Genomic DNA, 70286 nt, shown 5'->3' on the forward strand with positions numbered 1-70286 from the left:
AAAATTTCGACAATGTTTAGACATCTTTGCTAACAAAGCACATCAGATGGTTGGGCCTCAGTTACCAGGGCCTGTGAAAAGAGCAACTTGTTAGCAAGGCACCTTAGAATAGATGGAGTAGTAAACTTAGTGGAAGGTTAAGGATCAGCTGGGGCCAAACCCTTAACCCACCACGTGGCCAAGATGGCGAATTCAAGATGGCGAATCTCTGAAAGAATGCTAAGAAACCCTGAACAAATAGACCAAGCCTACATTGGCTAGGCTTTGAGAGGAAACCTAGAGGGGGGTCCCCGGGACCCAGCCTGCATCGTACTCTTCAGGGCACAAGCCAAAAAGTTGTAGAAAAAAAGGGTAGAAAGTTGCCCATGAATGGCAGAGAGAGAGCAAAGACAGCCCGAAAGTAAACGGACTTCTGATCATTTACCATTGCAGTAGCAAAAACTGTGTACTTCTGAGAATGGCATAAAAATGAGGCTCTCTGGCTTTCCAGGGAGCACAGGAGACATTTCAAAGGGGTTTCACTGCTCAGGCGTAGCACCCCATTAAATGAGTAGGAGAGTCAGTCTGGTGAGTGAAGGAGAGCTGACCAGGCAGAAGCGGTGTCCCGACTTCCCCCAGAGCCCTCTAGAGAGAAATGGCCAAGCCCCCAAAGCCAAGCGTCCTCGGCTTCAGAGGTGACCCGCCTTTCAGCTAAAGGCCGTAGGAGCTCTCTGGTGTAGCGCCACGTCTGGACAGAGACTGAGTGACAGAGAGCCGTAGAGTAGTTTCACTCACCAGAGTAGAAAAGTGGTGTGAACGTGGATGTGAAGGCAGCAATGGTATCGATGCATTGATTCCGCCACAGACAGACTGGTTCGCAAAAGGCCGTCAGAACTGCGGGTATTCCTCAGAGCAAAAAGGGAAGAACAAAAAAAAAAAAAAGAAAAGAAAAACGAGGGAAAAAAAACAGAGAAATCCCAGCTATCCTGACTTTAAGCTTTTATCCGAGTCACGGCACCATTTATGTTAGGTTTTTAAAAAGAGGTAACCGAGTAAGAACGGCACCAGCACGCACGTGGTATTCAGATAAGGGGTAGGTTTATTCAGTAGACCTGCTTGGACCAGGCAAGGGTGGCACTCCACGAGGCTGGGAAAGGCCTGGGAATGAGAGAGAGCTGGGAAGAGAGGAAAGAGAGAGAAAAGAGCAGAGAGAGAGGGGTAAGAACAGTAGCACTCACGTGGTATTCAGGTAAGGGGTAGACCTGCTGGGACCAGCAAGGTTGGCACTCCACGTGGCTGGGAAAGAGAGAGAGCAAGAGAGCAAGAAAAGAGCAGCAAGAGCTAGAAACGAACAGAGAGAGAAAAAGAGGGGGCGTCTGGGCCTGGGCTAGGCCTTATGTAGGGTATGGGCGGGGAAAGGTGTGGCCACATCAAATTCAGATGTGACCTCTTCCAGGTATCCCAGTTGCCTAGGTAACGCAGGTACTGGGTGGAGACTTTGCTGTGAGGAGGGTGGAGTCTGCTGGCCAGCCAGGAGCGGACCTTACATATACAAGGGTACAAATGTCACAATGAGCGCTCCTTGTGCATCTGCTGTATGCTTTAATAACTTCGTAGAAGCTTTATTCACAATTGCTACAACTCAAAAGCACCTCATAGGAGAGTGGGTAACAATTGTGGTTCATCCCAACAGTGGTAGAGGTAAAAAGAAAAGAGCTTACACTCCCAGGAAGCCCAGGAGAAAATGTGAATGCTGCTAAGGAAAATACTCCAGCCTGAAAACTCTGCAGACTGGGTGGGATTCTGGCTGAGAGGCATGCCACAAGAGGTAAAACACACTGGTTAGTGCTTGTCTGAGATGGGAAGGAGAGGAGAGGTAACAATGGGATGCCTATTTTTTAGGGCAGTTAAACTACACTATATGATTTAGAAATAGTGGATGTATGCCATAATATCTTTATTTAAAAGTATGGAGCTATATACTGCAAAGGATGAGTCTTAACTTAAACTATGTAACGTTTAGTTACTAACAGTGTGTTGATTAAGTGTACCCACTTTGAACAGAAGGGAGGAATTGTTGGCTTATTGACCTACCCCTTAAAAGGAAAATCTTACATAAAGCATAATTTTTACTTATTGAATTTTTTATATTTCAGAAATGATTCTTTAATAGTAAAGAAAACAAAAATATGATTATAATTAGTTACTGTTTGCCATTTCATAGCCATAACAGAAAATTATATTAGAAACATTAGATATTACTTATATATAAAATAAATCAAAGTTATTGTTGACATTAATGTGTGTTATTTTTAGTAATTATTTGATAGATATAATTTTCCTAAGTTGATGAACTTTTTATATATCAAAAATACTGTAGAGGCCGAAATTTTCTTAATAGAGACCTAGAAACACAACAAATCAAAGAAAGGTTGGACAAATGGGATTGCGTGAAATTGCAGAGCTTCTGCATGGCAAAGGACATAGCTAGCAAGATCAATAGAAAGCCCACGGATTGGGAGAAGATCTTCACTAGCCAGACAACAGACAAGGGTCTCATATCTAAAATATACCTGGAACTCAAAAAATTAAATCCCCCAACAACAAATCTTCAAAGAAACAGCTGCCCAATAAATAAGTGGGATAAAGACTTAAAGAGAAACTTCTCTGAAGAGGAAAGAAGGATGTCCAATAGACATGTGAAGAAATGCTCAACCTCCCTAGCCATAAAAGAAATGCAAATCAAAACAACATTGAGATATCACCTCACCCCAGCTAGAATGGCTATAATCAAGAACTCTAATAACAACAGATGCTGGAGGGGATGTGGACAGAAGGGAACCTTACTGCATTGTTGTTGGGAGTGTAAACTTGATCAACCACTTTGGAAAGTAGTATGGAGGTTCCTCAAAAGACTCCACATAGAGCTCCCCTATGACCCAGCAATCCCACTTTTGGGCATTTACCCAAATGTTCACAAACAAGACCACACTAAAGCTACCAGCACAACTATGTTTATTGCAGCATTATTTACCATAGCTAAGATATGGAACCAACCCAGATGCCCCTCAGTAGATGAATGGATCAAGAAAATGTGGTATATATACACAATGGAATTCTATGCCTCCATCAGAAAGAATGACATTACCCCATTTGTTAGGAAATGGAATGGCTTGGAAAAAAATTATATTAAGTGAAGTAAGCCAAGCCCAAAGAAACATAGGTCCCATGGTTTCCCTTATTTGCAATAACTAGTATATGTCTGAATCTAGCAGAAAAGGTCAGATAAGTTGATGTTAGGGAAATGAACCCTAAGATATGTATTCAAATGTTTTTTACTTTCATGCGATTGCTTCTAACACATTTTTAAGATTATTTCTTTGTTGCTTTGTATGTCCCTCCCCCATGGTATAACCCCTGCTTTCACTGTATTTGATGTTGGTATAATTTGTGGAGGAGAAGGGAAAAAACAAATCATTTAAATAGGGATACAGGTGGACCCATTGCAACAATGAGACATACAAGTCGTTATGTTGAAAATGAACTTTACAACTTTGGTGGCGGGGGAGAGGGTTGGATGGAGGGGTGGAGGGGAGGATGGGATGGGAAGGGGAAACAAAGGAGGAGGCTACAATGCTTGATAAGAAATGTACTCATGATCTAGCCCATGTAATTGTAACCCCTCTGTACAGTATTTTCACAATTTAAAAAAATGTACTCATTATCTTGCCCATGTAATTGTAATCCCTCTGTACAGTATTTTCACAATAAAAAAAAAGAAAAAAAAGAATGTAGTAACCTGGGCACTGGTGGTTCATGATTATTATCCTAGCTACTTAGGAGGCTGAGATCTAAGGATCTCACTTGAAATCATCCAGGTAGGAAAAGCTGTGAGATTTATCTTCAGTTAACCAGCAAAGAGATGGAAGCAATGGTGTGGCTTAAGTGGTGAAGTACCAGCCTTAAACAAACAAACAAAAAAATCAGGCCCTTGGTTCAAGCCCAACAAGGCACACAGACACACAAACACAACAGATGAAGACACATACCCACAAATCCTATATTTATTGACCATTGATGCTAAAGTTTATAACTTGCAAATCTATCAGACTGTATTATTTAATTTTTTTTTGGTACCAGTACTGGGGCTTGAACTCAGGGCCTGGGTGAAGAGCTCTTTTTCTTTCTTTTTTTTTTTTTGTTCAAGGCTAGTGCTCTACCACTTGAGCCACAAATTCCACTTCTGGCTTTTTTGAGTTGTTTATTGGCGATAAAAGTCTCACAGACTTTGCTGCCTGGGTTGGCTTCGAACCAGGATCCTCAGATCCTGAGTAGCTATGATTATAGGTGGGAGCCACTGGCACCTGGCTTCCTAGTTGATTCTTAACAAAGTTTGAGTAATAATAATTAGCAAAACACACACACAACAATAGAGTTCCATACCATTACTTTTATTTTATAGTATTTTTTAAAAAATATAACCCAATAAATATTTTGGAAAATGGACACAGAATAATCATTCAGCAGTCACACGATAACACATACTACAATGTGTTACTTTTCAGAATTGAAACAATAAAGAGCCTGACTCAAAGGAGGGGGGGTGGAGTGAACACAGAATGATTTGGGCAACTGACCATTATCTCCAGTCACCTCAACCAGGAATCTGGGATGCCTATAGCATTCCATGGAGCAGCATGGACATTCTTTCATTACCAAGATTTATTCCCAGAAAATCCTCCAATTTGTGATGGAAAAATACAATACACAGCCAGGCACCAGTACTAACACCTGTCATCCTAGCTACTCAGGAGGCTGAGATCTGAGTAAAGCTGTACAATATATAATCTGGTCTTGTTCTGTGGGCCATTCAAGATATCAAGTCTACATCTGGAATTGAGTTCTCACATATTATTTTTCGTTTTCCTCTGGGAGATGCAGATGCATTCTCTGCAATGACCCACCAAGCCTGGGCCTGGTGTATATCCTGCCATTAGCTCTAAAAGATAACAAAGACAGGCTGCTGGTGGCTCATGCCTGTAAGCCTAACTACTCAGGAGGCCGAAGCCTACGGATCGCAGTTCATAGCCAACCCAGCAGAAAAGTCCATGAGACTATGTATCTCCAATTAACCAGCAAAATGCCAGAAGTGGAGTTGTGGCTCAAGTGGCAGAGCATCAGCCTTGAGAGAAAAAGCCAAAGGAGAGCACAAGGATCTAAGTTCAAGTTCCAGTACTTACACAAAAAGTGTTTAGAAAAACAAACACACAAACAGACTACTACTCATAGTGAGATCGGGGATCGTGGTTGGAAGCCAGCCAGACAGGAAAATCCATGAAACTCTTACCTCCAATAAACTATCAAAATGTCAGAAGTGGCACTGTGGCTCAAGTGGCAGAGTGCTAGCCTTGAGCAAAAAAGCTCAGGGACAGCGCCCAGGTCCTGAGTTCAAGCCCCAAGACCATCTCTCTCTCTCTCTCTCACACACACACACACACACACACACACATACACACACACATACACACACACACACACACACACACACACACACACACACACACACATAAACCTAAAACCTAGGAAGAGAATGGTGTGGGCTGTTTGGTCCAGTACAGTAACCACTTGCCCCATGTGGCTATTTTAATTGGAGCGAAATGAAATTTCAGTCGCGCTCCCTCAGTCACACGGGGCACGTTCTGAGTGTTTACTAGCCACACGTGACCAGTGGTTCCCATATTGGACACTGCAGAGATAGAACATTTCCATCATCACGGAAAGTTCTTTTGGACAGCACTGAATGTGGGAAGTGTTTCTTCTCCCTTTGCTTAGCCAGCATGTAGGCTGCATGCAGAAGCAGCTTGAAGCGGCACTTCTCCCAGAATATTCCCAGCTCTGTGATGGAGTCAGAGACAGAAGTAAGGAATGTTCTTCTGCAGAGATGATCCTATACAAAAAAAAAAAATAAAGGATAAGCTGCCACTTTGGGGGAGGCTGGGGGAAGGAGTTGATCGTGGGGCTTGAACTCAGAGTCTGGGTGCTGTCCCTGAGTTTTTGCACTCAAGGCTAGCACTCTACCACTCTGAACCACAGCTCCACTTCCAGTTTTCTAGTGGTGAATGGGAGGTAAGAGTCTCACAGACTTTCCTGCCTGAGCTGGCTTTGAACTGTGATTCTCAGATCTCAGCCTCTTGAGTAGTTAGGATTGTAAGTATGAGCCACCAGTGTCCAGCTTTTTTTTTCAGGTCTTGAGGCTTGAACTCAGAACCTGAGTGCTATCTCTTATCTTTTTTTTCCTGTTCAAGACTGGTGCTCTACCACTTGAGCCACAGATCTACTTCCGGCTTTTTGGTGGTTAACTAGAAATATGTGTCTTATGGACTTCCTTGCCTAGACTGGTTTTGAAATGGGATCCTCAGATCTCAGCTTCCTGAGTAGCTAGGATGACAGGCATGAGCCACTGGCACTTGTCTGGAGTTTTGATCTGTATGGAACATTTTGTCCCTTCACAATTGCATTTTGTAACCAGGACATAGACATACAAGATCCACCACCACCATTCTTACCAAAAGCACTTAGATAATGACTAAAGACACTAACTATACTTCTCAGGAAATCCTACAGAGAATGCCAGCCAGTCACATCGCTCTGTCCAATAAGATGTAAGTTCAAAGGAAGGGGAATCGAATCGGCATGCCCTGCTTTCTCCATCTTGTGGGTGCTGCCTTCTTCTTTGAGGCTGCTGTAGACTGTCTTGGAACCTACAAAAGAAAAAGGCAAAGATGGTCATAGCCACTGACTGTTTGGCATGTGTGAATTGCTGATCTGAGCATCTGCCTGTCTCCAGCTGGTGTCTGATGTGTAAGCCACAGCCTAGTAACTTCCTACCCAACTGCCAAGGTAGTGGTCCATCTTCACTCTCAGTGAGAAAGTTTAACTTTCCTTCTGCAAGTTAAACAAAATCTTGTCTAGCCAGGCACTCGTGACTCACATCAGAATCCTAGCTACTCAGGGGGTTGGGATATGAGGATTGTGGTTCAGTCAACTGTGTGTGTGTGTGTGTGTGTGTGTGTGTGTGTGTGTGTGTGTGTGTGTGTATGTGTGTGTGTAATTCGAGATAAGAATCTCACAGACTTTCCTGCCTTGGCTAACTTCAACTATGATCTGCAGATCTCAACCTCCTGAGAAGCTAGGATTATAGTTGAAAACCACCAATGCCAAGATTTTAATTTGAACTCATCTATGTCTTTACTATCTGTATATAAAGACCCAAAATGGCAGATATAGTTGTTATTATTGTTGTTGTTGTTGTTGTCGTCGTCGTCATTATTAAATTTAGTAGCTGCAGACACTAGTGGCTCATACCTGCAGTCCTAGTTATTCAAGAGGCTGAGATCTGAGAATTGTGGTTCGAAGCCAGCTGGAGCAGGAAAGTTCATGAGACTCTTATCTCCAATAAACTACTCAGAAAAAGCTGGAAGTGGTGCTGTGGCTCAAGTGGCAGAGCACTAGCCTTGAGCATAAGAAGCTCAGGGACAGAGCACAGGCCGAGTCCAAGCCCCAGGACAAGCAAAATAATAATGAGGAGGAGGAGGATAGTGCTCTTTTCTGGCCTGGACTGTTTCACCCTCCTGGAGATCTCCTAGTCCCAGGAGGTCACCACATTGATGAAGCGACCCCTTCAACACTGCACACTACACCTCAGGATTCCTGGACTCAAGTGAGCCTCCTGCCTCAGCCTCCCAATTAGCATGCACTACCCTGTACAGAAAGCGCATTCTTTAGCTGAGTCTATGAGGAAGTCTTTTTCTGAGTGTCTATTACATTCTGATTACTTCTCAAATACAGTTTGCCTTTTGGGCCACTCCTTGGGTAATCAGATGACTATTTAGTCTATAACCCTTTATTTTTAACAGATAAAAATAGGGAACTGGGAAATTCATTTCACTGATTGAGACCCAAAAAAAAGCTACATAAAATGTCTACAACTCGGAAGTGGCGCTTTGGCTCAAGCGGTAGAGCTCTGGCCTTGAGCAAAAGAGCTCAAGGACAGCGCCCAAGCCCAGAGTTCAAGCCCCACGACCCCCCCCCCAAATGTCTACAACTCTAAGGCTGAGGCATGAGTCCAACAGTATTGTATCTTCCTAGCTGGCATGAGGTCATTAGTTCAAACCCTAGCATCACAAAAAAATCAAAAATACTAAAACTCTTACCTAGCATAGTTCTCAGCAGAGGAGAAAGAAAGAGGAGGAGAAGGACAAGGAGAAGGAAAAGATTTACCATTGGTCTTGATAATGTGGAAATTAGTGGAAACTCTGACAAGTTGTTTCACTAAAAAAAAAGTTTGGAACTCAATTCTTAGCTTTCCCTTGTCCCTCTCTCTCTCTCTCTCTCTCTCTCTCTCTCTCTCTCTCTCTCTCTCTCTCTCTCTCTCTCTCTCTCTGTGCATGTGTGTGTGTGTGTCTCTCTCTCACATACACACACTCACCTGACACAGATATCTAATGACCCTAGAGTTTTCAGTACCAAGGTTTGAACTCAGGGCCTCAAGCACACTCAACTTTCTTGCTCTCAGCTTGAACTCTGCCACATGAGTCAAGCCTCCAGTCCAGCTTTTTTGCCAATCCTGGGACTTGAATTCAGGGCCTGGGCACTGTCCCTCTTTGTGTTCAAGGCTAGCACTCTACCGTTTGAGCCACAGCACCACTTCTGGCTTTATCTTTTTACATGGTACTGAGGAATCAAATCCAGGGCTTCATGCATGCTAGGCCAGCACTCTACCACTAAGCCACCTTCCCAGCCCTCCAGTGCAGCTTTTTGTTGGTTAATTGGAGATGGAGTCTCTTGGACTTTTCTGCCTGGGTTGGCTTGGAATTGCCATCTTCCAGATCTCAGCCTGCTGAGTAGCCAGGAGTACAGGTGTGAGCTGCCACCACCTGGTTGAGCCTTGAGTGTCAACTGTGGATTTAGCTTAAGTAATTACAAGTACCTCAGACTAGCTGCAAAGAAAAAAAATTTAAGCACAAAACTATAGAGAAACATCTTTTTTTTTGGGGGGGGGGGGTCCTGTCGTGGGGCCTGAACTCTGGGCCTGGGCACTGTCCCTCAGCTCTTCAGCTCAAGGCTAGCGCCCTACCACTTGAGCCACAGTGCCACTTCCAGCTTTTTTCTTTTTGCTTATGTGGTGCTGAAGAATCGAACCCAGGGCCTCATGCATGCAAGGCAAGCACTCTACCACTGAGCCACCTCCCCAGCCCCTAGAGAAATATCTTATGTGCAGCACCAGTATCTTTAGTCTTCTAAACGTCCTTAGGTTGTTACATGTGACAAAAAATAAACGTCTCTCACTATCCTAAATGATTCAGCAGAATACAAAAGTTTTAGTTACTGCAAGGTAACTGTGGCTCACACCTGTAATCCTACCTTTTTTTTGGGGGGGGGGGTCCAGTCGTGGGGTCTGAACTCTGGGCCTGGGCACTGTCCCTCAGCTCTTCAGCTCAAGGCTAGCGCTCTACCTCTTGAGCCATAACGCCACTTCCGGCTTTTTTCATTTTTGCTTATGCGGTGCTGAGGAATCGAAACCAGGGCCTCAGGCATGCAAGGAAAGCGCTCTACCACTGAGCGACCTTCCCAGCCCCCACCTGTAATCCTAGCTACTTAGGAGGCTGAGATCTGAGGATCACATTTTAAAGCCAGCTCAGGTGGGAAAGTCGAGACCCTTATCTCCAATGAATCACCAAAAAGCCCGAAGTGGGGCTGTGGCTCAAGTGGATGAGGGCTAGCCTTGAGCACAAGAAGCTCAGAGACAGCACCTAAGCACTGAGTTCAAGCCTCAGCACCAGCACATACACACACACACACACACACACACACACACACACACACACACACACACACACACACAAGTTGAACTAAATATTTAATTCTGGTTCACTTATTTTGAAGCTATAGACAAAATAGGGAACATGGAATTTCAATTTAAAAATAGGGTATTGCGTACTTTTTGGTTACCTAGTTTCAAATTCCCTCCTCTGCAAGTGAACCAAAAACAAATCCTGGCACCCAGTCACACCCAGAAAAGCTGTGCCTGATGCATGCTGGGTAAATCTCTCCCTTATTCTGCACAAGCATGCCAGATGGCACCAGCCCGGAATCTACAGCTGTGCCCTAAAACTGAGATGCAGGCTCAGGAATGCGCGTTAGACGTTTCAGATTCTGCAGGTGTGAGTGTGATGTCATTCGATTTTTAAATCTTTGCAAAGAGAACTGTGGGTCCATGGAGCTGACCAGGTCAGAAATAATCAGACCCATCAAGATTATCCTAATAAGATTTGAATTATTTTGAACAGTTGAAATTTAGAAACAATCATGAAGACCATTTAAAATAAAATACTAAGGTTGCATTCTCTAACTATGGCTCATTTCCTTATCATGTAAAAAAATCAACTCTACTTTTTTGTTTGTTTGTTTTGGTCCATCATGAGGCTTGAATTTAGGGCATGGGCACTGAGCTTTTTCACTCAAGGCTAGCATTCTACCACTTTGAGCCATGGCTCCACTTCTGGTTTTCTTGTGTTTAATTGCACATGAAAGTCTCTCGGACTTTTCTGCCCTGGCTGGCTTTGAATCATGATCCTCAGATCTCAGCCTCCTGAATGACTAGGATTACATCAACTCTACTTTTGTAACACTTGTTGGAGCTACTCAAAGTCTTTTTTTTTTTTGGGGGGGGGGGGGTCCGGTCGTGGGACCTGAACTCTGGCCTGGGCGCTGTCCCTCAGCTCTTCAGCTCAAGGCTAGTGCTCTACCACTTGAGCCACAGCACCACTTCTGGCTTTTTTCTTTTTGCTTATGTGGTGCTGAGTAATCGAACCCAGGGCCTCATGCATGCAAGGCAAGCGCTCTACCACTGAGCCACCTTCCCAGTCCCTCAAAGTCTTTTTTGATCAGAAAAAAAACCCAAAGCCGTGTGTAGTGATGTCTGCCTGTAATCACAGCTACTCAAGAGGTGGAGGCAGGAAGATCACAAGAAATCATTCCTGAAGGAAAATTAGTAAGATCCAATCTCAAAAATAAAGCAAAAAGTAAAAGAGCTAGGGATGTAGCTCAAGTGGTAGAAGTCTTTCCTAGCAGGTGGTGGTCCTGGGTTCAATTCTTTCAACCTAAAGAAAAGAAAATAAAAATGGGTATAGTCATGTGTACACGTAAACATCAGCACTTGGAAGGCTGCAGCAGAATGTTTGTGAGTTCAAAGCAGGCTAAGACCATATAATGAGACCATGGGAGGGGGAGAATATACAAATATCTTATAATGAAATTATGCATAGAATTAACATGTTTCTCAAATGTTCCTAACTTTTCAAATGCTTTAATGTTAAATTTATATTTGTGTCATGTTTAAAACTAGAATTGGGACAGGCATAGTGATACATACTTGTAAGCACTGAGGCAGGAGGATTATGACTATATTTTTAGAGATCACCCTGGGCTACATAGCAAGTTCAAGACCAACCTGACATATATAATAAGATCTTGATCCAAAATAATTAAATAAATGTATGTTCCCAGGCACCTGGGATTTGAGTTTGTAATCCTAGCTGCTCAAGAGGCTGTGATATAGAGGATGCAAGTTCAAAGCCAGCCTAGGAAGAACAGTCCAGGAGACTCTCCAGTTAATCAGAAAACAAAAACAAAAGAAGCCAGGCTGGAGGTGTGACTCAAATAGAAGAGAGCCAGCCATGACTAGCCATATCCATATCTGTGTCTATATATGTATCTTGAAAAGAATTAGCATAGTAACTATCGAGATTGGGGTGTGGTCAGTGGAGCCCCCTAGGTAATTGTGGGTGTCAGGGAATTCAAGCAAGGCTAAGGTTTATGGAGACAGCCAAAATCATGCATTTAGAAGAAGCTCTGAACTGGCACTCAAGCTTACGCTGGATTGAGGAAATGAATAAGAAGTCAGGCACCAGTGGCTCATGCCTTAAAACCCTAGCTATTCAGGAGGCTGGAATCTGAGGATCCTGGTTCAAAGCCAGCCCAGGCAGGGAAGACTGTGAGACTCTTATCTCCAAATAACCAGCAAAAAGCTGAAAGTTGAGCTGTGACACAAGTTGTAGAGCACAAAAAGCTTAGGGTCATCTCAGTGCCCAGGACCTGAGTTCAAACTCCAGGACTGGCAAGAAGGAGGAACCAGAGAGGAGGAGGAGGAGAGGAGAAGAAGACGAGGAAGAGGATAAGGAAGAAGAAGAGGACAAGGAGGAGGAAGAGGAGGAGAAGGAGGAGGAGGGGGAGGAGGAGGGAAAGGAGGAGGAGGAAGAGGTGGGAGGAGGGGGAGGGAGGAAGAGGAGGAGGAGGAGGAGGAGGAAGAGGAAGAAGAGGAAGAAGAGGAGGAAGAGGAGGAAGAGGAAAAGGCAATTCATACATACATGCCAAACATTTCAAACCCAGAGTCTCTAACAAAGCCAGGGCAGGCAGGAGACTGGAGGCAGCAGGTTTGGGGACCAATTAATATAAGGCTAAGCACAAATTCGATAAGAGAAATGAATTATTTATTTGGGGTTAGGGATGAGTAAATAAAAACATAGTGGTGTGTGTGCATGCCAGTGTTCAGGGTCTGGCTGCTGTCCTTTAGCTTTTCAATTCAAAGCTTCCCACTTAACCCCACCTCTACTTCCAGCCTTTTGCAGGTTAATTGAAGATAAGTCTCAGACTGTCCTGCCCAGATTGGCTTCAAACCATCAGATCTCAACCTCCTGGGTAGATGGGATTACAGGTATGAGCCACAGGCAATGCTTAACTCATTATTTCCCAAGCAAGTTATAGAAGAGTCAAAGAGGACACAAGGTAGAAGGCTCCTCTTCTCTTCTTAGGAGCTGGAGTCTTTAGAAACAGCAGGATTGGTTTAATATTGAGATGTCAGTCAATTATTCCCCCCCTCCCCCTCCGTTGAGAGTTTCCTGCTAAAGAGAGCCACAGACAGTTTGAACTTCTGGATACCCATGGAACTGCTGGGAAGATTAAGAGATTATAAAACTGAGAAACTAGGCAGGTGTTTAAAATCATTTGCATTCTGATTATTTCTAAAGTGTGAAATGATTGTTTTCTGTCCTTGTAAACAACTATAATCTCTCACTAATTACTCCCACATTGATTTTCATGTTCCTATTAACCATACTAAATACCATAACTAAATACCACTGAAGAGACTCCACAATTAAGGGACTTTGTTCAAAGCACAGCTCACATTCAGTGCAGTTGATTTTGGGGATTCAAACCAGGGATTCAAATCAAATCTCACCATCACTTCCACAAAGAGATGATCCCAAGGTAAGAATTCACTAGGGACATCGTAGTTTAAATAAACCATTTATGAGCAGGTCTGTTTTGGCAAAGGGAACGAGAAAATGCGGGCAATCATCTAATTGTCTCAGGCTGAATATTCCCCATATTTGATCACCTAAGTAAGATTTTTTTTTTAACTTTGCTTATGTGGCACTGAGGAATCAAACCCATGGCCTCGTCATGCTAGGCAAGCATGCTAACACTAAACCACATTCCTAGTCCTGTTTTTTGTTTTGTTTTGTTTTATACGGGTCCTAGGGCTTGAACTCAGGGCCTGGGCACTGACCCAGAGCTTTGTTACTCAAGGCTAGTCCTCTCTATCCCTTGAGCCACACTTCTACTTCTGGCTTTCTGGTTGGGGGTTGGAGTCTCGCAGGCTTTCCTGCCTGGGCTGACTTTGAACCATGATCCTCAGATCTCAGCCTCTTGGGTAGCTAGGATTATAGGCATGAGTCACTGGCACTTGGCTTATGTGAAACTATCTTTTCTTTCAGATTATCAAAACAATTGTCTTCTACTTCACTTTTTTTTTTTGGGGGGGGGGTCCGGTTGTGGGGCTTGAACTCTGGGCCTGGGCGCTGTCCCTCAGCTCTTCAGCTCAAGGCCAGCGCTCTACCACTTGAGCCACAGCGTCACTTCCGGCTTTTTTCTTTTTGCTTATGTGGTGCTGAGAAATCGAACCTAGGGCCTCATGCATGCAAGGCAAGCGCTCTACCACTGAGCCACCTTCCCAGCCCTCTACTTCAATTTTGTATTATGGACTTTAACAAAACTTAATACTTCAATGGTTTGGGTCTAACATGAATAGGTATTTTTAATTTTCTCATCATTTTGTTTGTTCCTCCCCTAACACTATGAAAGCCAATCCTCCCTATGGAGGGTAAATTATATCTGTTATCACACATTCATTCCAAGTAACCCCACATGACTTTGCAAGAGCATAATGATGCCCAGCACTGATGGCTCATGCCTGTAATCCCAGCTACTCAGGAGGCTGAGATCTGAGGATTGCAGTTCAAAGCCAGCCTAGGCAGGGAAGTCCTTGAGACTCTATCTCCAACAACTCCCAAAAAGAGCTGGAAGTAGAGCTGTGGCTCAGGTGGTAGAGCACTAGCCTTGAGCAAAAAAGCCTCAGAGATAGTGCTCCAGCCCTGAGTTCAAGCCCCAGGACCAGAAGAAAGAAAAAAAAAGAGCAGAACAGTTTAAATTGCAGACATTCATACATCTCTTTGAATCTCCACAGTCCTCTACGTAGACACTGATTCTTGCAATGAATTAGCAAGTCATTTGAGGTTGGAAGTGTGGCTTAAGTGGTAGACTGCCTGCTGAGGAGCCTGAGGTCCTGAGTTCAAACTCCAGTAACTATATGTATATATATAGTTGAGAAACCACTTTGGCTTCATACCCATTTGCCACCTCCTGGAAAATTCCTTGAATCTATGAGAGGTGAGCCATAACTAGGGGCACCAACTCACCATCTGCAAATGGCTGCCAACTCCCTTGTGTGATTCTTGCAGGCTTCCCAGGCTGTAACTACAGCTGCCGTCCTGGGTGCACCAGCCAAGGCCAGCAGCTCAAATCTAGGGGAAAACATCTGGATCTGAGGAATGTAATTATCTCCCAGCCTTGCCTCCAGACAGCGCTCTCCATGCTGTCACTCTTCTAGCAAAATCTCCCATCCTTTATCCCATTGACCTGCTCCTTTCACTGCTTGCTTTTCATTGTTCAATGGCACTCTACTCTCTGCCCTCCTTGCCAACACAGGACCCACGAATAGGCCAGGCTTACAGCATTTTCCTTTTTTTCTCTCTTTCCTTCTACTTTCTTTTCCTTTTTCTGTCTTTCTTCCTGTCTTTCTTCCTTCCTTCTCCTCCCTTCCTTCCTTCCTTCCTTTCTTTCTTTTCTTTCTCTCTCTCTTTCTTTCTTTCTTTCTCTTCCTTCCATCCATCCTTCTTTTCTTCTTCTTTCTTCTTTTCTTTCTGTGCCAGCCCTAAGGCTTGAATTCAAGGCTTAGGCATTGTCCTTGAGCTTTTTTGCTCAAGGATAGCACTCTACAATTTGAACCACATTTCCATTTCTGGGCTGTGTGTGTGTGTGTGTGTGTGTGTGTGAGAGAGAGAGAGAGTGTGTGTGTGTGTGTGTGTGTGAGAGAGAGAGAGAGAGAGAGAGAGAGAGAGAGAGAGAGAGAGAAATTAATTGGGGATAAGAGTTTTAGGGACTTTCCTGCCCATGCTTGCTTTGAACCTCAATCCTCAGATCTGAGTCTCCTGGGTAGCTAGGATTACAGGTGTGAGTCACTGACATTGGCTCTCATTCTAATGCTTCTTTTCTGTTGTCTTGGAGTTCAAGTCCACCCTACACCCCCAGGCTGGATATAGAGTGAGGATTAGAGGAAGGAAGCCATTGCCCTATCCCATGAGCCACTGACCCCTCTCTACAGGGCTTAGCAGGTACGGCTCCATCTTCAGTCTCTCAGAGGAAGCACAGAGCTATTTCATGCAAACTCTGCGATGTCTGGAGCCGGTGGTGTTCCCTCCTGGTGCCATCTCAATAACTTGGCCAGTGAGGCTGACCATCGATTTTGTGTGGAAAGTAGCTTCCCGGATTGGCTGATATACTTTCCCAACCCTTAATTACCTCCAGATTGGAAAGAATAATTTACAGGAGCCTTAAACCACTGTGGCGCCAAAGGCTACGGTGTCTTACCCCCATCTCCTTGTCCAGGATCAGGCTTCCTGTGAAGAGCAGGACACCAGGCCAGTTGGGTGCACACACCATCCCTGACACCCACGTGTGTCACCATCCCCAGGACTCAACGATGAGACGAGTGGAAAATCCATCCACCCATCCATCCACCCATCCATCCACCCTTCCTTCCTTCCTTCCTAACTTATTCCTTCCTTCCCTCGTCCTCTCTCACCTGGGGACGCACCTGTCAGTGTCTCCTTGGATCCCGGAACCTGAAATCTGGCCGGGACGGTATCCCATCACCCCGAGGCTCACACTGCTTGCTCGTGATTGAAACCCCAAGGCTCGCGGTGCAGCGAGAGGCGTCCGGGCTGGAGCGTCCCGGCGGTGCTGGCCACCGAGTTCTTCAGCTGCTTGATGACGACAAAGAGCAGAAGGAAAAGTAGGAAGAGCAGGAAGAAGAAGAGCGCCAGGTACAGCAGCAGGTTGAGCTGCCATTCCATGCTGCGGGCGGGCTGGTGGCCGTGCGCCCTGGGCGCGAGCTGGGTGGCGGCCCCCGAGGGCGCGGCCCGCGCTCGCCCCCCGCGGCCGGCCTGGGTGCTGCCCTGAGATCGGTCTGATGGACCGACCGACCGCGATCGCGGGCTCTGCCGACTCCGAGGAAATGTGCCAAGGAGTTGGTGTGGTGTCTGAGCTGGCACCGGAGCGCTCCGCCTCGCTCAGCTCCTCCCCTGCGCGCCCAGGCACTGGAGAGGGGGGTATTTTGTTTTCAAGGAGCGCACTTCAACGGGCGGGGACGCCGCGGAAGAGCCAAACAGCCCCCAGGGAGTCAGGGAGGGCTTTTGTGCCAAGGAGTTCAGGGTTTGCATGGCCAACGTTCATTAGTCCTGATTCATTTATTTGATCACTTTCCCCCTCTTGGAAAAGCTAGAGGCTGCTGAAGCTCAGACTTAAAAGAATTAAAGGTGAGATGGAGAGTGAAAATCTACTGCGTGCTTTGAGGATGCCTTAAAGCGGAGGGGCGGGGGGGGGGCGATGTAGGGGGAGAGCGGGGCGGGGAGGGGCAGGAGACACACCAGGTGGAGACACACCAGAGTAGCTGGTGTGCACTTACAAGACGTTCCACGGCTCAAGTGGTAGAGCACCAGCCTTGAGCAAGAAAAGGGAGGGAGAGAGGGAGGGAGGGAGAGAAGGAAGGAAGGAAGGAAAGAAGGAAGGAAGGAAGGAAGGAAGGAAGGAAGGAAGGAAAAAAGGAAGGAAGGAAGAAAGAAAGAAAGAAAGAAAGAAAGAAAGAAAGAAAGAAAGAAAGAAAGAAAGGAAGGAAGGAAGGAAGGAAGGAAGGAAGGAAGGAAGGAAGAAAGAAAGAAAGAAAGAAAGAAAGAAAGAAAGAAAGAAAGGAAGGAAGGAAGGAAGGAGGAAGGGAGAAAGGAAGACAAGCTGTAGTTTTCTCCACTGGACAGGCCCTTAAGCCGAGCTTTAAGAACAGAACACCATTTCCAGGCAGGTGTGGTTTTAGACTGCTTTTCAGCTCAGCACTCAGAAGGTCTAGGCAAAAAGATCACAAGTTTGAGGCCAGCCTGGGCTATATAGCAAGACTGGCTCAAAAGACTCAAAGAAATAAACAAACATATCTTAAAAGTTATATTGGACAAAGTTTTCCAATAGAGATTTGGAATTCAGTTTCTTTTAAGAAGACAGAAGAAAAAGGAAAGTATTGAAATAGACGATGAGACTCTTAGTGTGCTTCACTAATACCACCCATGGTTTATATGGCCAAACTTGGAAAGAAATCTGGTTTATTGATGTGCCTGCCAATCATTTTTTTGTCACTATGACAAAATGCCTGAGACAAATCAAGTTAAAAAAGAAAAAGGTTTCTTTCGGCTGGAGCTAACTCAAAATGACTCACCAAGACTGGCAAATTATTTCAAGCCCAGAGTTAGCAACAAAGATAATAAATGCTCAGAACTCCATCACTTCCTGATTGTTTTGCTACATTTCACCCTTATCCATACACATCATGTACAGCTCTGCCCTTCTCTTACAGCTGTTTGCTGCTGCACATCTCTTCCCAGCTATGTTCAGTGATGGCATGCAGTCGCTTGAACCAGACCAGGGCCCAGTTGGACCCATAGAAGCGAACAACTGCTCTAAATCAGGACCAGCAGCCCCAACTGTTAAACACTCCCCAGAATGCCACAGTCTGTAGGGCTAAAAGAAAACAGTAAAATCTTTTTTTTTTTTCCAAGACCAGGATTCAGGCTCACTGATGATTGCTTTTGCTTATTGGCTGCTTCTCTACCACCTGAGCCACACCTCCATCCCTAAAAAGGCTGGTTATGTTCTCTCTTTCTTCCTTTTTCTTCTTTTTTGTAACATCTTGTATAAATTTAACAGGGTGATTCTTCTTTTCTGAGTTCCTAAAATTTATACATTTCCACTCTGTGTGACATGTGTTCCCCTCAGTAGAACTCTTCATTCTATGCCATCTTGGCAAGAGAACAGATTCTAGTGTCTCATTATGGAAACTATCCGGATGGCATCGTGCTTCTGAGATAGCATGGGAAGGAGGGCAGGAAGAGCCTTGCCAGAGACCAAACAAATGTTCTTGAATCTGGGACCCTGAAACATGGGTACCAATAGCCCCTCAAAAGATATTTGGAAGGCTGAGCACCAGTGGCTCAGGTCTGTAATCCTAGCTACTCAGGAAGCTGAGATATGAAGGTCATAGTTCAAAGCTAGACAGGGCAGAAAAGTCCATGATAGGGGGGGAGGCTGGGAAGGGATGTAAAGGGGAAACAAAGGAGGAGGCTGCAATGCTTGATAAGAATTGTACGCATTATCCTGCCCATGTAATTGTAACCCCTCTGTACAGTATGTTCACAAATAAAATAAAATGAAAAAAAAAGTCCATGATACTCTTATCTCTAATAAACTTCCAAAAGGTTGGAAATAGAGTTGTGGTTCAAGTGGTAGAGTGCTAGACTTGAGCAAAACTGCTCAGGGGTGTGACACCCAGGCCCTGAGTTCAAGCTCCAGAACAGACACAAGAATCAATAAATATAGGAAAATATGAAAAGAAAATGCATAGGTTTGTTTTTTGGTTTTGTTTTGCTTAAGGCTATACTTTACCACTTGAGTCGTATTTCCACTTCCATCTTTTTGATAGTTATTAGATATAAGGGTCTCATGGACTTTCCTTCCCAACCTGGCTTTGAACTGCTAACCTCAGATCTGGTCCTGCATAGGTAGGATTGCAGGTGTAGTCCTTGTGACGTAATGGCTCACTGGTATCCAGTCACATCATTCATGTCACTCTGCCAGCCTTACTTCTTCCCCTTGCTTGTCTTTTATCAACAAGTTCAAAGCCATGTTCATTTCTTTTTCTTTTTCTTTTTTTTTTTTTGGAGGGGGTAGGGGTCCGGTCATGGGGCCTGAACTCTGGGCCTGAGCGCTGTCCCTCAGCTCTTCAGCTTAAGGCTAGCACTCTACCACTTGAGCCACAGTGGCACTTCTGGCTTTTTTTCTTTTTGCTTATGTGGTGCTGAGGAATCAAACCCAGGGCCTCAGGCATGCAAGGCAAGCACTCTATCACTGAGCCACCTTCCCAGCCCTAGCCATGTTCATTTCTAGGAGCTACAAACTGGATTTCTATGGAATCCCCTTTATTTACATTCTTTATACCCCTAAATCATATAATGAGAATGAGAAAACCTGTGAGAACATTCACTGATAGAGAAAAGGGAATTGTTCTATCCTGTGAGAACGTTCACTGATAGAGAAAAGGAAATTGTTCTACTTGAGAGTATCATGTAAAATCACTTAACAGGGCCAGGCACTGGTGGCTCACACCTGTAATCCTAGCTATTCAGGAGGCTGAAATCTGAGGATGGAGACTTGGAGCCGGCCCAGCAGAAAAATCTGTGGGACTCTTATCTCCAATTAATCACCAAAAAGCTAGAAGTGAAGCTGTGGTTCAAGTCATAGACCAGTGGCATTAAGCAAAAAAAATGCTAAGGGACAGTGACTAGGCTCTGAGTTCAAGCCCCAGGACTGGCACAATTTTTGTAATCACTAATAATTATAAGAATATCCCCCCCAACAATAGAACGTTTTCCTCTTCTTCCATCCATCTCAAAAAGAGAATGACTCCAAAAGTTAGTCAATGCTTACAAAATGCTGTTCTTTGGGAAATAAGTGAAATTGATGAATATGCTGCTGAAGTAACAGGTGACTATTTATGATTTCCAGCAAGAAGAAAAGGAGGAAGGAAGGAAAGAGGAGGAATCTAAGGGCAAAATTTCTCTGTGGGTATGTGGGTTCTCCTCCTCTGTGGGTAGTCTTTGAAATCCAGAATTCATCACTAAGAATAGTTTCATGAAAAATGCTTTGAGTTTCTGTTCCTGGTTTAGCACATCTTCAGCACCACAGAAGACACACTAAATCCATCTGTTACTAAAAAAGAAGAATATTAAGAGGCAGATTGTAATTAGGGCCAAACACTATTTCTTTAATTTAGTCTCTAGTAGGGGAGAAACAACCATGGAAAGAGCCAACGTGACTGGCACAGTTGACACTTAGTGAAGTCTATGTCATGTAGCAAAAAGAAGCTGAGCACTGGGTTTGGAGGGGTGGCTCAGGTGGTAGAGCACCAGTCAGTCGCAGTCTCAAATTTCAAAGAAAGAAAGAAAGAAAGAAAAGAATCTGAGTACTGCTCAGTGATATATCTTTTTTCTCTTTTTTCATTTTTCTCTTTTTTGGGTGCAGGTAATGGAGCTTGAATTCAGGGTCTGGATTCTGGCTTTTTTTTTTTTGCTCAAGATTGGTGCTCTACCATTCAAATGACAGTTCTACTTCTGGTTTTGTAGAGTAACTAATTGGAGATGAGAGTCTCCTGGACTTTCCTGCCTGGGCTGGCTTTGAACTGAGATCCTCAGATCTCACCTCTTGAGTAGCTTGGATTATAGGCGTGTGCAACAATACCTGACTATATGCTTTCTTTTGATGGATCTGAACACCTAAAAAGACGATTGGCACCATAGAAACAACAGACTTTAAAGCATTTCTTACAATAATTCAAAGAATATGTTTTATCTATTCATTTTCTTTATAACCTATGAAACAATATAAAAATATGATCAAGGTGTTGGTGAGCTTGATGGTATTTGTGTAACTCCCACTTTCCTGTGTGGGGAGGGAGGGTGGGCCCAGATGAACTAACTAAATGACAATAATAACTATTCAATAACAATAGCAAGGCTTGACATCTAAAGAACATCTGTTTCTAGTTAGCTGATAGCTCTGTGTGAGCTCCATAGTCATAAACTCTTCCTATGCTGTGTGGGTAAGCTGGTGACCCATGGTTTGTACTGCCCATTGTGAAGAATTAGATTTCTTGGCCAGGCACCAGTGGCTCATGCCTGTAATCCTACCTACTCAAGAAGCTGAGATCCAAGATTGCAATGTGAAGCCAACTTGGATAGCAATCCAGTTAATCAGCAAGAAACTGGAAGCTGTGGTAGAGTCATTTTTCACTGGGGAGATGAATTCCCAACTCATTATACAATGCTCAGCACCTGCTTCCTACATATTCTATAGTTTCCATGTTTGCCTCTATGTGTGTATGTCAAGTGAAAAGAGCTTTTACAAGAAGAAAATAGGTACCAGTTTCAACATCGTGCTGAAGCCTGAGTTATATTTACCAATGTTATTTTTCCTCTTCAAAATTTCTTCTGATTTTCTAATGTGGTGGAAAGAGTTTCTGATACGGTTGGAAACTTAAGAAGCATAGGTTCTAAATATTCCCTGTTAACATAAGCCACATACCATTCTGTCTTTCTGGGCACCGGTAGCTCTGCCTATAATCCTAGCTACTGAGGAGGTTGAGATATGAGGATCAAGGTTCAAAGCCAGGCCAGGCAGAAAACTCTGTGAAATTCTAATCTCTAACCAGAAAAAAAACCCAGAAGTGGAGCTGTGGTTCAGGTGATAGAGCACTAGCCTTGAGGGGTAAAAAAATCTAAGGAACAGTGCCCAGGCCATGAGTTCAAGTCTCAGAACTGGCACGTGCACGTACACACACACACATATTGAGTGTGTCTTTAAATTCTCTTCACTTTTATTCCCTAAATGAGAACTTGCCCATAATTATCTCTGTACCCCTCCAGTTCCAATTTTCTAATGATTTATCATTCTCCTTGCCAAATCTAGGGGTGGTAGAGGAGAAGGCTATCTGGATGAATTGCTCCCAGCTGTCAAGATAATAGGGTAGACTTGGAACTCATAGTATCTTCTTTTAGGAAGCAATTTTCTCCAGGAAGGGCCTGGGACATACTCACAGGAAGAGGTTAGTTCATCACTGTCCACCAAAGCCAGATCCAATACCTTTTACCCCAAGTAAGTGGAGTATTCACACACAACTTGCACACCTGTTCTCCCATTGAACCACTGCAGAGCACATGGGCAGCAAAGATGGCGCTGAGAGGGAGTAGATTGGGCAGAGCCCAAGTCACCTTACGTTCAGTGCGTAACCAGCCCGTGAAGGCTTAGGTGCATGTTACGGTGTGACCTTGACAGTGATTGGTTCCTCTTCCTCCCCTGCCATGCTACCCGCTCTTTTTGGCTTTAAAAAGGGCTGCTCTGTTAATAAAACGAGTTTTCTACCTGCTGGATTTGGCTCCCAGCTGTGTCTGATTGTCTCCCGGGCTGAGGGAGGCTGGGGAACGGGCAAGCGCTGCACTTACCTTTCCTCGGACCCCGTCCGTCTTTCATGGGACAGACAAAGACCCAACAAACCATCACAAAGCCAGACTGGGCTCACCTTGGCTTTACATGAGAGGAATCTTTGTGAATATATTTGAAGGTTGTACAGAGCTCCTGTAGTCACTCTCCTTTCCATCTTTTCTTCTCCAACAAAATTACAGTACTGGTAGCTCATGCCTATAATTCTAGCTACTCAGGAGGCTAAGATCTGAAGATCCTGATTTGATGCCAGCCCAGGTAGGAAAGTCCATGACATTCTTATCTATAATGAACTTCCAGGAGTGAAGCTCTTGCTCAAGTGGTAGAAGGCTAGCAAACAAACAAACAAAAAACTCAGAGACAGCACCCAGGTCCTGAATTCAAGCCCTCTCTCTCTCTCTTTCTCTTACACACACACACACACACACACACACACACACACACACACACACATACACACACACACAATTATGACATCTCCACATCTCCCTTAGTTTAGTTACCCAGGTTTATACCCTGAGCAGGCTGCTGCTACCTGTAGGCTTGTCTGATTCTCCACATCTGGTGGATGTTGCCCACAAGGAACCCTTCTATGATATTCACACTCCCTGATGAAGTCCTAAGACTGGTGCCACACACCTGTAATCCTAGCTACTCATGAGATTGAAATCTGAGGACTGTGGTTTATTTCTAATTAACCAGAAAAAAGCTAGAAGTGGAGGAGTTGCTCAAGCAGTAGAGCACTAATGATTAGTAAAACCCCAAGCAACAGTACATGGTCCTGAGTTCAAGCCCAAAAGCACACGAAAAACATATCCTAGTAGGAAAGGGTATAAGAAAGACAGCTGTGTCATTGTACTCTCTGAGCCAAGCTGCTGAGGACAGGGCAATCATCGTGTGCCTGTATGATGTATTCAGATTAAATAGAAAAATATGGTACAGACTTATGACGGGAGATTTCTATACTGTCACCACTCTAAGAAAAAGGCTCTTATTTATATTCAGCCAAATTTGAGCCAAAATTCATCTCATCTTGCAGATTCCCTTTTACACACTAAAAATATTAACAGCATATTTTTGCTATCAGGCAGTAGGCAATCTGCAATTTTGTCTCTTCTTTAAAATATCAATCATTTTCCAACAGTATTATGAAGCTAGTATATTTGATGTTGCTTGGTATTCATGCATTTCGAATGAGATTTGCATATTTACCCTGCCGAGGAAATAATTTGACAACCTTCACTCTCAGATTCAACACCAGCAGAATTTTAATGGGAAGGGCAATTAGTTTGCCTGCCAGTCTATGATAAACTCTTGTAATCAGATATGTAAAATAACTCATGTTTTATGACAGCATGTATCTAAAACTTATTGCTATGATTTTTTTAAGACTATGAATCTGACTTACAAAATAAGCCTGTGCTGGGCACCAGTGGATCACCCCTATAATCCCAGCTACTCAGGAGGCTGAGATCTGAGGATTGTGGTTTCAAAGCCAGCCTGGGCAGGAAAAGCCGTGAAACTCGTATCTCCAATTAATCACCAGAAAAACAAAGTGGTGCTGTGGCTCAAGTGGTAGAGTACTTGTATTGAGCTGAAGAGCTGAGAAACAGTGCCCAGCCCCAGAGTTCAAGCCCCATGACCAACCAAACAAACAAACAAAAAAGAAGTCTTGCAATGATACCAAAATTATATCTTCAGTTATTGAAAGACAAACAGGATAAAATAACACTAAGTTTTTTCTGTGAACTGGCAATGATCACCTTTCTCTTGAATTTTCTAAAGGAAATATAAGCATTTAAATTTAACTCTGAAGATATAACTTTGTCAAAATGTTGATATTTGTGACTATGGATATCGAGCATTAAAATTAAATATTCCTTGAGCTGGTCACTGGTAGCTCATATCTGAAACCCTAGTTACTCAGGAGGCTGAGCTCTGAAGATCCAGGTTCAATGCTAGTCCAATGGGAAAGTTGGTGAAATTCTTATCTTCAAAGAGCCAGAAATAGAAGTATGGCTCAAGAGGTAAAGCACCAACCCCAAGTGGAAAAAATTAGAGGAGAGCAGGGAGCCTTCAGTTCAAGCCTCAATACCAGAAAACACACACACACACACACACACACACACACACACACAACTTTTAACAAAAATAATAAAATTAAAGGGCCTTATTCGCATTAATACTTAACAACCTGTCATTTCTGAGCAGTGGCTGGTAAACATGACTGACTGGTGTGTGGCTCTGAACTACAGCAGCGTCTACCATGCACAGGTACAGCAATGTGTCACAGGAAAGAAGTTACAAGTTGTTTCAGGCTGGAGGGTAACATTTTAACAAGGCCCATTTGGCAAGGAGGTACTGTGACAGGGTCCCAGGGACTCATGCCTGTAATCCTAGCTACCCAGGAGGCTCAGATCTGAGGATCACAGTTCAAAGCCTGCCCTGGCACAAAAGCCTGTGAGGTTCTTATTTCCAATTAATCACCAGAAAATCCCGCAGTGGATCTCTGGCTCAAGTGGTAAAGCACTAGCCTTGAGCACAAAACTCAGGGACAGTGCTCTGCCCCTGAGTTCAAGCCCCAGTACACACACACACACACACACACACACACACACACACACACACACACACACACACACTCCTGCTGTTCTGAAATATGGGGAGCCTTGCCTCTCTGTCTCAACCTCCCACCTGGACTCCTAGCCCACCAGGGGCCCTTCTTGGCTTCTTAGAAATTCCATCCCTGCCTGCCTTGTACCCAGTGGCTCAGTGATTTCCTCTGTCGGTGATTTCCTGTTTCCTATTTTCTGTTTCACCAGTTTCAGACTCAGCCACGCCCTGCCTGAAAAGCCACTTTCTGGAGTGTAGCTTTTGCTTGCCACTCTGGTGGAGACTCGTTAGCACTGTTCTCTTTACTTCTTGGGCTCCCCATCCACCCACAATCCTTCTTGCGTGGCAGCTCAAAAAATGTCTTGGCACTGCTCTTACAGCTACCAAGGGGCCATCTCCCCCATGTGGGTTCTGACACTGCACTTGGCTGCCAAAGGCTGTGCTAACTCCAGCTGTTCCCTCTATTTCTCCTGAGCAATGTGACACCCACAGAGAGGCATGCAGGGAGACAGAACTGGGCCCAGGAGAGTCTGCCCCTGGACTCCCTGGAAAGCTCTGAAGTAGCCAGATGCCCAGCCAAGTAGCTACATATGTGTCATGGAACCCAGGGCTCAAAAAAGAACACAAAGCAGGGGGAAATCCTGCTACACTATTACATTCATTAGTGTAAATTATATATATGTGCATGTGTGTATCATTTTAATTTTCAAACTTTCTTATTTAAGTAGTTGTACAAAAGAGTTGCCATTTAACAAAGCAGGTTATGAATACAGTGCATCCTAATTAACGTCACTTTGTTCAACCTTCTCCCCCACCCCTTCCCTCACTTTTCTTAATTTTTAGAATGTATATTGAAATGTTTGCCATTTAACAAAGCAGTTGATGAATTCATGGCTCCTGGTCAATGTCACTTTGGTATTCTCACTCCCCGGCTACCCACCGCTTTCCTGACTTTTCTTCATTTTTGTGGTATACGCAATGAATTCTTAATGGCATTCTTCCTCCTCCCCACCTTCGTTCATCTACTCTTCTCCCATTGGCCTCACTTCCCCTCTTGCAGGTACCCAGTTCCTGGTTCTGATTTTGTTGGGCTTTAGCCTAGTCTTTCTTTAAAAATTACACTATTTGTGCTCTCCAAAGAGTCTATTACACTTCATTCATTCATTTGTAATTACTTGTATAACACCCTGTGTATTAAAGGTTTATGGGCACATTCTAGTTGTCACAAACAAGAAATGATGTAAGCTTTGTTTCTCTGGGTCTGGCTTACTTCAACTAATATAATTATATATTATATATTACATCTATTTACATAATATATATGTATTTCTCAGTACTTATTGCTATACATTTTATTTGTCTGTTTGTTCATTCATTCACTCATTTATTCTATTTTTGGCTAGCACTGGGATCTGGGCTGAGAGCTTCACCCCTGCTCATCTTGGCTAACTTGCTTAGCTGGAACGCTATCATTTGAGCCACACATCCAGCCTGGCTATTTGTTGGTCATTTTGGAGATGAGTCTCACGGACTTTTCTACCTAGGCTGGCTTCAAATAGGGAACCTCTGAATCTCAGCCACCTGAGTAGTTAGGATTACAGATGTGAGCCACTGACACTGTTTACATTTATTTTTAGGCACTCTAAATCTTACTTCCCTTCAGGATAAAAATCAAGTGTTGCTATTTAAAACTACCCCATTAGCCAGACACCAGTGGCTCACAATTTTAATCCTAGCTACGCAGAGGTCTGAGGTCTGAGGATTGCAATTTGAAACCAGCCCTAGCAGGAATGTCCATGTGACTTTTTCTCCAATTAAGCAGCAAAAACCTGAAAGTGTTGGGCACTAGTGCTCATGCCTATAAATCTAGCCACTCAAGAGGCTGAGATCTTGGTTCAAAGTCAGCCCATGGAGGAAAGTTCATTAGATTCTTTTTTTGGGGGGGGGAGGGTCCGATCATGGGGCCTTAACTCTGGACCTGGGTGCTGTCCCTCAGCTCTTCAGCTCAAGGCTAGTGCTCTACCACTGAGCCACAGCGCCACTTCCGGCTTTTTTTTCTTTTTGCTTATGTGGTGCTGGGGAATCCAACCCAGGGCCTCATGAATGCAAGACAAGCACTCTACCACTGAGCCACCTTCCCAGCCCGTTCATTAGATTCTTATCTCCAATTAACCACAGAAAACCTGAAGTGGCACTGTGGTTTAAAGTGGTAGAGCACTAGCCTTGACCTGAAGATCTCAGGGATGGTGCCCAGGCCCAGAGTTCAAGCCCCACAACCAACAGACAACAACAAAAAAAAGCTGAAAGTAGAGCTGTGTTTCCTTCAGTAGAGCGCTAGCCTTAATTGAAAAGGCCCAGGGACAGTGCCAAAGCCCAGAGTTCAAGCCGCAGGACTGGCACAAAATATAAACAAACAAACAAAAACTACGCCACTACAAATATACACACTGATTATCTCTGTGGAAACCAGTTGTAAATTGAGTTCCCAAAGACAGATAATCAAAACATTGAAAACCTGGATGTGCTGTAAAAGCTTGTGAAATGTGGTTTTGATTACTTGAAATGTTACATTGCTGTTGTTGCTGCTGCTATGGTTTTGTTTTGTTGGATTGTGTGAAGCTCGCTGATTCGAGTCTTACTACTTTATGCATCTGAAATCAGAAGCCTGGCTCTGGAATACTTGGTACTTTCCCTTTCTTCAACCAACCCTGGAATCCATGACAGCGCTATGGAGGAGGAATTCCAAGATAGCTTCCTCAGTGGCCTGTATAAGTATCTGCAATGAAGGAGGGCAGTTTCTTTAAAATTTTCCATGACTTGGACCTGGGTGATGGTGGCTGACACCTGTAATCCTAGCTAGCAACTCAGAAGGTTGAGATCTGAGGATTGCAGTTCAATGTTAGCCTGCAAAGACAAATCTGAGAAAAGCAAAAAGCAGGAAGTAGAGGTGTGGCACGTGGTAGAGTGCTAGCTAGCCTTGAGTGAAAAGGCTCAGGGAGAAGGTGAAGCTCTGAGTTCAAGCTCCAATACTGGTGTACACACACACACACACACACACACACACACACACACACACACACACACACACACGATGTGGAAAAAAATCAAGTGAGAGACTGAATTTTCATTAGTTTGAGCAAAAGGTATAAGTCAATTTAAACTTAACAAACACAGAATCTCTTACATATACAAGCAGACTTTAAACTCTCAAATAATAGGTGAGGATCCAATCCACTGTTCTGGTTTGCTTCTCTCATAGCTCTCATCTTGTTTTTTGCTTCTTTCTTTCTTTCTTTCTTTCTTTCTTTCTTTCTTTCTTTCTTTCTTTCTTTCTCTCTCTCTCTCTCTCTCTCTCTCTCTCTCTCTCTCTCTCTCTCTCTCTCTCTCTCTCTCTCTCTCTCTCTTTTTCTCTCTCTCAAGGCTAGTGCTCTACCCCTTGAGCCAACGTGTCACTTCCAGCTTTTTCTGACTAGTTTATTAGAGAGGAGAGCCTCATGGACATTCCTGCCCAGCTTTGAACCATGATGCTCAGCTCTAAGCCTACTGAGTAACTATGATTATAGGTGTGAGCCATTGGCATCGAGCTTCTTTTACTTTTTAAAAAATATAATTTTATTGTTCGTTTTAAGGGGTGGTATAGAGGGCTCACCATTTCACAAGCCAGGTAATGAGTCAATGTTTATTTTTGGACAATGTCACCCCTTCCTGCACTTTTCCCCCATTTTCCTCTCTCATCCCTGCCCACAAGTTGCATAGTTCATTTTCCACACAGTGTCTATTGAGCACTGCCCCCATGTTTTATAGTTGTTCTGTGATTCATTGACAGCCCTCCGCATTCCAGAATAAAAGAGAACAGAACAGGGGGTGGGGTGCAACGCAAAAGTTCTGTGATCAAAGCTAAATCCGTCCCAGTGGTACCCCAATCATGGCTTTTAAACTGAAATTGCTCAACAGAAGTCAATAGTCATCATTTGCAAACTAAATTACTGAGATGAGCTGAGAACTGGTTGAAATGAAGTTATAACGTTTAATCCTCTTCTCCTAAGGGAGAAGACGTTTGGTGTAGGCATGTGTGTGTGTTGTGTGTTGTGTGTGTGTGTTGTGGTGTGTGTGTGTGTTTGTGTGTGTGTATGTGTTGGTAGTGGAGCTTGAACTCCAGATCTGAATACTGTCCCTTAACTTTTCGGTTAAGTCTGGCACTCTGCCACTTAACTACAAACTTCTGTCTTTTTGGTGGTTCATTAGAGATAAGTCTCACAGACTTTACTGCCTGGGTTGGCTTCAAACTACAATCCTCAGATCTCAGCCTCCTGAGTAGCTAAGAGTACAATTCTAGAACTTTTCTTCTACTCTTTTGCTACTCTTGAAACCAAAACAATAATAATACGACAATAAAAAGTAAGTATGCATAGCTTACATCTTTACTATGTTTAAATTATTTGTTGAGGAAAAAGTATTGATGGCAAGACTTGCTACAAAGAAAATGACTGGCTTCTTTCCAAAACTCCATTTATAACTGAGAAATGCAAATGTACATGAGTTTTAATGGTCAAGAGTTCAGGTATATAAAAGTGTTACATTTTCATTTTTTAACTCCTTCAAAACATATGGTTTAGTTAAATAGGATTTATTTACGAGGCAGGAAAAAAAATCACATTCGATGACTCATGTCCTACCTACATTTTCCTGTTGGAACTTTTCCCCTAACAGATGAGAAATCTAATTTTATGTTGGATCAACCTACAATTTCATCCAGCGCTGTGGTTTGAAATAGGCATCTGGTGTTAGTTGTATAATCCAAATACTCTTCAAGGACAATGTGGTCATCTTACTCCTTTCATTAAAAAACAAAAATTGAGCCAGTCAGACACGGGTGGCTCATGCCTATAGTCCTAGCTACTCAGGAGCCTGATATTTGAGGATCGAAGTTCAAAGCCAGTCTTGGCAGGAAACTCTGTGAGACTCTCATCTCCAATAAACTCCTCAAAAAAGCCAGAAGTGGCACTGTGGCTCAAGTGGTAGAGTGCTTGCCTTGAGCAAAAGAAGCTTAGGGATAAAGCCCAGGCCCTGAGTTCAAGCCCCAGGACCAGCAAATAATAATAATAATAATATTATTAAAATTGAGCAATGCCAGTGGCTCATGCCTGTTATCCTAGCTACTTAAGAGGATCATAGTTCAAAATAAGCATGGGCAGGAAAGTCCATGGGACTCTTATCTCCAGTTAACCAGTGAATAGCTGGAAGTAGAGCTGTGGCTCAAGTGGTAGAGCACTAAGCTTGAGCAAAAAAAAAGATCAGCGACAATGCCCAAGGCCCTGAGTTCAAGCTCCAGAATTGGCACAAAATTTTTTTTGAAATGATGTAGGAAATATTTAAAGGTCTTCCTTACTAATGAATGTGAGCCAGACTCATCCTGAATAACACGGAAGTTCTGAGAACCAAAAATGCAAAGAAAGGCTGACATGTAGCTCAGTGGGAAAGCACTTGCCTACCAACTACAATGTCCTGGATTTGATCCCCAGTACCCAAAAAGAAAAGACAAAAAAAAATAAGTTTTAAAACATTCCCAAACTGCAAAGAGGGCAAAAGGGAATGAAGAACATAGCATTGTTGGCAAACAAAAAAAAAGAGGAAAAAAAATCCCAAAATCTAAAACAAGGTCTGAAACAGACGGTCTGTGATCATTTAGAAGTGTCTGAGGTGATCATAAAGAGCCAGCATGGATTCTGTATAAACAAATTTTGCCAGATAATCTAATATTCTAGCAAAATAGAGTTGTTTTGCAAAACCAGTTTGCAAAGCTGATGTAATATACACAAGGGAACCTGAGTGCAGGAAAAAAATTGTATTATTTAGCCTTAACAAAGCCTGCAGGTATTCTAATAATTTAATTTACTATGATTCTGCAAAGACAGGTCATTTACCAAGTGTTTACCAGGTCCTTACTTTGTGTCTTGCATTGTGCTGAGTGTTCACATGCCCTCCAGAATATAATTCAATCTATAAATTAGAATTTATTTTTGTCAAAAGCTGGTGCCAGTGGTCACACCTGTAATTCTAGCTACTCAAAAGGCTGAGAGCTGAGGATCGAGGCTCCTGGTCAGCCTGGGCAAACAAATTTGAGAGACTCTTTTCTCCAGTTATGCAGCAAAAAGCCGGAAATGGAGTTGTGGCTTAAATGGCACAGGATCAGCCTTGAGCAATAATGTTCGGGCAGAACGTGAGGCTCTAAGTTCAAGTCCTAGTACCGGCACACACAAACGTAAATACACAGGTTAGCCTCTATTTCTCTGCCAACCTTTCTGTCTCTCTGTGTCTCTTTTCTACTTTCCCTTTTCTTTCCCTCTTTCCCTCTCCCTCTGAATAGGAAACAGAATTTACAGCTTCAGCTTAGAGATCACAACATGCATTCTAAACTGGGTGAGAATGCTGCAAGCTCACACCTGTAATCCCAGCAACCTAGGAGGCTGAGATTTGAGGAAGCCAGCCCAGGAAAGAAAGTCTGTGAGGCTCTTATCTCAAATTAACCACAAGAAAAAAAGCCGAAAGTGGAGCTGTGAGTCAAGGTAGAGCACTAGCCTTGAGCCAAAAAGCTCAGGGACAGTGCTGAGGCTCTGAGTTCAAGCCCTAGGACCAGCATACGTGAGTGCGTGTGCACGCCTGCGTGGGCACGCGCGTGCGCGTGCGCGCGCGCGCACACACACACACACACACACACACACACACACACACATACATAAGCCAAGACTACTTTTACACATATAGCTCTTCCCATGTTTTGCTATGAAAGTTCAGTTCAACCTGAATCTTACTCCTGCCTGTGTGCTAGCTTTGGACTGGTAGCCAAACTTTTGCATTCCTCTTTGTATTCATGAGCCCTGCTTCCTGTTGTGTGTTATAAGAAACTGAGTTTTGGTAAGCTTCTTTATTCTTTTTATTTTCTCTATAGCTGTGAGAGAGCAAGTAAGTAAATGAAGAAAGTTAAAGATCTTCACAGACAAAGTATCCCTGTGTAGTGTTGGGGGAGGGTATACATTTGGGGTAAAATGGATTCATAGTTGCAAGAAACAGCAGAGTACAGTAATTTCTTCTGTGCCCCCCCCAAAGAAAAAAATCCTTACACAGAAAAGAAACATTGAACTAAGAATTTTCAAGCTGTCTTTGGACACACACTGAGTATAAGCCTTGGCTCTACAATTCACTAGGTTTGCAAATTTGGGTAAATCTCTTTGTGAAACAGGCATAATAAATGGTGGTTTGTTGTAAGAAATGCACTACACCAGTGAGGGTGAGGGTTGCTGTCCACGGTCAAGGAAAAGTATCTATCCTTGAGATAAATTGTGTGTGTGCATGGCTCAAGTGGTAGAGTGCCAGCCAAGCAAGCAAACTGAGCAAACAAAAGGTCCTGAGGTCAAGGCCTGGTACCAGAAAAAAATTTTTTTGAGAAATAATAAATAAACATTAAATCAAGGCAGACGCTGGTGGCTTGGGTCCATAGTACTAACTACTCTGAGGTTAAGATCTGGAGGATCACTGTTAGAAGCCAGCCGAGGCAGCAAAATCTGTGAGATTCCATCTCTAATTAATCAGCAAAAAGCAGAGCTGGGGAAAAAATTGCATTGATCAAGATGCACTGCACTTATAAACTTATTTATTGAATTGAAACTTTCTATACAACGACTTCAAGGTAATTAAACAACAAAAGAGCCAGGTGTCAGCGGCTCACGCCTGTAATCCTGACTACTCAGGAAGCTGAGGTCTGAGGATCTTGTTTCAAAGCCAGCCTGGGCAGGAAAGATGGTGACTCATCTCCAATTAACCAACAAAAACCAAAAATGGAATTGTGGCTCAAGTGGCAGAGCGCTAGCCTTGAGCAAAAAAAAAAGCTCAGAGATAGCGCCCAGGCCCTGAGTTCAAACCCCAGGAAGGCACAAAACAACAAGGAGAGAGAAGAGATTGGAGATCGGGAAGAAGACCCACAGCTTTCCTGTCACCGTCTCGAATGTGTTTCTCCATTGAACCCTGAAATCTCCTAAAGAGCAAACACATCCCAGAATCACCATTCGCGCACCAGAGCCCGCGAGGTCCCAGCCCCCGCGCTCATTGGCCCCGCCCACAGCACACCCTCCAGACACGCCCCCGACACAACGCCCCGCCCACTCCGGCCCATCCTCTCTCCCTTGCCCCGCTCCAGTCCCGCCCCTGGCCCACTGCCCCGCCCATCCTGGCCCCGTCTTCGTTCCGCCACCGTCGCGCTTTAATGACATCACCTCCGGGGCCGCGGCGCGAACGGGACGCGCGTGGAGTCTTCCGCGGTTCCCGGTCCTGGGTTCTGGTCCCGGCGCGCGCCGTGACCGGACACCATGAAGGAAACGCCCCTGTCTAACTGTGAGCGCCGCTTCCTCCTGCGCGCCATCGAAGAGAAGAAGGTAGGAGGCCCTAGCGGAGGCGCGTGCGCGCTGGGGCCGGCGCGGCCTCGGACGCAGCCCGGGAAGCGGGCCGGGGCGGGGTACGCTTCCAGCCCCAGCCCGGTACTTTGCGCTGTCGGTTTGTTGGTTTGGTTTATTTCTGCCGATCCTGGGGCTTGAACTCAGATCCTCCCCCTCTCCCTTGGCTTTTTCATTCGAGCCTGGCGCCAGTGCGCCACTTGGTGATTAATTGGAGATAAAAGTCTCACGTACATTCCTGCCCTGCCGGGCTGCGAACCCAGAACTTCAGATCTTAGTGCCCTAACTGGGAATACAGGTGAGAGCCACCGGCGCCCGGCCGCCGGATTCTTTTCAAGCTGCCAAGCCATCGCAGCACCTCTCGATGCCCCGCGGCGCCTGGCTTCCGCCGGCGCACCGGGGCTGTGTGGTTAGAGTGCCACAGATCGCGAGTGACTGCACAAAAGAATTGCTCAAGAAAGAGTTGCCGAATAAATGAATGTTGGTTGTGTTTCCAGCGGCTGGATGGCAGACAAACCTACGATTACAGAAGCGTAAGGATCTCATTTGGGGCGGATTATGGGTGCTGTATCGTGGAGCTCGGGAAAACAAGGTAACAGGATTCTGTTTGTCCACCCACAGTGCAAGAGTAATCTTGTTGACTGGGTTGTTGACAAAGCTGTTCAGAAGTCTGGACTGTCCTTCCAAGAATAAGTGTATGTCCTTGAATGCCACATTTTTTGGTTTTGTAGCTACACTGTTTAATCACAAGCTCTGTGAATATCACTGTGGTTCTTTATGACATCTTTAAGTATGACATCCTTAACAATGTAGGGATTTTGATCTTCTCATTAACAGACTCCACCACTTTTTCTTTTCTTTCGTGTGTGTGTGGGTGTGGGTGTGTGCGCGCACATGCGCACGCGTTCATATTGATGTATGCACTCAGTTCCTGGGTGCTGTCCTTTAGCTTTTTCACTCAAGACTAGAACTACCACTTGAGCCACAGCTCCACTTCAGGTTTTTGCTGTTTATTTGGAGATAAGAGGGATGAACTTTCCTGCCCTGGCTGGGTTCATACTTCAACCCCCAGATCTCAGCTTTCTGAGTAGCTAGGATTGCAGGTGTGTGTGAGCCACCAGTCCTCACCTTGCCTCCTTTTTTGAATGACTTTCAAGGGTCTTTCAAGCCATTAGATTGAACATATTACCCTCAGAATGAGATTGAAAATTGTTGTCTGTTTTATTACATCTTTTTTATTTGGAAAGGAAATATTCTTAGTTAACTGTGTTGTTCCTTTATCTTTGCAGAGTTCTTGGCCAGGTTTCCTGTGAACTTGTTTCTCCAAAACTCAACAGGCCAACAGAAGGTATTCTGTATTTTAATCTTGAACTTTCTCAAATGGCTGCTCCGGCATTTGAACCTGGCAGGTATTTAAATCTTTCTTAAGTTATTTTAGCCATAGAAAAACAACACATTTTAAGTTCATGACGTTTGTCCATCCCTGTTTCATAGGCAGTCAGATCTGTTGGTGAAGTTGAATCGACTCCTGGAAAGATGTCTGAGAAATTCCAAGTGTATAGACACTGAATCACTCTGTGTTGTTGCTGGTGAAAAGGTGAGGAATCTCCCTAGAATTCTTAAACTGTGTGCATGTGTGCACATGTGCGTACATTGACACTAATATGGGGCTGGAACTCAGGGCCTAGATGCTATCTGTCCTTAGATTTTTCACTTAAGGCTGGCACTCTACTACTTAGGCTACCCCCCCCCCCCCCACTTCTTTTTGGTTAAATTGAAGATAAGAATGGAATTCTATGCCTCCATCAGAAAGACTGACATCACTCCATTGGTTAGGAAATGGAAAGTGAAGTAAGCCAGGCCCAAGAAACAAAAGTCCTATGGTTTCCCTTATTTGCAATAAGTAGTACATATGTGGGACAAGCAGAAAAAGCCAAAACTATGTACATATGACCATATAAGGTAGTGTTAAATGAAATGAACCCCAAGACAGGGACACAAATATCTTTTTTCTTTCTTGCTATTGTTTCTAACGTAATGTACCATGTGATTTTTTTTCCAGATGCTCAAAGTATTTTATTTCTTCTTTTTTAATTGTGAAAATACTGTACAGAGGGGTTATAATTACATAAGCAAGGTAATGAGTACATTTTTTTATCAAGCATTGTTGCCTTCTCCTTTGTTTCCCCTTACCATCCTTTCCCATCTCCCCAACTCCCCACCCCCTGACCCCCCCCCCACCAAAGTTGTAAAGTTCTTTTTATGACATAACGTCTTGTACATCTCATTGTTGCAATGGGTCCACCTGTATCCCTATTTAAACAATTGGTTTTTTTCCCTTTCCCTCTACAAATTATACCAACATCAAATACAATGAAAGCAGGGGTTATACCGTAGGGGAGGGACATATAAAGCAACAAAGAAATCATCTTATAAATACATTAGAAACAATAGCAAGAAAGAAAAACCATTTGAGTCCTTATCTTGGGTTTCATTTCACCTAACATCAATTTATCTGTTTCTGCTTGTTTCAGATATATACTAGTTATTGCAAATAAGGGAAACCATGGGCCCTGTGTTTCTTTGGGCCTGGCTTCACTTAATATTTTTTCCAAGTCTTTCCATTTCCTAACAAATGGGGCAATGATTTTTGTATGTTCCTCCCCCACGGTATAACCCCTGTTTTCACTGTCTTTGATATATCAGTGCCCTGCATCTTGTATATACCCTTCTCTAATTCAGGGGGGGGAAGGGAAAAAACAGAATGCTTAAATAAAGATACAGATTGACCCATTGTAACAATGAGATGTACAAAACACTATGTTGAAAACAAACTTTACAGCTTTGGCAAAGGGGGCGGGGGCTAGTTGTGGAGGTGGAAGGGAAGGGATAGTAGGGGGAAAACAAAGGAGGAGGCAACAATGATCAATAGGAAATGTACTCATTACCTTGCTCATGGAACTAACCCCTATATACAGCATTTTTACAATAAGAAATGTACAAAAATAAAGGATCTCACTGAATAGGATCTTTAGATCTCAGTCTCTTGAGTAGTTAGGATTACAGGCACAAGCCACCACTGACCAGCAGAATTATGTTCTCCATGAGGGTATTTTTAAGCATTTTTTTACTCTAGAGAAAGTTTGCTTCACTTTCCACCTTATTATATAAACCCTAAGAGTTTGAGGTGTTATCAGACAGAATAAAAACATATTAGGTTTGGAGTTAGAAAAATGTGTGAGTATAAGGTATTTTACGGTGGTCCAATAACTCAAATAGAAAGGTGAACTGATTGTATTTTAGATATTTACTTGGCTTAATTTTTTTTTTTTTTTTTTTTTTTATTGGTTGTGGGTCCTGAACTCTGTGCCTGGGTACTGTCCCTCAGCACTTCAGCTCAAGGCTAATGCTCTACCACTTGAGCCACAGTGCCACTTCCGGCTTTTTCTGCTTATGTGGTGCTGAGGAATCGAACCCAGCATGTAAGGCAAGCACTCTAGCACTGACAGAGCCACCTTCCCAGACCTTGGCTTTTTTTAAATTTTCATTTTTACTGATCAACTAGAAGGCTTCCTGCTTTCTCAGAAAACAGAAAAGTACTTATATGCAGTATAATTTTTCTTGATAAATATCTAGTTGCTTTGATCAGTTAGGATTTTTTAAATGTTTTTATATTTTTCATTTATTATTTTATGTTTTTCAGGTCTGGCAAATACGTGTGGACCTACACTTACTAAATCATGATGGGAATATTATTGATGCTGCCAGCATTGCTGCCATTGTGGCCTTGTGTCACTTCCGAAGACCTGATGTCTCTGTTCAAGGAGATGAAGTAACCCTGGTAAGCGCCTGTGATCTGAACCAGGACCCTTCCATGTGTGAGTGCGCATCCTAGACAGCATAGACAACTAGCTGTCAGTAAAGTCTTGTTAGCCATGTAGGTTCTGGCTAGTTTCATGATACAAAAGCTATACAGCATCACAATTGCCCTCGAAATCTCTTTTAAGTTTTCTTTATAGAAATGTCAAGAACATATCCCAGCATGAGAGCAATGACTACCAGAATAGAGCAATGATTACCTCTTTGGATTGAATGTTACATCTAAAAAATACGTGATTCCTAGCATAGTACCATTCTTACCCTGTAACAGCCATGCATTGTTTGGAAAGGATGGAGGTTCTGTAGATTCCTGGGTCCCTCCGGGATTTTTTTTTTTTGGGGGGGGGTGGTTTGGTCGTGGGGCCTGAACTCTGGGCCTGGGCACTGTCCCTTCAGCTCAAGGCAAGCGTTCTACCACTGAGTCACCTTCCCAGCCCATCTCCGGGATTTTTTTTTCCCTTTGTGTAACAAAGTAGTTGGAGGACCATCAGAGTACCTAGAGGAGTTGTTAGAACATATTGCTAGGCTCTACCTCCACAGGAAGGCAGCGGGGGGGGGGGGGGGGGGGACAAGACTTTCCATGTCTAACCTAGAGTTCTTAGATGGTACCTATGCTGCCTGTCCAGAAAGCACACTGAAAAGCATTGGTCTAGGGGTCTTTTCCTTTGTGCTGAGCAGGTCAGTTTTGATGTATGTAAATTGTGTGCCAGAGTATTAAAAGTTTGTAGATTTAGATACAGAAGAGATACTGTTTCTGTACCCAGAACAAAGATGAGAAACCTGTCTTCTGCCAAGGGCTGTTGGTATATAATACTATTGAAGGACCAAAGAAAATGATAAATACAGACCGAAGGCCATGGGCAGCTGAATAAGCATAGATATCTGTTCTGTCATGTACCAAATGCTTTTTGGGCTATGAAAGATGAAATTGGTATGGGAAGTAAATAAAAAAGTAGTGTGATTAGAAGACTTCAGAAAGGAATAGAAAAATAATGTATTATTGCTGGTCGGAACATAAAAATAGTAGTTTTAGCCAGGCACTGGTGGCTCATGCCTGTAATCCTAGCTACTCAGGAGGCTGATGTCAAGGACTGTGGTTCAGAGCCAGCTCAGGCAGGAAAGTCTGTGAGACTTATTTTCAGTTAACCACTGGAAAACTGGAAGAGTCCCTGTGGCTCAAAGTGGTAGAGCACTAGTCTTGAGCAGAAGAGCTGATGACAACACTAAAAAATAGTACAATGTTGTTGGAAAAGTTTGACAGTTTCTTAAAAAGCTAAGCACAGAGTGGTAGGGTGCTTGCCTAGCATGCATGAAGCCCTACGTTCAATTCCTCAGTACCACATAAACAGAAAAAGCCGGAAGTAAAGCTGTGGCTCAAGTGGTAGAGTACTACCTTGAGCAAAAGATGCTCAGGGACAGTGCCCAGCCCCTGAGTTCAAGCCCCAGAACTGGCCAAAAAAGAAGAAAAAAAAAATAGCTAAGCATAAACTTTCTATATAAAAATAAAAAATAAAATCGAAGGAAATAATATGGCACACATCTTTCAACACATTTTACCTTGTAATATTAAAATAGCTTATGGCTTATGCCTAAGAAAATGAATTCCAGCAATTCTGTGCTGAGGGACCTAAGAAGGAAGGAGAGTGTGTACTCAGGTATATTTGAAAGGGTTGTAGCATTAACAGTCAAAGCTGCAAGTTGGAAATGGTCCAATGTCAGCTGGTAAGTGGATAAAAGAAGTATGTATTCACACACTTAGGCATGCTTACTTATATGTGCTACAAAGTGGAGGAGATATTAAGTTGAAAAAAGCTTGATACATAATAATGAGATCATTCAGCTGATTGATGTAGAATGTGCAGAAGAGGCTGATTAATGGAGGGGCCAAAGGTGGAAGTGAGAGTGCAGAGAGGCTGGGGAATTTGGGGAGTCATGGAAATGTTACAAAATCCAGATGTAGCTGGGTGCCAGTGGCTCAGGTCTGACTACTTAGGAGGCTGAGATCTGAGGATTTGCAGTTCAAAGCCAGTCCAAGCAGGAAAGTCCATGAGACTCATATCTCCTACTAATCATTAAAAAGCCAGAGGTAGAGCTGTGTCTCAAATGGTAGAGCAGCAGCCGTGAGTGAAAAAAAATAAGGAACAGTGTCTAGGTTCTGAGTTCAAACCTCAGTGCCAGCACAAAAATAGTAAGGATGTGATGTTGGTTGTGTACATTTTCAGTCACTGAAATTGCTTGTGCTTATGATGGCTTGATTGCATGGGATGCAGAGTATACCTCAAAGATTTTACAGATGTGTCCTGGGGAAAGCACACAGTTTGAAGAAAAAGTAGCAAAGTCAAACAGGTAGTTGGAAAAAGATGTGATTCAGGTACTGAGGATTAAGAAAATTCACTTTTAGTTTCAGCTTTTGATTCTCAAGATGATAGATACTTTGATAAATTCCTAACTTGGTGACTAATTGGTGGATATTTTCTTTTGCAACAGTACACACCTGAAGAGCGTGATCCAGTCCCTCTGAGCATCCACCACATGCCCATTTGTGTCAGCTTTGCCTTCTTCCAGCAGGGGTCAGTCTCCCCTTCTTCTGGCTGAAATTACAAAAGCAGCTGGGAACTTCAACGTTCTACTCAGATGTGTCCTAGATGACTGGAATCCTCCTTTCCTATCACAGCATCTTACAGTTAGTTCTCTTTGTGAGAGCAATAGTTGACAGTTTTTAAAAACAGTAGTGATAAGAAGGCTCTACTTGATTATACTTCCCAACATTTTCGTCTTATAGTTTATAAATTGTAGCATGCTTCTTTTTCTGGAAATGTGCAGATTGTAAGAGATTAGGATGCTAGGCTTTAATTAGGGTAAGAAGGTGAGTGGGTCAATGAAGACTGGATTTGGAAAGGTATTGGGGGAGTGGTTCTAGGAGCAGGTTATTGGGAAAAGACTGCATAGATGGGCACGTGTGTCCTTAATCTGCCAGCAGTTTCTCCACAATCTATTGCTAAGTCCTCTTCCAACAGAAACCCTAGTGTCTTGGAGGCCCATGTACTGGTGCTTTTATATGGAAGCTTAAGCCTTAAACCTTCAGAAACAAGGAGGCATAAATAAGATCCTTTAACCATTTTGTGCATGAGAACAAAGATTTGTAGAGAATTTTACTAGAGGGAAATGTACCCGCATTATCTAATAGAAATAAAATGCAAGTTATATAAGTAATTTTATATTTTCCAGTAGTCATGTTAAAACAGTAAAGAGTTTTATAGATTTTGTTTGACCTACTATATGTATAAGTTTTTATTTTACTATGTAATATCTTAAATTATTCAAGAGAGTTCTCTGTTCTTTGAAATCTACTATTTTGCATATGGACTCAGAAGCCATGTGCCTATCAGGTGGTGTATTGGGTGGTGTAGAAATGGGCATTAATGTGCCATTAGCAGAATCTAGAAGACCGTAGAATATGTCACATAAGGAAAATTGTAAAATAGTACCTAAGTTTTTATTGAAGTCATTTAACCAAAGATGTACTAAGGTTGATATTATTTCATTAAATAAAATCTGTCTGACCTGGTTGTTATTTTACTGTAATAGCTAGAGATACCTGCTTAAGTATTCACTATGTTATAAATGCAATTTTGAGTCTTCCCTATGATTCAGATCCACAGGCCAAGATCTTTACAGTGTTGGCTTCATTGATACTGTTTTTAAAACCCATTACCTTAAGAATGACAGGCTCTCCGCTCAAATTTGCTCAGGATGATATAATGTTCATTTCAGAACATACTTGTTGGTGGATCCCAATGAACGAGAAGAACGAGTAATGGATGGCTTGCTGGTGATCGCCATGAACAAGCATCGAGAAATCTGTACCATCCAGTCCAGTGGCGGGATAATGCTTCTTAAAGATCAAGTTAGTGCTTTGACCTATGTCTCTGTAAAATCTCTTTAGAAGCTTGTTTATTATATCACAACCACCAAAAGCCAACAAGGAGACTTTCCATGATTGATTCTGGGATGTGATGGAATCAGGTTTCAGTCCAATCATGACATCCTGTTGACTGGTAGCTGGGAAGAGTACTTCCCTCATTGCTGCCCACACATCTGGCCCTCCAGGCTTAGCTTTTCTTCCAGTAAAGGAAAAGTTATATCCCCCTCCTTTAAAAATATAAATAGCTAAGTGCTGGTGGCTCACACCTATATTCCTAGCTACTCAGGAGGCTAAGATCTAAGAATCATGGTTCAAAAGCCAACCCAGGTAGGAAAGTAGGAGAAAAAGATGGTTTTACTGGTTCTTAAACACAATATATTGCAAATAGTATGAACAATAGCTGCTTAGTTCAAATTCAAGCTGGATATTGTGTTTGCTGCCTTGGGCAGATGATTTTATATTTTTGGACTTCAGTTAATTTAAAAAAGGGAATGAGATTACTGCCCATATCTTGTTAGGAGGGTGTAAAGATGGATACAAACTTATGTAAGTTACAGTGTATAACATACATAAAGTGTTGATAAGTGCTAGTTTCAGTTATCATGACTGGCACAAGTAAAATCACAACTACTATCTTGATCCATTTCTGTGGATCACTCATGGAGAAGGAAGCAGATGTTTCTCAGCATACCTACCTGTTGTCTGTGGCCTCACCACAGTATCAATCACACTGTGCCTTTAATGCACTACTCCTTTAAAAGTGATAAAATGACTCTTGTGTTTTAATTTACATTTAAAGTGTGTCGTTTCATATTTGGAAATAAAAAGCTTGGATTATAAAGGTAGAAAAAAGAATTGATGTTTTAGGTTTTGATAGAGAAAGCCACTTGATTTGTGATACTTCACTTTTATAAACAGGTTTTGAGATGCAGCAAAATAGCTGGTGTGAAGGTAGCAGAAATTACAGAGCTCATACAGAAAGCTTTGGAGAATGATCAGAAAGTCAGGTAAGTTGGACTCCTCAGAACTAAATAGTCTTTTTACAGGACTTTTAAGGGCTTTTCTTGCACACGGACAACTGTATTTCACACTTGATTGTTCTTTATTTTTTTAGTCTCAGTTGAATATAGGAGTGCATTTTTTGAAAGTAGAGAGCAAGTGAGGTGGCACAGGCCTGGAATTCTAGCTGTTTGGGTGGTGAAGGCAGAAGGATCCTGAGTTCAAGGCCTACACAAGTAGTTCGCAAGACTGTACCTCAAAAACTAAAATAAAGATAACAGGGCCAAGGAAGTGGTAGAACCTAGTCAGCACTAGTCTCTGAGTTCAATCCCAGTACTAAAAACATAGAAAAAGTAAATTGATTAGATCCCTTCAAATTTTACTCCAATTTTTCTATCTGATGGGAGGCCAGTGTTTACCTGGAACAGCTAATTTGAGGATTACAGACTATTCTGTCATCCTGATATAGTGGTTCATCTGTAATCCTAGCTACTCAGAAGGCTGAGGTTAGGAAGATCAAAGTTCCAGGCCAGCCCAGGAACTCTTTGAGACGCATTTCAACCAATATGGAAAAGGCTAGATGCTGTAGTTTACCTGTCATCCCAGCGAGTGCAAATAGGAGGATTGTGGTTTAAGGCTGGCCTGGGCAAAAAGTGAAATTATTTGAAAAATAAAGCAAAAAGTGCTTAGGGTGTGGCTCAAGTGGTAGAGCACATGTCTAGCACATACAAGGCATGGAGTATAAACTTTAAATATTGCCAAAAGAAAAAAAATATGGGGGATATACTTTAAACACATAGCTAGCAATGTATAGCACATAATAGCAATGTATAGCAACCTTTTACTAGTTATCTTGACAGCTATCGTAAACTGGTAGGATTAAGGTAGTCATATGAATTAACTAGAGTAGTTTTCACCAGCAAAAGGATAAGATAGTAACTTCTTTCCTGCCTTTTCTATCACCCATCATCTCCTCCCTGGCCCCTATCCAAAAACTGACAGGAAAGAAGGTGGAAAGTTTGGCTTTGCAGAATCTATAGCAAATCAAAGGATCACAGCTTTCAAAATGGAGCAGGCCCCTGTTGATACCTCTGAGGTGGAAGAGAAAGCCGATGAAATCATTGCTGAAGCTGAGCCTCCTCCAGAAGTGTATCTTTACTGGGTGGGTTTAATGGCAGCAGGACTCAGCTTTCCTCTCTCGTCTGCACAAACTGACATTGCATTCCTGGAATACTGTACTGTTAGAGACAAACTACAGTGGTGTCATACTAAGTTGATGGTTTAACATTCAGCTTCTTGAACTTCAGTAGCTCTAAAACCCAGACATTCTCCAAGAACCAGTTTAGGGCCTGAGATGTAATACGGTGATGGAACACTATCCCAGTGTATAGAATGTCTTGGGTTCCAGCGACCACCCAATTACAGCATTTTATTTTCCTTTGAAAATTTTGTACTTTAATATTTAAGACTCATTTTAATATTGAAATTTGTACATTTAATACTGTTCACATTTGCTAAATTTCTTACAGCTAGAGTGTCAGAAGCCTGATTCTTGAGTTTTTCTTACCATGATGGTGTCCATAATCTTGCCTGTTAAAAATTTTATCTTTCTTCTTTATTCAGCCATCTGTATATTGTCTTTTTTTTGGCCAGTCCTAGGGCTTGAACCCAGGGCCTGAGCACTGTCCCTGAGCTTCTTTAGCTCAAGGCTAGCACTCTGCCTACTTGAGCCACACCACCACTTCTGGCCTTTTCTGAGCAACTGAACCCAAGGCTTCATACATGCTAGGCAAGCACTCTACCACTAAGCTACATTCCCTGGGCTGTATACCATATTTCTTGCTGTTCAGTTTTCTTAACATGCCCAGTGTTTCTAAGCCTGTGCTTTGGACTCCTGGCACTGCCCAAATTGGAGAGGGAATAGAAAACTCGTGGGGCGCTCCTGAGGACTCTGAGAAAGAAGATGAGGACGAGGCTGGCAGTGATGAAGCTATCATTCTTGACGACATGAAAATGGACACTGCAGTGGATGTTGCTGGTATTGGAGGCCAGGGTAGGTGGTGCTACCAGTTTTTATCTCATCTCTAATATTTGTCATCTATAACCTCTTATCTAAGAGATAAGTGTTATATATAATTATTTACAAGATCATGCACTATAAGATCTGTCTTCTTTGTAAACACCTACCTATATAGAGAATATAGATGGGCCACACATAGTGGTTTTGGAAGGGCTAACATTTTGTGGTTTAAATTTCAGGTAGGCACCAATGGCTCATGCCTATAATCCTAGCTACTTAGGAAGCTCAGGTCTGAGAATTTCAGGCAAGCCAATGAGTCTTATATCTAATTAACTACCAAAAAAGCTGGAAGTGGAGCTGTGGCTCAACTAGAGTGCAAGTCTTTAGCCAAAAAGCTCAGGGACAGCACCCAGGCCCTGAGTTCAAGCCCAGGACTGGCACTGGGAAAAAAAAATCAACCAAATGACTAAAGCTAACTGTAATGTTAACACCAATTCTAAGAGAATCTGATTTTTGTGAAATAACTATACTTTGGTTTTGTTTTGTTTTTGGGTCTGGTCGTGGGCCTGAACTCTGGCCCTGGGCGCTGTCCCTCAGCTCTTCACCTTAAGGCTAGTGCTCTACCACTTGAGCCACAGCGCCACTTCTGGCTTTTTTTTTCTGCTTATGTGGTGCTGGAATCAAACCCAGGGCCTCATGCATGCAAGGCAAGTGTTCTACCACTGAGCCACCTTCCCAGCCCGAAATAACTATACTTTGGTATGCAAACAATAGCAAAACTGTGTTTTACGTATAAATGTGAGCTAGATTTAGGGAGATACTTTCCTGAAGATGTCCCATAAACTTGTAGTTTTAGGCTCATACTACCCAGCAGAGCCTCTGCTAGGAGAATGATCTATGCCCAATACGGATTTCCTAGGGAAATGTGTTTCATACTTTTATCTTTTTAGTGAAAACAATTAAATGATCAAGTATGACTATGAGAACACACAGAACTCCAGAAGTGCTTGCAGTAGCTAGCTAGTTCTGCCTGGTTTTGCATTTTAACCACTGTACAACTGAATAAACTTCTACTTAGGGATATTTTTACTTTGTGCTGGTCTTGGGGCTTGAACTCACAATGTGAGTGCTGTCCTTGGGCTTTTTGGCTCAGTGCTAGAATTCTTCCACTCGAATCTCAGCTCCACTTGCAACTTTTTGATAGTTTATTGGAGATAAGTCTGAGACTTTTCTGCCTGGGCTGGCTTTGAACCACTATCCTTAGATCTCAACATCCTGAGTAGCTAGGATTACAGTGTGAGCCACTGGCACCCAGTTCATTTTTAGTTAGTGTTCAAAAGATGGGCAAATATGAAGTACTTTTCAAAGAAAGTACAAATGGATTATTAACATTATCCATGGTTAACCCTGGTAGAGATAAAACACAAAGACAATAAAATGATGGTATCTTTTTACTGCATGATTGAGAAACATTCAAGTATCAGCATTGGCAAGAACGTGAAATAGGTTCTTCACTCTTGTGTGTGCGCCAGTCCTGGGCACTGTCCAAGGGGTTTTGCCCAAAGATAGCACAACCACTTGAGCTGTAGCTCCACTTCTGGTTTTTGGAGAAAAGAGTCTCAGACTTTCCCACCCAGGCTGGCTTTGAACCACAATTCTCAGAGCTAAGCCTGCTGAGTAGCTACAGGCATATTTTTTGCCTGTTTCTGGAAAATGTCTTTGGTGGTACTGGGGTTTGAAGTGACTGTCTCATGGTTATTAAACAACACTAGTTTGGGATGGGATTTTGTGCTTTTCCCACGGGCCTCACTGTAATCATCCTCCCTCCACTGCTGGGATTTCAGGTTTGCTCCACTGTACCCACCCCTTAGCCTAGGTGCCTTTTGACCTTAACGCTGTGCTTTATGGCTTTTCAGTGTTTTTAACAAAATGTAGCAAGCCCTAAGCCTTCTTAGGCTGTTTAAGTAATTCATTTGACATATTGACTTAAAATCAAAAACATGCTAACACAAGTCTGATGCCTGAAAGCCCAGCTATTCCCAAGGCAGAGGGAGACTGGGCAGGCAGGTCGTGGTTTAAACCAGCTGGCCCAGGTGAGGTTAGGGAGGCTTTGTCTCAGTCAAGTGTAGTGGCTTGCACTGGCGGGACCCTGGCTGCACAGGAGGCTTGTGGTCTGAATCTGACAAGGTAAAAAACATGAGCCCCTACCTGAAAAAACAAGCTAAAAACAGACTGGGGCATATTATGGCTCAAGTGGTAGAGGACCAGGCTTGACTTCAAAAAGATGGTATATAAATAGTATTCTCCATACTACTATTATGGCACTTACTAAATGCACTGAGCATTTATGTCAGTAATTAAAAGAATCTTTAGGGAAAGTGTTGAAAGAAAGCTGGGCACAGGTGGCTCACACCTGTAATCCAGGCTACTTAGGAAGCCGATCAGAGGACTGAGGTTCAAAGCCAGCCTGGACAGGAAAGTCCGTGACTCATCTCCAATTAACACCAAAAAAAGCGAAGTGGAGCTGGGGCTCAAATAGTAGATAGTTTGCTACCCTTGAGCAAAAAAGCTCAAGGGACAGTGCCCAAGCCCCAAGTAAGCAACACACATACACAATTTTTATACAAGAGCTTATTGAGAGGGAAAGATGTTAAAGAACAAGGTATATCTGTAAGTGTCCAGCAAATAGTTGCCTGGTGTGCAAACTTGAAGGTCACTCACATTACCTCTCTGCCATTTCTCAAAGCTGCTCCTATCGTCCTCTCCGACAGTGAAGAAGAAGAGAGGATCATTTTAGAACCAGACAAGAACCCAAAGAAAATAAGGTAACAGATCTCTGGTTTGTGCACACAAACTCTCTCAGGTCTGGGGGCCTGCCCTTGGCATGACGCTGTGCAGCAGCACCTCCTCACTGGCTTGCCAGTTTCTAATTCTGTAAGGTGGGACACTTTCCACCATTGCTATTTTACTCTCGCTGCTGCCACATTTTATATCCGACTGGGCAAACCAGAAAGTCTTCTGCCAGTGATCCAGAATTTAACAAGGACACTTGGTGAGCTGTTAATTTACTTTATTCACAGAACACAGACGGTCAGTGCAAAACAAGAGAAAGCACCCAGTAAAAATCCAGTGAGGAAGAGGAAAAAGAAGAGAGCGGCTAATTAGAGTTAACATGATTTAATGTATGTATATATAACTATTAAAAGGATATTTATTCCATGCTAACAATCTTGGGTATTTTTTATTCAAAAGTCCTTTAGAAAACCTAGCAGTTTCTTTTCTTTTACATTATGCTTCAAATGAACATTTCTAGAGAACCTTATTTCAGAGCTTCCCATCTGTAATCTTTTGAGTTTGTAAAGGCTGATGAGGAATAAGTTATTTAATAAGCTGCCACACTTCATGCAAAGAAAGAGCTAAGAGAAAGAGCAAAGAGACAGACAGACAAGGGCTGGGTCCAGAGCACACTTTTCCCAGTCAAAAGAAAGTGTGAGCAGTGCAGCAAATAGGCCCAATTATTTAGGATAAAGAATGTCAGAATTTGAGGGAGGGTCTGCTTTCCTAGAGAAGAGCTTTTCTTATTATATAATAAACCCTAAGCTAAGAGAGCATTTCTAAATGATATCCCCCAAAAGTCATAGTTTTACTTCAAATTAACCTTCAGTTATGAAGACTTCCAAATCAATTTATTCTTATATTGGCGGCTGGAGTCAATATTTACTAAAACCACTTAAAACTAGCTAATTATCTGAGATAGATACATGTACAAAAAGATATACAAATTAAAACCATTTAAAAAATGATAGATACCATAATTTGTCCTTGGCCAAAACTTATATGTTCAGAAATGATTGTGAAATTAAAACCTAAAATAAAAACTGTACACCATGTACTTGGAATGATTTACATTAGAAAGCAAGGCATCCTTCATAGTTACAGATTTAGTGTCTCGGGTGGGTTGAGGAGAGAAACCCCATGATACCTGAGGGTAGAAAAGAAATGGCTTTTAGTAATGAACATTCACTAGACAACAGAGATCATAAATAATAAATTTGCCAAAACCTCAAAATGGTTTCTATCTGTGGGTGAGTCCAATGATATTGGGATGTTTGATCCCCACATACAATGCCTCCCACCGAAATCAAGGGGAAGAGCCGTTTACTACAGCCCTCTGTGGACACAGGCTTCTCCCTAGGCATTAACGGGACAAGCGTCTCCTTGGTGGGCCTTACTTTGAGTTTCTGTACTTCTCTCGAATGGACTGCTGCGCATGCTGTGGTGCTCTGAGGTAGGTCTGGTGGAGGTCCAGGAGGCAAGGCCTGAGGCTTTCCAGGGTGTATCCAGTCTTTTGGACTAATGATTCCGGCTACAGACAGAGAAGGGGGTTGATAGTCAAAGCAGCAATTTGTGTGTGTAACTTATCTTGAACACCTCTATTCCTCAGGCCACTATCCTGTCACTTTTACACCAACTCTCATCATTTACTGTCTGCAAGCAGCAGGTGATATGGCTCCAAAGTTTTCAAGCACACATTTCAGTCAAAGCAGATGTGCAAAATGAAAACTTGAATACGAACCCAGCTCTGTCCTGTGATGGTATAGAGTGCTAAGTGAAAGGCAGCTCCGGCAATAATCGACGGCAGGTACTTCAAGTACGGGTCCGCATCTATCAGACATAATTCTCCCAAAAACTGGAATGGAAAACCATTTAATCACAAGAGCTCTAGAATTCAAATCCATGCCAAGCAGGAGACTGCTCACAGCCTTATCCTCTTTTTCTTCCCTTGGTAACTTTTTTTCTTGTGCTTGTCCTGGGGCTTGAACTGAGGGCCTGGGTGTGGTCCCTGAGCTTTTGTGCTAAAGGCTGTGTGCTCTCCCACTTGAGCCACAGCTCCACTACTGGCTTTCTGGTGGTTCATTAGAGTTGAGTCTCAAGGACTTTCTTGCCAGGGCTGGCTTCAAACCATAATCCTCAGATCTCAGCCTCCTTAGCAGCTAAACTTATACACATAAGCCACCAGCGCCCTGGTCCCTTAATAACAACTCTGCACACTACACTACCAGCTTCCTTTCAAAGAACTATTTGGCACTTTTCAACAGTTGCCCTAGGAATCATGGATACCTAGACCCCTGCTTTTAGGGTTACTACCTGCATATGGCTTACTACCTCTCAATTACTCATTAATAAACGTTAATATATTACATGGCTGTTTGGAATGGCAGTTAATGTATATGCTCAGTACAGGTGCAACTATTTTTCTCATGTGTGTTTACAATCCCTGTGGTTGAATCCATGGGAAATAGAGGGCCAACTGTGGTTGTATCCTTTGCTAATGGTTAACTTTTCCCCATGCTGCAAATGGATTCCAGCCCTAGAACACTGGTTCTCCTGAGCAAAGCTGCTCAGCGATGCTGGTGCCTTTCCCCCACAAGCAAAGTGAACTTACCATTGCTAAGCTTTCAACCTTGCTGTTTGCAGGCTGCAGGTGTAGGAAGTACTGTGTAAGAAACTGGTTTACTGTAGGTGCAGCCAGGTCAAAAGCAAGGACCTTCAAAACCAGGTGCTCCATTCTCAGAACCTGTTTCTTAGAATAGGTATCATCTGTAATGTACACAAACTCGCCTACTTCTGGGGGGTATATTTCTTCAAACTTTCTAAAATGAAAAAAGTTCAAAATTGTAAGTCCTAACAAAAGAGAAGCCAGCTTCTCAATTCAAATCTGAAATTCCATTAGTAAAATAAAGCCACTCTCCACCAACTGCAATTCCTCTGTCCCCTGCCCGACCAGCCTTTCTCCAGCCTTTCTGCTCCACCGCTCAGCAATGAAGGACTGTCATGTAGTCAGAGATGAAGGAGGGCGTGACACAGCCCACCCAAGAGGGGAGCTGTGCCAGTGCTCAGCGAACAGCTGAAGATGGAAGAAACTCTGTTTGGGTTTTTATGCTTCATTTTCACATCTTAGTGGAGAGAAGGCAAAGATGCAGATTGTTTGCCAGTAAGCCCTGCATGGAAGAAACTACACCCAGAAATTCAGTGCCCGTGTATTTCTGTAGCCAGTTTTCAAGTTCACAAACCACACCATAGACCCTATACAAGAGCTAAGAAAATTAGCATTATAGATTCAAAAGCCATTTTGTCCTCCACTACTATTAACCCCACATACCACAATGTCACCCCTAATGTAGTGTCTACCCTGTGGAATGCATTAAATTAAAATGTTACAGTTGGAAAATTCCAATTTCCTGAAGTCACATAAACCCAGCAGGACTTACGAGGCAAGCAGCATGGCGGCAGTACCCACGAGCTGGAGCTTTCCTCTCAGCACAGACATGGAGGACAGAAAGCGGTCAATGTAGTTCACAGCCAGGTGCAGGGTCTCGTTCTGCAGCTTGTACTCCTCCCCCACTTCTACCAGCCAGTCCACCAGGATGGCCCTCATACTGTTGGTGATGTCAGGCTGCTTCTTCATGTAACCCACTTTAGGTTTACATTTAACCTATCGGGAGGGAGGTTTATAGAACGCTAGCGATGATGGCTAGCGATGATGGCTCACGCCTGTAATCCTAGCTACCCAGGAGGCTGAGATTTAAGGACTGCAGTTTGAACCCAACACAGGCAGGAAGTCAGTGAGATTATCACCAGTAGACCACCATAAAGCTCAAAGTGGAGCTGTGACCCAAGTGGTAGACCACTAGCCTTGAGCACAAAAGCTAAGGGACAGCACCCAGGCTCTGACTTCAAGCCCCAGGACAGATAACCCTGTCCCCTACCCCTCAGATAAAGAAAATTGCAACAAGGATTATTTTTATCATTAGCTGAATTGCTACAAATAGAAAGTCAAACATTGCACCAGGGTAATTGACTAGTAATTAAATGTTTAAGCTTTAGTCTCTCCATTCCAATCTGCCCCACTGAGTGCACCCTGCAGGCAGGTTTCAAGTCTTACCTCCATCTCCCTGAGGTATGCATGGATGTCTGCGTGGTACTCTGGCACTTCATTCACACTCACTGGTTTCTCATCTTCTAGCACAATTGATATGTCCATAGCATGTGGTGACTCTGGAACCACCCAAAGACAGATTGGTTTTCTACTTGGTTCCTTATGGGAATCTACTACTACTAAAGCATTTTATCCAATTAAAATGAACATATTGTGTTAAAGTACATAGACTATTTCAACTCAGATCTGTCTATATAACTGCAATAATTTTAATCAATGAGAAAAAAAAATCCTGATAGGCTACTCATAGGATTCAGTATTATGTAAAAGTATCATTCATCTTCCACGGGATAGGAGTAGATGGTGCAATGATCTGGTACTTAAAATTCAAGTTGATAAAATGAGGTTTGCAGTAGGAATTACAAACCCTACCTTGGGGCTGACAGATGCAAAGCACAGCTGGGCAACAGCTAGAATCCATTAAATGGTTTCAAATAACTTATTGCTAAAGAAATTGGTTTGAATTGGGCAACTCAAACAGATTAGCACAACACTCAAGTGATTCAAGTTTTTTTCTTTATGCTGGGCCCTGGGGTTTGAACTCAGGGCCTGGACACTGTCCCTGAACTTTTGTGCTCAAGACTAGCACTCTACCACTTGAACTGCAGCTCCACTTCTGTTTTTTTTGAGTCTCACACACTTTCCCACCTGGACTGGTTTTGAACTGTGATCCTCAGATCTCAGCATCCTGAGTAGCTAGGATTATAGATGTAAGTCACCAATGCCTGGCTTACAAATTATCTTTTTTTTTTTTTTAAATCTCTTGTTGGTCCTGGGGCTTGAACTTAGGCCCTAGGTGCTGCCCCTGAGCATCTTTGGCTTAAGGGTAATGCTCTACCACTTGAGGCACAGTGCTTTTTTTTTTTTTTTCCTGAGTAATTTGCTGGAGATATGAGTCTCATGGACTTTCTTGCCCAAGCTGGCTTCAGATTTCACCTTCCTGAGTAGCTAGGATTACAGGAATGAGCCACTAGTGCCTGGCTAAATTATCTTTTAAGGCAAAGAATATCCCTACTTTTTTTGACCAAAGATTCCTTTGAGGTTAAATTTTGGTTGCACATTTTATGTCCAAAGGAATTTCCCAAACACCCCTCCGCCCAACCAATAGAATTAAAATGGATACATGCAGCTGTCCAACGTCACCCTTTGGTAAGTAAACAGTACAATGTGTAAGCAGAATTGCCTACAGCAAGCCACAATGGGTTAAGACAGTGTCACTTTATAGTATATAACCACTAGTTTTACAGAAAGAGGTGTCAGGCATCACCATTTTTAAGACTATCCTCAAACAAGTCTAAAGCGTGATAGAAGAAGTGAAGTGAGCATGAAAGCCAGGCTTTGGTGGCTCAGGCCTAGCTACTCAAGAGGCTGATCTGAGATTCCAAAGCCAGCTAAGGCAGGAAAGTTCCTGAGAGCAAAAAGCCAGATGTGGAGCTGTGCCTCAAGTGCTACAGATCCAATCTTGAACAAAAATGCTCAGGGAAAGGGCCCTGTCTTCAAGCTCCAGGACAGGTGTGCACGTGTGCGTGCACACACACACACACACACACACACACACACACACACACACACACCACACACACACACACAAAAGCTCACAATATTTCAGATTATATCTTAAAACAGGATTCTCTGAAGTATGATACTATTAAAGCCAAGTGTTGGTGGCTTGAGTATGTATCCTAGTACTTAGGAGGCTGAGATCTGGTAACCTTTTAAAGCCAGCCAAGGCAAGTGTTTTGAGGATATGTGTATTAACTACCAAAAAGCTGGGCAGAAGGCATGACTCAAGTGGCAGGGCACCAACTATGATCAAATAAGAAAGCCAAGTGAGAGTTCAAGAACCCTAAGGTCAAGCCCCAGTACCAGCACACATATACACACAAAAAGTATTGTAAATACAACAAATCTACTCTCCCAACCAAATAAACATCCATGAATCAGCCTAAATAGGCACTAGAACTTAATGAAGTTGATGTAATTGATATTGTTTCCCATGAAGTGGGCAGTAAAATCAACACTAGCCAGGAGTTGAGATAAACCACACCCTTTCTTAAACCTGTTATAGTAAACCTTAAAATACCCAATCCCATTAGCCCAATAGAGTAACCACAAGCCTGAATTGATAAAGATCTTCTTTAGAACGTACCAAAACTACCATCCATTGGAAAATCAAGAGGTACCAGAGGTTTTCGTGTGCCAGACAAAGCAATGGCAGTATTAAAAGCCAGCACATCTTCGCACTCCGTGGCTTTGGGTTCGGGTGGCGGCTTCTGAGATTCTGCAGGGGCTTCGTCCACATGAATAGTGAAGGCGGGCTGTTTACTGTTAGCCTTCCAAGGAGGAAGAGCGCTGACAGGTTCATCATTTATCGGCAGGTCCTTTAGGGGTGCAGCCTAAACAGAAGTAAATGACTGGATTTGAGCTTATGAAAAGGAGTTATGCTCCCTCCTCACCTTGCTTTTACTCCCATATATTGTTCAGAAAACAGCTTTCTGAAGCAAAAAGTAATCCTGGATAAGAAAGCATGTCTCAATTTGTCAGACATTCCTATAGGCAAACTCTACAAGCAGAACTGGAATTACAAAATAATGGAGGTTAAGAAGCATGGTGTGGGTGTGTGGGTGGGAGGGGAGGGGAGGTCCGGCCAGTAGACACGGGACGAATTGGCGAAAAAAGAAGAAACGTGTGGATTCGCACTCTTCACCCTAGGGCGGAGCAGCAGAGCAAACCGCGCGAAAATGGCGGATTTCACCAAATGCAAAGCTTTTTTTTTTTTTTTTTAAATAAAACCCTTCGCTAGTAGTGTAAGTCAGTCACTTAAGCAGATGACGAGTAGGGGAGATCTGGGTCCTTGGCGGTGCCTGGCGCTGGAAAGTAGAAGGAACTCTCGCAGAGGGCCAAGACGACGCTCCAGCACCGCAGACGGGCAGCACAGCCGTGTTGGCTGGGGATAAGGAAAGGCGCTACCAGTCACATCCTACAGGCCAAAGCCACCGACCCAGAACCCGGTCCCGAGCGCCCCTCGTCCTGCTCGGCCCCCAGTGCACAGGCTGACGCCCGCCGTGCTCACCCGTCGTGTCTTGGGCCTCGGCGGCCCCGCCGCCCGCGCAGGGCCGGCTTTGAGCACCGCGGGCGCGGCCTGGCTCCGCGGCTGCGGGGCGGGCGCTGCCTTCTCCGGATTGATGTTCTCCTGGTCCTCCTGGGGAGCCGTCTGCGGCAGAGTCAGCAGGGCCGAGCCCGCGTCGCGGGCCGCGGCCCTCGGTCCCGATCGGCCCAGCATCTCGACTCCCGCGGGCGAGCGGGATCGTCAGCCGCGCCGAGCCCCGTGCGCTCCGCCCCGCAGACGCAACGCTGCAGTCCTGGCGCTCGCCGCAGGCCCAGCCAGCCTGCCGCCCGTGTGCTCGCCCGGCTGGGGCCCGTGCGGGACCGCGGAGGCCGTGAAACGTGCGGGCAGACGCTGCGGGGCGCGGAGACGCACAGACGCCCCGCGATGCAGCTAGCAGCCCGCCGGAGCGGCGGCTGTTCGAGCAGTTCAAGTATCCCGCGACTATTGAAATGGACCAATGACAGCGGCCCGGGTCCGTGACGTCATCGGGGCGACGGGACGGCGGGCCTGGGAGGCCGCGAGGGGGCGGGACGGCCCCGAGCCAGACGGGAGGGAAAGGGCGGGGAGACGCGGGCGCCGACTTCTCGCGATTTTTAAATTGAGCCAATGGCGATCGCTGCCAGGGTGGCAGGCAGTGACTCGGCCTGGTTTGACCCATTTCATTCTCTGTGCGTCGGCCTCGGAGAGCTGGAGAAACTCCTAAACAGCCCGCAGGGGGACTGGCTTGCTCTCCAGAGTTCCATGAACTCCTGGCCAGATGACTCCTTCGCGCAGCGCTGTGGCTGTGCGCGCGCGCATGCCGGGCCGGGCGCTGTCCCTGAGCGGCTGTGCTCAAGATGGTGCTCTGCCGCAGAGCCACAGCTCCACTTTCGACTGTTTGGTGGTTAATTGGGGTTAGTCTCATGGATGTTTCGGCCCCAGTTGGCTTCGAGGTGCAAAGGCTTTGGACTCAATCCCCAGCGTGTGTGTGTGTGTGTGTGTGTGGACTCAATCCCCAGCGTGTGTGTGTGTGTGTGTGTGTGTGTGTGTGTGTGTGTGTGTGTCTTCCTCTATAGCTAGGATATCGGGCGTGAGCCACTGGTGCCCACCCAGTTCTCAGTTATCTGGTCTGTTAATCAGGTGATTGCTGGGAATAATGTACATAACTGATTTGATACGCTGCTCACATTCGCAAGTAGCAACTGTTTACTTAGAAGACAATGTGTGTCTTAGGCTTTTTGTGTGTATGGTGTTGGTTAGCACATACTAAACACACTAGCACCGAGCTACATTACAGGGTTATGCCTTTTCTCTTTTTCTAATGAAGATAGCAATTTAAGATGCCACCTTAAACTACTATTAATATATAACAATGTATCACTAGACATGGGTCAAGTAATAGAGCAATTGGCACAAGGGTCTGAGTTTAAATCCCAGGATCATCAAAAACAATATAGTCTAAGTTAAACAGTCATTCTCTTTTTCTCTTAGCTGTGGCAGCTAACAAAAGGTACACAGTGAAAGCCAGGTGTTGGTGGCTTACACCTGTAGTCCTAGCTACTCGGGTGGCTGAGATCTGATGATGCCAGTTCAAAGCCAGTCTGAGCAGGAGAGTCCAAGAGACTCTTATCTCCAATTAACCACCAAGTAAAGCCAGAAGTGGAGCTGTGGCTCACCTGGTAGAACTCCAGCCTTGGATAAAAAAGCCAAGAGACAGCAGCACCCAAGCCCTGATTCAAGCCCTTGGACCAGTACACACAAGTACACACTGAATCTAGGAAAGAATGGTGGTTAATATAATGAAAACAAGGCTTCCTGCTTTTGTGACAAAGGCCTCAGACTCAATCGCCAGAAACTCCGTTGCAAATAAATATGACCATATCAAAATAAAAGTCAACTATATGTGCCTTTAATTTTTTTAATTTAACATTCAATTACATTAATATTAACATACATACAAAAATATAACATATAATTAAGAATCATTGGTCTCTGAAAAAGGAATGGGTCTACTTTTCTTGAATAGAAATAGCATATTTTCCGTTATCCTTAAGCCATTAAAAGCCTAATTCCCCCGAAAATGAATAAATAAGAAATTGATGAATACAACTTCTATAGCTCCAAAGTCTGATTGTCTTTCTTATGTAATGACAAGGAAGCCAGTAGATACTTAGATGAAGAAAAATCTCAGGAGCCAGCATAGTCACTTGTATAATCCATGCTGTCAGAGAAAGTTCTTTGGCTACGTGACATCGCACTAAAGCTGGGTCAAGCATTTCACAAACTTCAGCAGAGTCACAAAATGTCACTAAGCAGACAAATTCCAACTCCTAGGGGGAAAAAATTGCAAGATTATTTCCAGGGGTTGATGACATAAGAATTCAGGATACTAACACTGGTCTCTGGTTCCAGCTTTCTAAAATATTAGCGTAGCATGTCTTCTTAATCACATTAACTTCATTGAGAATCACTTTTCTTACATAATTAGACAACCTTACAGAACAGTTGTGAAGATTAAATAAGGTAATCTGTAAACTGAAAAACATTTTAAAAACTGGGTACTGGAGATCATGTGTGAATCCTAGACACTCAGGGGGCTGAGATCAAAGGATCCCAGTTTGAATCCAGCCTGGGCAGAAAAGTCTTCAATACACCATCTCCAGATAACTACCGAAAAACAGGGTTCAAGAGGCAGAATACCAGCCAGAAAGAAAGATGAGGAAGAACAGGAGGCTCTGAGTTCAATTCTCCCCAGAAATATCCCCCAAATTTTATTTTAAATCTGCAGTTTACACATTGATGTATATCTTATGAAAACTGGATGTATAATTCCTATTTTCTAAATATTATCTCTGCACAAATTAAAGTATCCATTTGCCACAATACCTCTTATAATCATTCCATTCATTTCAAAAATTAAGGTTCTCTTTAAAGTCATATCTGTCAAAAGAAACAGAATCCGAGAAGTAGAGGTATGGCTCAAGTGGTAGAGTACCCTAGTTCAAACCCTACTCCTACCAAAAAAGAGGGGGGGGCAGCTTTAAAGTCCTTATACCTCAACTTTAAAAAAATTTATTTTTGTGACAGGGTCTCACTATGTTATTTTAGGTTGGCCTCAAACTGGCTAGGTAATTCAAGCTTTCCAACTGCTAAGATTATAGATGTATACTACCAGGATCCACATCAAGTATTTAAAAAAAATTTTTTTTTGGTCGGTCGTGGGGCCTGAACTCTGAGCCTGGGCACTGTCCCTCAGCTCTTCAGCTCAAGAGTAGCTCTCTACCACTTGAGCCACGGCACCACTTCCAGCTTCATGCATGCAAGGTAAGCACACTACCACTGAGCCACCTTCCCAGACCAGCAATTAAGTATTTTTACACATTAAAAGTTACCTTGTAATTCTGCAGATCCTAAACATCTTCTTGTTTAACTGATCACACTATGGGACCTTACCTTATGCATCTTTTAAGCTGAGTCAAAGAAAGAAACCAGTGCATTCTGATCGTAACTATCAAGAATTTCCAGCAGAAGAGGTACTTTGCTTTTCACATTAGTTCCTTTGAACTTAAATTTGTCTATGAAAAGATCAGTGATCATACCTATAAAGAAAAAAAATTAGTTCTTTTCATTAATTCCTTTAATGACATACTACTTAGTGCAAGTAATTCCTTGACAATCAATTCTGAAATCAGAATCCTTGACAATCAGTCTGAAATTCCTTTAAGATACACAAACCTAAAAGCATCTATGCTTTAGAAATATCTGTGAGGGATTTTAAGGCAAGTTTCAAGATAATATTTAACTAATGACTGGATATAAGCCATTAATTCAGATAACAACTGGTTACAAGCCATTAATTCACACTGGTTATTCTGAATTATTATTGTGACTAGAAAGCCAAAAGTCCTGGGCTCAAAGAGCACACTTTTGTGTGTTCCAGATAAAAAATGGTAGTCATTCAAACTGCTGAGCCTTTATCTAAAACTCTGATGTAAAAGGTCTATCTGATGTAAAAGGTCTATTCCAATAATTTCCACAGTTTAGAAAGAGAATAAAAGTAATATACCAATGTATTTGTGTTGAGGAGTAGAGTACAAATACTAGCAGTTCACAATAAAATATGTGGATGAATATTTGCACTAAGTGGAATCTAAAATAAAGATCCACGTGTTATGTAAGCTGGATTTTGTTGCCAAATGATTTATGGAAAAACAAAAGCAAAAACTTGGGCTTTTACGCCTTGTGCTGGTGGCTCATGCCTGACTATACTCCTAGCCATTAAGGAGGCTGCAATCTGAGGATCAAGGTTCAAAGCCAGCTCAGACAGTAAAATCCATGATACTCATCATCAACTAATCAGCAAAAAGGCCGGAAGTGCAGGTATAGCTTTAGTGGCAGAACTACATCCTTGAGCAAAACAGCTATGCTAGAGCTCAAGGCCCTGAGTTCTAGCACACACACACACACACACACACACACACACACACACACACACACACACACACACACACACACACACACACACACACACACACACACACACACACACAAAACAACAAAAAAAAACTTTGATTTTTTCAAAGTTCTTTGGATTTTAGAATCACTAATAGATGGAAGATTAATTCCATCAAACTTACTGTAACAATAAAACAAAGCTTGTTCTTATAGTGAATATTAAGCCATTCAATGTTACAGTTTGTGAGAAAGTAAGTCTGAGTGTATAAGAAGACACTCCTTAGGTGGTTAAGGATCAATGTTGACAGCTGGCAAATGATCATCTGGTGATTGGAAAAACTCATCAAAGGGCAGAATGCACACATATAGGTGAGAAATTCTACTGCTGGTTTTGCCACTGACTAGGTATGTAACAGCGAAGACGTTAGCCTAAACAGCAAGTTAAAGAGAAAAGAAAAAAGAAAAAAGAAAAAAAAAAAAGCCAAGTATCAGTGGCTCATATCTGGCATCCTAGCTACGCAGGAGGCTGAGATTTGAAGATCTAGGTTCAAAGCCAGCCCAGGCAGGAAATTCCATGAGATTCTTAATTCCAGTTAGTCATAAAAAGCTGGAAGTAGAGCTATGGTACCCACAGGTGTGCGCATGCACACATGCACGCATGCACGTACTAACACCTATCTTTCAGGTTAAATAATCATCTATCTTTCAGGTTAAATAATCACTGGATTATGGAGCTGGTATCAATGCTGTGTCACGCACAACAGGGCTTACATTTCTGGGGCTGGCCCTTCCTTCCTCCCTGCCTTCCTTTTCTCCCCTCCCTTTTTCACTTTTTCCAGAGTAATTTGTTAAACACCCAACTTCTTACTACAAATGCAAAACTGGCACAACATATAAATAGCCTTTATTTATTAAATTTTGTTTAAAAAAATATTAGTTTCCTCCCCCGCCCCTCTACTGAGGTTTTGGAGGAAAAGCCTCAAGCTGCTTTCTCTTCAGGCACTCTACTACTGAGCTACACCTCCAGGCCTTTTTTTTTTTTCCGGTGGGTCGTGGGGCTTGAACTCTGGGCCTGGCGCTGTCCCTCAGCTCTTCAGCTCAAAACTAGTGCTCTACCACTTGAGTTTTCTGGTAGTTAACTGGAGATAAGAGTATCACAGACCTTCCTGCCCTGGCTGGCTTTGAACCGTGATCCTCAGATCTCAGCCTCCTGAGTAGCTAGGATTTCAGGGGTGAGCCGCTGGCGCCCAGCAAGGCCTTTTTATGAGGGCTGTTGATGTTAGGTTCTCAAACTACCTACTTGTGTTCTTAACTATGAGGCCCCTGACTATGCCTTCCTGATGCTATCTAAACCTTGATCCTCCCAATCTGAGCCTCCCATGAAGTAAGGGTGACAGTGTCACACCACTGCATGCAGCTATGACTTGTAAAGCAGTCTATACAGCCTTTGTGCCATGACTGGCCTCCCAACCGAGCAAGGATAATAGCTGTGAGCCACTAGTTCCCAGCTTTCATTTTCATATCTTTATTCAGTTACTTTGGTGCCAGTTCTGAGGCTTGACCTCAGAGCCTGGATGCTGTCCCTGATCTCTTTATTGCTCAGATCTAGAGCTCTATCACTTGAGCCCTACTTTTCTTCCGTGTGTGTGCGTGCGTGCGTGCGTGCGTGTGTGTGTGCGTGCATGTGTGTGTGTGTGTGTGTGTGTGTAGAGCTCTATCACTTGAGCCCTACTTTTCTTCCGTGTGTGTGCGTGCGTGCGTGTGTGCGTGCGTGCGTGCGTGCGTGTGTGTGTGTGTGTGTGTGTGTGTGTGTGTTTCACCTGGGCTGACTCTGAACTGTAATCCTCAGATTTCTCTCAGCCTCCTGAGTAACTAGGATTATAGGTGTGAGCAACCAGCACCTGGCCATTTTTCAATCTTTTTTAGAATTAAAATTTAAAACTAGCTTGGCCAAATACAGAAATATTCTGTATAGTAGGTTGCTTTTCACTCATTCATGACTGCTGTATTTTTATCTTGTCTGTCTGCCCAGCTCCTTTCACAATCCTTGGCAGACAGGCAGCTAGAAAGAAAGAAATACAGCCACGTACTGAACAGTTCACAAACCATAGAGTCTTTCAAGGTGCGCGGGCTGTTTTTTGTACTCTTCTTGTAGGTGATCCGCCTCTTCTAGAATACATCTGTATTCCGGAATCAGAAAGTTTGTGTTTCCCTCATGAACCTGCAGTTCCTTATGTCAAAGAAAACAACAAAAAACTTTAGTAATCAAAATTTAATCCACTATAATACTAAACACTATAATATTAAAAGTCTCATATGACTTACTTAAATAACTATCATGAGTTCAGAACCCACCTACTTACTTTTAAAGCATCAATTAACTGCACCTTCTTAGCCAAAAGCAACTGGTACTCCAGCTTTGGGTGGATAAGCTTTAAAGTATGTTTGACGGAGACTTCATTTATCTCTAGAAGTTGGCCAGGCACAAAGAGATGTCACTCATCAGAAACATTATTATTACACGAAATCAGAAGGACTGACTTGTTCTTCTGTTTTACCGTATGATATGTTGAGGTTAATTTTCCTTTTTGTAGCTTCTTTTGAAAGCACATCTTTTAGGATGGATATTGTAGAAATGTTGTCAGATTTAAAAATTCCTTGTCCTTTTCTATAAAATTAAAAGAAAAGCTGTAGAAGGAAGTTCTCCAGGAAAACGTAGTTTATGACAAGTACTTAGTGTTGAGATTTCATTGTCCTGGTTTCATAGGACAGACATTGAGTATAATGACTGCATTCTCCCCCTCTTCCTCTCTCTATTCATCTACTCCTTCCTTTCAGCCCTCCCCTACCTCTAGTATCACACTGCAAGTTCACTGTCCATCCCTGGCATCCTCCCCTGCACATACTAACTTTGGTGAATATGCTTGTATGCATTTACATGTGAACCTGAATGTTTTTTTGTATACTTACAAAGGGATTTGACTGTTGAGAAGAATATGAAACACACAAAATGGTAAAGCGCAATAGTATCCTATTATAAATAATACATATAGGGCTGGGAAGGTGGCTCAGTGGTAGAGTGCTGGCCTTGCATGCCTGAGGCCCTGGGTTCGATTCCTCAGCACCACATAAGCAAAAAGAAAAAAAAGAGCCGGAAGTAGCCCTGTGGCTCAAGTGGTAGAGTGCTAGCCTTGAGCTGAAGAGCTGAGGGACAGTGCCCAGGCCCAGAGTTCAAAAATATAAAAAATAAAATAAAAAATAAAAAAATAAATATACATATAATAATCTAGGGACATGTTAACTGTCTGCTAACGTATAGGTTCATGTTTTCAAGAGTAATTATCATAGGCCTAGACACACACAAGCTTTTGGAACATAAAGTAAGACACATCTAGACCTGATGCTAAAAACCAGTTTGATTTCTGACAAATTCTCGGCCTCCAAAGGCTAAATTGTGTGGCAAAGTATGTTCATACTGTTTGCAGAGCTTAGCATAGTTGGGGTAGGATAGAAGGGCAAGTAGATTATCTTAATCCTCTGTAAGGAAGGAATCTAAAAGCAGAGAAGATAAATTTTCCCCTCCCACAGAATTAAAACAAAGCAAAACCTACCAAATACCCCTTAGAGACAGAGTCAAGAATGAGAAGGCAAAGACCTTGAAGAACAGGAAAAATCAAGTTCAAAGAACAAATGGCCACTGTACATTCCAACAGGTCAGAAAGGAAAGGGCCAAGCTCAGCCTCTGCTAGGCCCATGCCTAATGTGTAGGAGGCTCTGGTGTCCATCTCCAGCACCGGGGAATCTTATATGCTCACACATAGCTAGCAGCTGAGGAATTATGGGAAAGGAGAAGTGACAAGGAAGGGGCAGGAGTGGAAGTAGGAGCTTACGAAGAATAAAATGAAGTATAACAGGACAGCTTGGGAAGGTCTGGTACAAGCCTCCCAAAGCTGTTTTGTGTATGCCTGTACTGAGGCCTGAACTAGGGCCTCAGGCTCTTGCTTAGCTCTTTTTTTTTTTTTTTTTTTTTTTTTTTTTGCCAGTCTTGGGCTTGAATTCAGGGCCTGGGCACTGTCCCTGAGCTTCTTTTGCTAAAGGATAGCACTCTACCACTTAAGCTACAGTGCCACTTCCAGCTTTTTCTGTGTATATGGTACTGAGCTTCATATGTGCATGCCAGGCAAACAACATTCCCAGCCCTTAGCTTTTCTTCTTTTTTTCTTGCCAGTCATGGGCTTGAACTCAGGGCCTGGGCGCTGTCCCTGAGCTTCTTTTGCTTAAGGCTAGCACTCTACCACTTGAGCCACAGCACCACTTCTGGATTTTTCTGTTTATGTGGTACTCAGGGATTGAACCTAGGGGCTACATGCATGGTAGGCAAGCACTCTACCACTAAGCCACATTCCCAGGCCCCTTAGATTTTCTTAAGGCTGGTGCTGTACCACTGGAGCCACATCTTCATGTCTGGCTTTTAGCTGGTTGGAGGTAAGAGTCTCAGTCTAAACCTCTTAAACAAATGGTGTTGGGAAAACTGGACATTCATAAGTACAAGATTGAAAGAGGACCCATCTGTCAATTGCACTAATATCAACTCAAAAGGGATCAAAGATTTCAATGTCAGACCTGAAACCTTGAAACTACTACAAGAAGGAGTAAGAACATTAGAACTTAATAGCAGCTGGGCACTGGTGGCTCACGTCTGTAATCCTAGCTACTCAGGAGGCTGTGATCTGAGGATCATGGTTCAAAGCCAGCCCAGGCAGGAACGGCGAAGAGACTCTTTTTTTTTTTTTTTTAAATTTTTTTTGGGTCCAGTCATGGGGCCTGAACTCTGGGCCTGGGCACTGTCCCTCAGCTCTTCAGCTCACGGCTAGCACGCTACCACTTGAGCCATAGCACCACTTCCAGCTTTTTTTTTTCTGCTTATGTGGTGCTGAGGAATCGAACCTAGGCCTCAGGCATGCAAGGCAAGCGCTCTACCACTGAGCCACCTTCTCAGCCCCTGAAGAGACTCTTATCTCCAATAAACAACTCAGAAAACCAGAAGTGGCACTGTGGCTCAAGTGGTAAAGCCCTCACTTTGAACTGCTCAGGGACAGTGCCCAGGCTGAGTTTAAGCCCCATGACCAAAAAAAAAAAAGAAGAAGAAGAAGAAGAAGAAGAAGAAGAAGAAGAAGAAGAAGAAGAAGAAGAAGAAGAAGAAGAAGCTGGAAGTGGAGCTGTGATAGAGCACTAGCTTTGAGCAAAAATGCTCAGCAACAGTGCCACACCCTGAGTTCAAGCCCCACAACTAACCAAAAAACAAAAATAAAACTTACTGGCATAAAGCAGGAACTATTTTTTAGTAGAGTTCTAGGGGATCAGCAAATAGGAGAAGACTTGACAAATGAGATTGCATCAAACTAGGAAGGTTCTGCACAGCGAAGGACATAGTTACTAAGCTAAAAACAAACAAACAAACAAAACCCCCTAGCCTACAGACTGGGCAGTCTCTACCAGCTATCATTATTAGGCCAACAAAGGCCTAATATCCAGTATATACAAGAAGCTCAAGAAACTAAATCCCCTCCAAACAAAAAGCCCAATTAATAAATGAGCAAAGGAGTTAAATAGAGACTGCTTAGAAAAAAAAAGTAAACATGGCCAAAAAACACATGAGGAAATGCTGAACATCCTTGGTCATAAAGGAAATGCAAATCAAAACAAAACTGAGATTCCATCTCACCCCAGCAGGACTGGCCATCATTGAGAATTCAATGATGGCATGGATGTTGGGGAAAAGGAACCCTATCCATTACACTGTGGGTGGGATGTAACCTAGTGCAGCCACTCTGGAAGGCAGTTTGGAGATTCCTCAAAAAACAAAACATAGAAGTACCCTATGATCCAGCCATACACTCTTGGGCATCTACCCAGAGCATTACAAGTCAGGATACAGTAAAAGCACTTGCACATCCATGTTCATTGCTGCACCAGTCACCATAGCCAAGGTGTGGATCCAGCACAGATGCCCTATAACAGATGAGTGGATCCAAAAAAATATGGTATATAAACACAATCGAATTTTACTCACCCATTAAAAATGTATCATTTTTAGTGAAATGGATGGACCTAGAAAAATTATGTTAAGTGAAGGCAGTCAAGGTTTACTCTCAAATGTGGATGTTAACTTATACACGTGGATGTTAATTTATTTATGTTATGCATATAATGCATAATAAATTGACTAAAGAATGGTATACTCGGGAGCAGAGTCCAGTGGTGTAACTCTTCTGAACAACTAATGAACTTTTGGCCAAAATAAATACCAGGAAATAGAAACATGTTTTGGAGGGGGTGGACAAATGAAGGGGGCACAGAAATGGAGGGACAAAGGGTAAGCAAATGCAGTCATTATATTCAATGTACACTATGTAACTCGAGGGTAGGGATGTAAGGGAGAAAATGAGAGAAAATAAAGGGTGACATGATCAAGATTCAATGTACTCATAACCTGACTTAAGGAATTATAACTCCTTTGTACAACTTAATTAAAAATAGTCGATTCAATCTGTCAGATTTGTTTGAATGGACTTGCAATCTTCAGATCCTATCCTAGCTAAAACTACAGGTATAACAGCCAGCCCTGAAGATGTAAGCATTTTTTCTTTTTTTTTCTTCCTTCCTTCCTTCCTTCCTTCCTTCCTTCCTTCCTTCCTTCCTTCCTTCCTTCCTTCCTTCCTTCCTTCCCTCCCTCCCTCCCCTCTGCCCAGCCCCCACTCTCTTTCACGTTTTCCCCCTCACCTTTCTTTTGCTTGCCTGGGGATTGAAATCAGGGCCTCACACATGCTAGACAAAGCACTATACTACTAAGCCACACTACCTGAAGTTGTGAGTTAGAATAAATATCCACATCAATTTGGAAAGGGTGGTCTCCATTTACTCATCATTTACAGCAATAGAATACAGTTTTTTTCATGAAGCTCAAATATTTCTAAGAATATTGCCCAGATTTTATGAGAACATTTTATTACTGTTATTATTGTATTTTTTTTCCTTTTTGTTAGTGGTGGGGCTTGAATTCTGAGCCTGGGCACTGTCCCTCAGCTCTTCAGCTCAAGGCTAGTGCTCTATCACTTGAGCCACAGAGCCACTTTCAGCTTTTTCTGTTTATGTAATGCTGAGGAATCGAACCCAGGGCCTCATGCATGTGAGGCAAGCACTCAACCACTGAGCCACCTTCCCAGGCTTGAAAGGGTCTTTAAAAACTATTTTCTAACTAGTGGCTATCATTATTGAGTATACAGGAAAAGTATTCATCTGTGAATATCCCTATTTACTTATCAGTTCTGTAAACTTTAGTTGTATTGGTTTTTAATAAACTCTTTGATAGTATAGGATTTTAGTCATATTATTTGGAAATAACTACTCTCTTGAAGCAAATGCTTCAAGACATTCTGTCTCCCTATGGAGAAAATAAGTCAGATTTACCTGTAGACACTTTCCAGTTGTGTATCAAGAAAGGTGTTCTGAAAGCAAAATGTGACACTCTCTCCTGCAGGAGGTTTCTCGGGAACATCAGGCAGGCAAAACACCACCCAGGAATGGATTTCAGCAAAACTGAACTGGCCTGTCAGAGTCAGGGTGTTCATGGGTCTGTAATAGACAGTATAGCATATAGGACTTGTGAGTATGTAATACCGGTATATTTTCACAGGCAGAATTTCACCATGCAAACAACACAAATATTTAAAAGGCAAGTTTTCTTGAATTAATTCTGCTAGTGAACATTATTAATTCTATGTGTTTATTTATTTATTTAATTTTGTTATGGTACTGGGGCTTGAACTCAGGACTTGTGGAGGCTGTCCTTTAGCTTTTTCTACATAAGGCTGGCACTGTGCCACTTGGGCCACAGCTCCACTTCAGGCATTTTGGGAGTTAATTAGAGATGACAGGCTCACAGACTTTCCTGCCTATGCTGTCTTTAAACCTCAATCCTCAGATCTCAGTCTCCTGACTAGCCGATAGGCATGAGCCACCAGCACCCAGATAACATTTTTACATTTTTGCTCAAGGCTAGCATTCTACCACTCAAGCCACAGCACCACGTCCAGCTTTTTCTGTATATGTGGTACTAAGGAATCGAACCCAGGGCTCCATGCATGCTAGGCAAGCACTCTATCACTAAGCCACATTCATAGCCCCCAGCTAATACTTTTAATTTTTGAAAAAATATAATGCTTATGTACACCCACACCTGTGCTAGGTATTTTACCATTCATTTAAGTGATAAAATAGCTATTGTTTTCATTATAACATGCTTTACAAGTCAAATTTGATTTATTCAAAGTTGATTTCATTTTTGGAGGGTATGGGGTGTTAGAAGGAGACAGGATCTTGCTATATAGCCCAGACTAGCCTCAAACTTCAGATCCTCCTGCCTTAGCCTCTCAAGTTTTGGGATTGCAGGCATATGCCATCATGTCTAAATAAATCTTATTTTTTTTAAGTTCATGGAGTATTTCTACTCTTTCTACTATATAGACTACATGCATACACGAATCTCCTCATGGAAAGAGGCAACATAACATGAAGGCAAAGAATCCTTTGAAGAAGGTAGAAAAGGATTTGAAACCTTGCTGTACAATATCAGTTGTGTGCCACTGGACAGGCTAGAGCATAATACCTTCTATCTTACAGGGATCTGGGATAAATCTACCTCACAAAAGCGCATAATCAGGCTGGGAAGTTGGCTCAGTGGTAAAATGCTTGCCTTGCATGCATAAGGCCCTGGGTCTGATTCCTCAGTACCATATAAGCAGAAAAAAGCCAGAAGTTGTGCTGTGGTTCAAGTGGTTGGGCACTAGCCTTGAGCTGAAGAGCTGAGGGACAGCACCATGCCCATGCCCAGAGTTCAGGCCCCATGACCGACAAAAAAAAAAAAAAAAAAAAAAAAAAAAAGCACATAATCAAGTAAGAAGGGAATAAAGGGGGGGGCTGGGAAGGTGGCTCTGTGGTAGAGCACTTGCCTAGCATGCATGAGGCCCTGGGTTCGATTCCTCAGCACCACATAAGCAAAAAGAAAAAAGCCGGAAGTGGTGCTGGGGCTCAAGTGGTGGAATGCTAGCCTTGAGCTGAAGAGCTGAGGGACAGCACCCAGGCCCAGAGTTCAGGCCCCATGACCGGACCCAAAAAAAAATAAAATAAAGAGAAGGGAATAAAGGGTAAATAATCAATTAATGCCAAGTGTGATGAGACATACCTGAATGTATAAATAATATAAGGTAAGTTTAAGCCAAATGGATGATTTGGAAGAGGTGAGAAAATACAAAGAATAAAGAATGAATACAGGTTCCAGAATTGAGGAATAAAACAGGTACAAGAAATTTTTGAGTTTATTCAGACCACTCATTTGTAAATTAAAAAAAAAAAACAACAAAACTCAAATCTGGAGACATTAAAATTATTTCCCCCAGCTGGGTGCTGGTAGCTCATGCCAAATCAGGAGGCTGAGATTTGGCAATTGCCATTCCAAGAAAGCACAGGCAGACAATGTAGAAATAGCTACAGAACTTATAAAAAACCAATTTATGTGAATAGTGTAGTCACTCAGAAAGGAAACTGTTCTCTTCTTTCTCTTACCGGTCGTGGTGGATGAAGTGAGTTCTCTGATGGAGGGACAGAGGTCTAATGTGGTACTGTCGGACCTGACAGGTTTTGGGTTGAATTCTTGGAGTCACATATGCTTGAAGTGTCCCATACTGGCCTTCGATTGAGCGAACCTGGTGCGAAACAGAAGAGAAAATGAAAGGATGAATAAAAAACAGCATAAACTCATTTAAATGTTCAGTCCAAACTGAATTTTCAATTTCAAGCTACTGAGGTTTCTTTTGTGTATATGTGTGTGCCAGTAGGGAGGCTTGAACTCAGGGCCTGAGTGTTTCCACTCACAGCTGGCATTCTCACTTAAACCACAGCTTCACTGCCAATTTTTCTGTGGTTAACTGGAGATAATCTCATGGACTTTGCTATATGGGCTAGCTTCAATTTGCAATCCTCAGATCTGAGTAGCTGAGATTACAGGTGTCTATTTCATACCATCCTCACTAACAAGCAATTTTTAATATTATAAAATTTACTAATTTACTTTATACCTCATATTGAAAAAGCAAACAGAATGATAATGTCAACAATAAGAAAAGTACATAACAGCTTCATCACACATTCACACTAACTTGATATGAAGAACTATTGTGTGGCAGAATCTCTCCTGATATAACACATTTTGAGTTTCAGAACATGAACAATATCAGGAGAAAAAGTTGTATTCCTTAATCATGGGTTTATTAAGGTATATCAAAAATAAAAGAGCTGGGTGCCAGTGGCTCATGCCTGTAGTCCTAGCTACTCAGGAAGCTGAGATCTGAGGATCAAGGTTAAAAGCAAGCCCAGGCAAGAAAGTACACGAGACTCTTATCTCTAATAAACAACTCAGAAAAAGCCAGAAGTGGCACTGTGGCTCAAATGATAGAGCACTAGCCTTGAGCCAAAGAAGCTCAGGGACAGTGTCCAGGTCAAGAGTTTAAGCTCTAGGACCAGTAATTAATTTTAAAAAATGAAATACCACACTATAGTAAAAACTAAAGTGAATTTGTGAACTATGTTCAATATTTAATTGTAAAAATGATTGTTATTAAATTGCTAAAAAGTTAAAGATTTTATAGAACAAATGAAATTATTAGAATGAAATTGGTAAAATGTATGCGGTGGAAAAAACACAAGGAGGAAATACCCACATCACTTCAATAACTTAACTGGTTCCATTTAAACCATGACAAGACTACTTCATAAACATAAAAGTCAATGGAATTTGAATGTTAAATGTTTGATAATAATAAGGAATAGTTAATTTTTTAGCTTGGTGACATTATTGTTTTAAAAAAGAATTTTGTAGACATTCATACTGAAATATTTACAAATGAAATTGTAAGTATTGCTTCAAAATGACAATATTAACAAGAATGGCATAAACTGGTCATTGCTAAAGCTATTGCTAATTCCATGTAATAAATACATAGAATTAATTACTCATATTTTTGAAACTTTTCATAATAGAAAATTACAAA

The 70286-nt window shown here is 42.9% G+C and overlaps 4 protein-coding genes across 7 annotated transcripts in view; 1 reads left to right on the top strand and 3 right to left on the bottom strand.

Annotated features, from left to right (window-relative positions):
- Positions 1 to 4733: 4733 nt before the first annotated feature.
- Positions 4734 to 16703, bottom strand: LOC138826806 (uncharacterized). Of its 3 annotated transcripts, none has more exons than XR_011371862.1 (4): positions 16256 to 16703; positions 14799 to 14903; positions 6580 to 6740; positions 4734 to 5926 (listed from the first exon to the last, which is right to left on the bottom strand). XR_011371862.1 is itself a non-coding variant. In XM_070022055.1 (4 exons), exons 1-4 carry the CDS (start codon positions 16309 to 16311, stop codon positions 5886 to 5888), a joined length of 375 nt encoding a protein of 124 aa, XP_069878156.1. In that variant the 5' UTR covers positions 16312 to 16326; the 3' UTR covers positions 4734 to 5885. The 3 variants fall into 3 exon arrangements, 1 of the variants encoding a protein (XP_069878156.1); XR_011371861.1 differs by having other exon boundaries at positions 16244 to 16703; XM_070022055.1 differs by having other exon boundaries at positions 16244 to 16326.
- A 16932-nt stretch (positions 16704 to 33635) lies between these two features.
- Positions 33636 to 47899, top strand: Exosc9 (exosome component 9). Its single transcript, XM_070022533.1, has 12 exons — positions 33636 to 33794; positions 34310 to 34404; positions 35102 to 35221; positions 35307 to 35409; positions 37516 to 37653; positions 40179 to 40261; positions 41466 to 41598; positions 42535 to 42623; positions 43618 to 43764; positions 44484 to 44668; positions 47382 to 47460; positions 47716 to 47899. Exons 1-12 carry the CDS (start codon positions 33729 to 33731, stop codon positions 47798 to 47800), a joined length of 1323 nt encoding a protein of 440 aa, XP_069878634.1. The 5' UTR covers positions 33636 to 33728; the 3' UTR covers positions 47801 to 47899.
- A 142-nt stretch (positions 47900 to 48041) lies between these two features.
- On the bottom strand, positions 48042 to 55136 carry Ccna2 (cyclin A2). Its single transcript, XM_070022534.1, has 8 exons — positions 54709 to 55136; positions 53785 to 54031; positions 51582 to 51694; positions 50908 to 51131; positions 50082 to 50289; positions 49212 to 49325; positions 48868 to 49001; positions 48042 to 48617 (listed from the first exon to the last, which is right to left on the bottom strand). The coding sequence occupies exons 1-8, from the start codon at positions 54916 to 54918 to the stop codon at positions 48569 to 48571; spliced, it is 1299 nt and encodes a 432-aa protein (XP_069878635.1). The 5' UTR covers positions 54919 to 55136; the 3' UTR covers positions 48042 to 48568.
- Positions 55137 to 56627: 1491 nt separating this feature from the next.
- Bbs7 (Bardet-Biedl syndrome 7) overlaps positions 56628 to 70286 on the bottom strand; it is a 34038-nt gene continuing 20379 nt past the window's right edge. Inside the window, exons 14-20 of one of the 2 annotated variants that reach the window (XM_070022535.1) lie at positions 68803 to 68942; positions 66649 to 66813; positions 61737 to 61846; positions 61542 to 61645; positions 61285 to 61408; positions 58177 to 58322; positions 56628 to 57053 (exon numbers count right to left, since the gene is read on the bottom strand). In XM_070022535.1, coding sequence (XP_069878636.1) covers positions 58189 to 58322; positions 61285 to 61408; positions 61542 to 61645; positions 61737 to 61846; positions 66649 to 66813; positions 68803 to 68942 — 777 coding nt within the window. In that variant the 3' untranslated portion in view covers positions 56628 to 57053; positions 58177 to 58188. Of the gene's footprint in view, positions 57054 to 58176; positions 58323 to 61268; positions 61409 to 61541; positions 61646 to 61736; positions 61847 to 66648; positions 66814 to 68802; positions 68943 to 70286 lie in introns of those variants that run through there. The other variant, XM_070022536.1, reaches the window with a different exon arrangement.

This window comes from Dipodomys merriami, unplaced genomic scaffold (genome assembly GCF_024711535.1).
Source record: "Dipodomys merriami isolate MVZ:Mamm:240054 unplaced genomic scaffold, mDipMer1.0.p SCAF_15, whole genome shotgun sequence".
Classification (NCBI taxonomy): domain Eukaryota; kingdom Metazoa; phylum Chordata; class Mammalia; order Rodentia; family Heteromyidae; genus Dipodomys; species Dipodomys merriami.

Bases quoted from the DNA above. Each gene is read 5' to 3' on its own strand.
- LOC138826806 (XM_070022055.1), bottom strand. From the start codon at position 16,311: ATGGGATACCGTCCCGGCCAGATTTCAGGTTCCGGGATCCAAGGAGAC. The intron at 14,904-16,243 runs GTGAGAGAGGAC...GTTTTCCCCTAG, and splicing joins ACTGACAGGTGCGTCCCCAG to ATTTGAGCTGCTGGCCTTGG. The intron at 6,741-14,798 runs GTGAGTTGGTGC...TTTCTTTTGTAG, and splicing joins TTGGCAGCCATTTGCAGATG to GTTCCAAGACAGTCTACAGC.
- Exosc9 (XM_070022533.1), top strand. From the start codon at position 33,729: ATGAAGGAAACGCCCCTGTCTAACTGTGAGCGCCGCTTCCTCCTGCGC. The intron at 33,795-34,309 runs GTAGGAGGCCCT...TTGTGTTTCCAG, and splicing joins GCGCCATCGAAGAGAAGAAG to CGGCTGGATGGCAGACAAAC. The intron at 37,654-40,178 runs GTAAGCGCCTGT...CTTTTGCAACAG, and splicing joins AAGGAGATGAAGTAACCCTG to TACACACCTGAAGAGCGTGA.
- Ccna2 (XM_070022534.1), bottom strand. From the start codon at position 54,918: ATGCTGGGCCGATCGGGACCGAGGGCCGCGGCCCGCGACGCGGGCTCG. The intron at 51,695-53,784 runs GTACGTTCTAAA...GGGTGGTTCCAG, and splicing joins TCCAATGGATGGTAGTTTTG to AGTCACCACATGCTATGGAC. The intron at 48,618-48,867 runs GTAAGGCCCACC...TTCTACCCTCAG, and splicing joins GAGAAGTACAGAAACTCAAA to GTATCATGGGGTTTCTCTCC.